The sequence below is a fragment of the Vulpes vulpes genome, chromosome 15 (assembly GCF_048418805.1).
Source record: "Vulpes vulpes isolate BD-2025 chromosome 15, VulVul3, whole genome shotgun sequence".
Classification (NCBI taxonomy): domain Eukaryota; kingdom Metazoa; phylum Chordata; class Mammalia; order Carnivora; family Canidae; genus Vulpes; species Vulpes vulpes.
The window spans coordinates 66,699,624-66,760,562 of NC_132794.1; the positions used below are offsets into that span (position 1 = coordinate 66,699,624).

Genomic DNA, 60,939 nt, shown 5'->3' on the forward strand with positions numbered 1-60,939 from the left:
AGCTACAGCTGGACAACCCACAGCAACACAAAGGTACATTACATTTGCCACAGTGCCTGAGTGTGGCACAGGGGACACAGGAAGCATCCTATTCCTGATTCTCTTCAGACCCCCTTCCAGTACTTGTATCACTACCCAGAGAGAGGATGGGGTGAATCCTTAGCCTACATGTGTCAGCTGGTCCTCCGCCCTCAGCTCTGTGGCAACTACGAAGGTAATGTCAGAACCCATTCTGAGCTTCTCTATTTTCTTAGCTCCCTCCTTACCTACACAGAAAAGGCAGTCCTTAGAAACCCATTTCTCACCCTCATGCCCTACAGTCAGCCATGATTTTATCTTCCCACTACATATGAGCTCTCCCAGAGCAGGGAATGAGTCTTGTTCATCTTTTATCTTCAGTTCCTAGCTATAACTTGGCATGCAGTAGACACTCAAGTGTTTCAGGAAGGAAGGGAAAGAAGAAAAAAGGAACACACAGAGAGAGGGAAGGAAGTTTCATTCTGGTTTTGTCTCTGGTTTCTGCCATGGCCTTCTCCTTCTAAGCTTTTTCTGCTTCCTCACTGTGAACTTATCTTTCATAGAGTTTCTGCCCAAGTAGAAAGCTAAGAAGAGTATCATCCGACTACCCATAAAGGCAAGGTCCACAGATCCAGTTAATACAAGTAATTCCCTTTCCCTCTTGACTTACCCCAAAGGACAAGCAATTTCTATTCCTATGTTTTCTAACCTATTATTTGGCTTCTTCAAAGTTACCCTAAAAGCTCTTCTAGTTACCATCAACCTAGGAACTGGCACTTTCAAGGGTATGTATCCTCACCTAACATGGGAACAACTGGCCTTTTGTCTTTCAGCACTCTGCTCTATCTAAAGAGGCAGCTCTATGTCCTCTTGTCAGAGATTGCAAATGATCCAACCAGCACCCAGAGCTTGGGGACAAGTCTTTTTACTCCACTGCCAGGGCAAGTCCCTGCCCATTTTCTGATCATAATCCAGTCTCCCATGGGCCTGATACCTCTGCAAGCTCCCTCTCACCAGCTGTAATTTGGGTTCTGGAGGCTTTTAGCTTCATCAGACAATTTCACAACTGCAGGGAGGGACAACATTTAGATACTTAGCAATTCAACCCCAGGATCCCATCAAAATCCAGCACTCTTTACCACCTAGTCTAGCATCACAGAGAGCAGGCTTTCAGTGTGGAACAAATAGCTTATCCTAATTTTAGGCACTTCGGTGGTGTTAACGTGGAGGAGAGAGCTAAAAGGTGAAAGAAGCAAATCACCAAAAAAAAAAAAAAAAAGATTTTTTCCACTTTAGAACATGATGTGTGACTCACAATATACATCTAGTACTCCTCCTATATTAAGAGCATCTAAGCAGACCATGGAATGCCATTTACGGTGACTACTTGCCTCACAATAGCTGTATCATCCTCCACCAAAGACTCCTGCTACTCTGATACCCCTGCCAGAAACTTGACTGTTGAAGGGTATTCAGCCTCAAGATTAGATCCCAAATCCTAAAGGTCTTAAAATACAATTGGACCATTTTTAGTTGTTTCTGCAATATTGTTTCTATGTTCCAGGGCCCTTACAGGGATAGGATGCTAATTCAGGAGAAAGGAAGAAGAAATTTTCTTTGTAATTCCCCGTGTCCCTTAGGGTCAGGAGTAGTGACTATCCAGTGATAGTCACTCTTCCCTCTGGGTCCCCGACAACTGTCTGGTCAGTCTTCTCTCATTACTACCACCACGGATATCAACATTCCTATAGAGGCTTAACCTATTTTTAAAATGGAGTTTAAGAGTGCCCCCACCACCACAGGACCATAAAATCAGCCTTTCTTACCACCCAGTTGGTATCTTATTTCCCAAGACTCTGACCTCAGGAAAAGACACCCACCTAACCCCACAATACCCAGCAACTCTGGTGAGCCCACATCCAGATTCGGCCTAATGTCGTTTCAGGGTTTCTAACTTAGGACTGCCACAAAGGTTTGCCTCCTTAACAAACTTTGTAGCTATGCTCCCCTCTTACACCCTACTTCACCTCCTAAGCCAGAGAGTCTGCACTAGGGAGGGAAACCCTCCCCCACCCCCACCCCCGCCCCCGCAGCAACCCTTTTTTTTTTTAAGATTTTTTTTTTTTTTTACTTATTCATAGAGACACAGAGAGAAAGAGAGAGAGAGGCAGAGACACAGGCAGAGGGAGAAGCAGGCTCCATGCAGGGAGCTCGACGTGGGACTTGATCCCGGGTCTCCAGGATCAGGCCCTGGGCCGCAGGCGGCAGTAACCCGCTGCACCACTGGGGCTGCCCCAACCCTTTGTTTTTAACCCCGGCAACGTAACAGCGTACCTAACAGTTAAGTGACTTCTTCAGTGACATCAAAATGATTGAAAAGTAATTTTGGAAATTAGTTTTCTCCTTTATCTAGTAAGAATTTGGGGGGGGGGGGCCGCTGGTTTACATGGTTTTACCATGGGAGGGTTTTGATAGGGAAAAGAAAGGACCAGGAGGAAAATAGGTTATGTCCCGGGTGCTAGTAACCCCTCTGTACTAGTCTGGGGTGGGGGTGGGGGACGTGAATCTGTGAGTCGGGGGCACAGGCTGCGCAGATGAATGAAGTTGCAGGCGTCACTAAAATGAGGAGTCTCAGAGGGATTACTCCTCATTTTACATGTCTGCTCCCCTTTTTTTCTTTTAGATGCTATTTATCCATGAGAGAGACACCGAGAGAGAGAGAGAGAGGAGAGAGAGAGGGAGAGAGAGAGAGAGGCAGAGGGAGAAGCGGGCCCCATGCAGGGAGCCGGACGCGGGACTCGATCCCAGGTCTCTGGGGTCACGCCCGGGGCTGCAGGCGGCGCTGGGCTGCTGGGCCGCAGGGGGGCGCCCGGGTCTGCTCCCCTCTTGCAGCGAGTCCGGCTACAAATCCTCAGCCTGAGCTGAAGGGAAGTTACCGGCCAGCGGGCAGCTCCAACCCCGTGTGTATAGGAGCGTCGCTACCAACCCCAGCCCTTCCCACGACAGGCTTTCGAGCTTCCCCGCAGTCCCCCCAGAGGCCGCCACGCAGGCCGGCGGCGTCACCCACGAAAGCCTGGGCGCCTCTGACCCAGTCATCCCACAGGCTCAAGCGTCTTCCCCATTGTTGTGCCCCAGATTGCGAATCCGAGAACATCGAGGAGCCGAGGAGCCGACACCGATGCAAACACACGAGGGTTCATTTACAAGCTCGAGCTCGGGTCCAAGCGTACCCGACACAGCGGAGCAGGCACTTGGACCCCGAGGCTACGAGGCGTAGCAGCTTTATGGGGACCAGTGGCCAATGGGATACGCAGAAAGTTGCCCAGTCCTGTCGGCCCGCGCAGGTGGCTGATTGAATCACATTTTACCCTAAAATATCCATTTGAACCGGCCTGTCACTGAGCTGATTTCCAATCAGGGTGTGCCCTGGGCTCGACTGGGGTGGGGCGGCGCCCTAAGCAATAAGCAGGGGCACAAGGCCGGGGCAGCACAAAATGGAGTCAGTCCTGCTCTGCTTGTCCAGGGGTACGGGGTTTTTGTTAAATTTCCTGGGTCCCACACCCATAAGGCCACTGTCACCACGAGGCCATGCGGCCCTGCGGCGGTTCGAGGCCTCGGCGGGGCTGCGGGGCTGCAGGGCCACCGCCCCTCCCCCGGGCCTGCGGGCCGCGAGCCCAGCGGCCAACGCCTCCCAACGGCAGCCGATCGGGCCTCGAGCGCCGGGGTCTCCCAGGCCACCGGGCAGGGGCGAGCCGGCGGCGGCAAGGCTTCCGGGGCTTCCGGGGCTTCCGGGGCTTCTGGGGCTTCCGGGCAGGGGCCCAGCCAATGGCAGGGCTGCCTGGGGCCGCTGGAGGCGGGCGGCCACGCCCCCTGGCAGCCCGCCCCCGTGCGTGGGTGCGTCAGACGTGGTGCGCGCCCGCTGCTCCCCGCCTAGTCGGGGCTGGCGCTGCGGCAAACGGGCGTGACCCGGGCAGCTGGCTGGTGGCCTCTAGCGCGGTGGCTTTCGCTGGCGGGCCACACGGGCAGGCCCCGAGGCGCCGCGTGGTTCCCGGCGAAGCTCCGGCGGACCCAGGGGCCGCCGCTGGCCCCCGCCTCCGCTCCCTCGCCGGCCCTGCCTGCCCCTGCTCGCCCCTGCCCTTCGTCGGTCGGCTGGACCCTCAGGCCTTTCTGGGTCATGCGCGGGCCAGGCCCCGGTTTCCCCCCTGCCCCCCTCCCTGGAAATGCCGTGAGGGCCCCTTTCGGCCTCCGCTCGGCCCAGGGCCTCCTCCCTGCCTCCTATTTCTAGCCCCCCCCCCCCCCCCCCCATGTAGAGGCCATCCTGCCGCCTTCCCACCTGTGGCCCTCGTGGCCTGAGGCATCGGAGGCCTAACTGCTGTGACTCTGCCAAGTCCTAACTCTGCACCCTCTAGGTCTTTCTGGTACTTTCTATGCTGTCCCTTTACCACCCTCTCCCAGGTGTCCCGTCACTTAACCACAGATCCTTCACCTTTGCTCTTAAGATCCAAAGAGCTTAAGCTCACACAGAGCAATGCTCACCACTTTATTATGACCCTTTGTGGTTGGTTTATTAAACTTACATGTTTCAAAAAAAAAAAAACTTCCTCCGTTTCATACATACCATTTTTAAAAAAACATTACTTAAGCATTTACTCATTGATGACAGTTTAATTTTTTTAATTATAACAAACTTAGGATAGTTGAGCCTGTTGACCGCTTCAATGGTTTAAGTAGCAGACACAAATTTCTTCTGAAAACTGTGATAATTTTATAACCAGCCCTGTCCCCCCCCCCCAAAACAATTAAGCTTTGTTCCTTACACTTACTCTTTGCGGGGGTGGAGGGGGAGAGAGAAAGGGGGAGAGAGAACGATGTCAAAATGGGGCCAGTGGGTATTTGCAGGTGATGAGATGAATGTTTTCCATTGTCCTTTTTATCAAATGTATTTTCTACCCTGTACCTATATTTTAAAAGGTATTTTCTATTTTAAAGAGGATTAGAGACATGAGGAAACTGTGGGAATCAGGAAGAACAGACCAACGCCTTTGACCATCTGATTAAGGGACTATCTACTCTTCAGGGGAACCTCCCCTAATACTTTTCCCACAGGGCAGTTCAAAGAGAAAGGAGAAGAGGCATGGGGACCTTAGCTTAGGGCAGGGTGCAGGAAGCTGGTGCGCAAAAGATTAGTGGGTGTTCTGAGCATGGTTTGAGGGCAGAGGAACCTGACAATTCATTGTACCTTCCCAAGGGAGGGACTGGCGAACCCGCCTTGCACACCTGTGTGTGCGTGTGTGTGCAAGAAAAGCCAGTATAGAGGTGAACTGGGAACACGTTGCTCCGTCACCATATTTGTTCACTCTTTGGGCTGCTTCCCCATTGGTGAGTGTAAGGCCAGATTCCAAATTAAGGCACTGTCCCCAGTGCCCTGGAGACAGGGACTTGATGGGGCCCCTGGAGTCCCAGTCTCAGGTCCAAGCCCACCCTGCTTGCTTGGCCCCCAGCCAGGGACGCCTGAGTAGCTCTCCATGACAACATGTGTGGAATTGGGGTGGGAGGAATGGAAGATTATTTAGAATTTTTTTTTTTTTAATTCACAAGTAAAGAAACATGCATTTGATAGTGCATGTCAGGTACTGGCAGGTAATGACAGAAGAATGGAAAAATACCGGATTTCAAAATCAGGGGAAGGGGAAAGATAACATGCAAAAAGGGGAAACACGCAAAATACAATTATATAAATGGTAAACATAAAGTAGGATAAAAAGACTAAAAGGGAGTATAACAATTATTGTGCAAAGTTAATGGGCTGAATTTTCCTACTAAAGAGACTGTTAGGAGTTTTTAAAAATAACCCTGTGATATACCATTAAACAAGAAATATACTTGAAACAGAATGCTTCCAAAACCTTGAAAATAAAGAAACGGACAAATGAAGCATTTATACAAGACAGCAGAAAGAGCAGTATTAGTATGCACTAGGCTGACCCAGTTGTCAAAAATCTGTATACACTTAGCAATACAGCAGCTAAGTGTAGCAAGCAAAAACTATTAGACAAGGAGAACTTGATTTTTTTTTAAATACAATTATATGTGGGGAGTTGAAAAAATACCTCCTTATGAATCCTTTTGTTTGTTGTTCCAAAATTGGTTGCAATGACCCTAGAATTCATGTCGGGGAGTAAATGTTTGAAAAAGCTAAGGCAAACATTATATGGTCGCATTCATTTGGGGAATATAAAAATTAGTGAAAGGGAATAAAGGGAAAGGAGAGAAAATGAGTGAAAATATCAGTGAGGGTGACAAAACATGAGAGACTCCTAACTCTGGGAAATGAACAAGGGGTGGTGGAAGGGGAGGTGGGCGGGGGGTTGGGGTGACTGGGTGGTGGGCACTGAGGGGGGCACTTGGCGGGATGAGCACTGGGTGTTATGCTATATGTTGGCAAATTGAACTCCAATAAAAAAATTTAAAATAAAAATTAAAAAGCTAAGAAAAGTGCTCGCTTTGGCAGTGCATATACTACAATTGGAACAATCCAGAGAAGGTTAGCATGCACCTTGCTCAAGGATGACACGCAAATTCGGGAAGCATATTTTTAGAAAAAATGAAAAATAAGTAACCTAGCAAAGAAAGATCACGTAAAAGAAGACGATTGAGGAATTACCTCCATTACCATACCTCATAAGTTCCTAAGAAAGCTACTTGAAAGCAAAGGCTTGGAGCAGAGAGGAGGGTCCCTGGGAGGGCTCAGCCTCGGCAGCCCGGGCACCACTGTGCCACAACAGAGACAACTGAGCTCTCAGCTGCTGGAGAGGGCATGAAGGCTCAGCTGCAGGACCCTGCCTCTGCCAGGAGGGCCCAGCCAGAGGCTCTGGTTGGTGGGGAGCCAGCAATGGAGAATTCTCCATACCATGGCTCACAGCGCCCCACCAGGGTTGGGGAACCTGCAGAGAAATGAGAGGACGTGAACTGACTGGACGGTGTCCAAATATTCCGTTAATAAACAGATCCTGGAAGCAGACTATCCTGCCGGGCCATGATGGTTTTTTTTTTTATCTCTGGCAACAGCTGTCTGTCACCTAGGACCTATATCCCGTCCCTATCCTATACTCCTAAACTCTGTGTGCGTGTGTGTGAATGAAACCTGCATATGTCAAAGAACTACCTAGTGTGTATACATGCATGTACACACATGTACATACCCACACATACACACATACATATGAATGTGGCATTTCAATAGATGTTTCTCAGGGCACTGGACAAAGGAAAAGAATGCAATGTTGTGCTGGCCGGGGTGGGGGAGGGTGCAGGGGGGGAGACACACACTGTTATTAGGGACAGTGGATAGGGTGACTGACAGGCCAGTGGTTTTCTCCAGCTTTCCTACCTCTAAGTGGAGCCACCCACACATTTATTGGAAGGACTCCACAAAATCTCTACCTAATAACCTCGCTTTCTTCCATGATTAATAAAAATAAGAGGTTGACATGAGAAGCCCCAGAAGAAACTCCACCCCACCCCCAAGGGTATGGAAGTCTCCTGAGACTGGGTAGAAAAAGCCCAGATAGGATTTGTAGAATTTTCAACTTTGGCAAAGATGCGCCAACATTTCAGAGGATGGTGTGGGGAGAGAATAGCCGTGAGGGAAGGCTACCAGCAGCAGCCTTTTTACTGTCCTGTGTGGAAAGGAAGTAAGTCTCAAAGTAAAGCTCTGCCTTCAAAGGTCTAAATCTAAGGAAAAACGGTATAAGCAAAAGTCAAACGCAGTCCACGTGATCTTTGCTCTGGCAGTAGAAACACTGCGTGGAAGCACTCTTAGGAGAGAGGCCTCAGCCAGGAATGCCTCCTGGGGGAAGAAGCAGTGTCTGAGGCTTAACAAGAAGTGGGAGTTAGCTGAGCACTGAGTTCCAGGTTGTAGACTCTCCAGGAGCAGGAATGGCACCTGTGAAGAGCAGACCGTATTTAGGGGAAAAAGTAAGTTCCTATGGCTTCAGCACCATATTGGAGCACAAGTGCCAGAGTGGATGCTGGAGACAGATACAAAGGCCTCTACATCGTGTTTAAAAAGAACAGATTTTATTCTGGGGTTGTGAGCTCCTGCTCCCCTCTTGTGGCAGGCCTGAAAGAAAAAAAAGGGGGGGCAATAAAAACAGACACAGAGATACCTTTGGCAAGATATTGAACACATAAACCGAGAAAAATAGTATTCCAGAGATTGACCTGTAGCAGAAGGAAAACAAGGCCGGGGAAAAACAGACACAGCAGCAAAAAAAGGAGGGAAGGACAATAGATGGGGTGGGGGGAGGGACAGGCCAGGAGCAACAATGAGCAAGAGGCAAGGGAAGGGACAGTGGAGAGCCTCCAAGAAGCTGGAGAGGCGAGCACACTCACACCCTGCTGACCACATAAGGCCTCTGGCCGTGTGGGTTGGGTCTCTTGCCCTTGCAGACTCTGCCTCAGTTCCCAGCTCCAAAGAAGGGGGGGAGGAAGGTGTCTGCAAGGCTCCAAGTTTGGGGAGGGGATAGCAGAGCAAAGGCCAAGTTAGAAGGGATTGACGAAATAGGCAGAAGATGGAAAATTTTGTCCCAGGAGGATGAGGGGACCAAGGGCGGGTCTTCGGCAGCTAAATTCATAGGATGGGGGAAATACCTAAAGGGAAGAAAGAGTAATGGGAAATAAGTCTTGTCAGAGAAATTCCCAGCCACCATGGAGAGGTGCGGCCTTAGAGCCGAGTCAAGAGCAGGACCACCAAGACTTGATTGCCAAGTCTTGCTATTATACCAACTGTGTGGTGTCAGACAAGTTACTTAAAATCTGTTCCTCAGTTTCCTCAACAGTAAAATGAGAATGAAATAATAGATAGGACCAACCTCCAGGATACTGGGTTGGTAAAGTGAGTTCAATTTGGGGAATGCTTAGTAGAGTTAGGTGTTATATCACTGTGGACACTAACTGTTATTATTCCCCCACTGGAGCCTACTACCTAGGATACTGGTGACAGTACCAGTATCCTCTGTGATGTCCTTCACTTTAAAAGACCCCTCAGGGCTTTTCTTATCTATTGGATGGGAGAGATGTGGAAATACACAAGGCACAGAGATGGGTATCACTATGGATTTAGGGGTCCCTCTACGGGATATTTGGAGGGGAGAGATGACCTATTACCATTTCAGAAGGCTGCCTGCCATGCAGGTTGGGTCCTGGCCTTGCTGCTCTCCCGGAGTGTGTCCCCTGGTTGTAGGCATCACTTCTAGCACTCACTTGGATCTTGTTTTCAGTGTTGAACCAACAGCCAGCAATTCAACAGAGTAACCTACTTGTATTTTCGTGCCCCTTTAAGCAGCCTCTGTCTTCTTCAGTTATCCACTGCAAATTGGTTTTTTCTCTCCCTTTCAAATGGCAAAATCTGCTCTCACTTACCTCTTCTGAAGGGATCTGATCACTCACAGTAGGAGTGTGAAATAGTCTGATGGAAGCTGGACATCTTCTGGGGATTTTCATTTTAATAGGAGTCGGTCCCTTGAATAGAGTTGTGAAGCTGACTGAAATGGAAGCTGGTATGAAAGAAGGTTCTGGCTGAGCAAAACTCTTGAAGATGGGAGGAGCTTCACCCAGGGACTCTCCATGTGTTTCCTGAGAGAACATATTCTTCTATAGGTGTGGCTTGTTCCAGGGAATTAGTATGAAAATGTGGTGAAAGGTGTTGCTACCAGGCCAACAAAAGTGTGGCTGGGTAGAGCTGGTGTTTGACTTAATGGCCTTTTCTGATTTTTACTCTATGAAGGGTCCTACTGTTGCCTCAGAATACAGCCAAGAAGTGTCCGAGGGCCTAAGAATTGTAGTTGGTGGGTTGATATAGATTTCCTCTCCTAGGAGGAAACCATAGGAAGCTTTTTGAAAGAGCTTGGAACAACACTGAGGCTGGAGACCCCATGAATAGCTCCTCCCCAACCATGCAACTGAAAGACTAATAGCCTTGAGCTGCTCAGCTTGGAAGAGAACCAAAGCTGCAAAGACCATGGGCCTCATGGGAGCTGAAGGCAGGCGGAGATGGTGGCAGCCCCGACCAGCAGAAGAGCCTTAGGAGCAGCTCTATCTGTGAGCCTGGACATTGATGCTATGTGTCAAAGTCTGACACAGCTCAGTGCCAAGCATGTGGTAGATACTCTCTAAATGTTTGCTGAATGAATGAATGAAAGGAGGTGGCTGGGGAAAGCATATGCTGATAGGACCCTCTAGAAGCCTCCTTGACTATAAATATAATCCCCTACTCCCTTGAAGTAGTCTCTGAAGTAGTCCTTGAAGACAATGCTCTGAGCTGCTGACTGCAACTTCTGAGTAGCCCATAGAAGAAGTCTATGGCCTCTTCCAGGGAGCCCCATAACACCTGTGCAGAAGTTTGGAAACTGACAAGTCTTATAGTTCCTACAAAGAATTCCCTAAAATCTTCATATAAAGTCCTCAAACCTCTGAAAGGAAGTCTGGAAGCCCCCATCTGAAATTTTTGGAAACCCTGCCAGAAGGCCTTGGGAGCCCTGTCCTGCCCTGTAGGGCAGCCCTGGAAATACTGCCAGGAGTGACAGGCAGCCTTTTGAGGTTGAGACTGCAGTATGCATGTTATCCTAATATTATCTCTGCCTTTGCAACAATACTTCTCATTGAAGTAGGGAATGGGAAGAAAGATTATTATTGTTTTTGTTTTAAAACAAACCAGTGGCTGTGTCTTAGTTACCTCGACCCAGAGGGGCCAGCCAAAAAGGATAGAGTGTAGAGTTTCCAGGTTTTCGGTCAAGATGGTGGGACTTTGGGAAGGTTGGCCCTTGTCACTGGCCAAATATATTGAAGTCATTTCTTGATGTTTTGGGTTGAACGATGGAGGTCTTGGCCTCTGTGGATTAGTGTATCAGGTCAAGATGTAGATCCCCTTTATAAATATTCACTTCATTGCTGAAGGTGAGTGAGCTTGCAGGCAACAGGTTGGAGCACAGACACTAACAGGACTAGGTACTATCTACATAATTATTTCTCACCCAGTGGGGTCCAGCAGAGAATATCGAATTTTGTTCACAGAGAGAGGATTCAAGTACTTATACTCATGCACTTGGAAACTCAGATGGTTTCTTTCTCTAGGCTTCCCTGGAAAAAAAAATTCTTTGAAATGTATTCAGCTGTGTGAGAGGAAGACACACACCAACATTCAATATTGAGACTGTGTCAGAGATACAGATTCTGAAGTGACCAAAAACATAGATGGATGCTATAGGAGAGGGGAAAGGGAAAAACTAATTTAAAAGAGGGCAATTAAAGTAAAAGGAGGCAGTAAAGACTGAGAAATCAAGGCTCTTGGGATCAGGAACCAACATCCAGGAAGTATGCTTCTGTCAACTGGAAGATAGTCCCCCAGAAAGAACAACACCTCAGGAGTCTCTGCCGTGATTGTCAAGCTTCCTTAAAATAATTTCTTTCTGTAATTTTGAAAGGAGATGTAAGAAAAGATAAGTGGATTAAGGGGTTTTGTCTGAAGGGAGCAGAAATGCAGAAAGGGGGAATATTTTGGGATTGAAAGAAATATTTTTGTCTCCTTCTCTCCCCCCCACCCCCCAACCAAAGTGTTTCTAGGTATAAGAACTAATAGGATAAAGGAAAAGAAGATCTGACTGGATGGTGTATTGAGGGTCCTCAAGACCAACTTCAGGTTTGATGAACTCTCTAGGACTTGCAGGACTCAGCATACAGTTGTACTCGTGGCTGTGATTTATTACAGCAAAAGGATACAAAGCAAAATCAGCAAAAGGAGAAGGTGAATGCAGCACAAAGTCTGGAGTTTTCTCCCTGTGGAATCAACAGGATGTTTTTAATTTCCCCAGCAATGAATTGTGACAACACATGTGAAATATTGTCTATCAGAGAACCTCATTAGAGACTCAGGGCCCAGGGTTTTTATTGAGTGCTAGGTATATAGACACCCTCTGCCTACTGTGTACAAAAATCTCAGATTCACGGAAGGAAAGCAGGTGTTCAGCACAAGTCACATTGTTTATACAGTTTAGGCAGAGTAGGCCGCTCTTAGCAGTTAGGGTGGTGGGAACCCCAAATCCTAGTTCCCAAAGCACACATTCCTAGGTGCCTGCCAAGGGCCAACCTTGCACACAGGCCTTTCTAGAGTGCAGTCTTAGGCCTGCTATGTTAACTCTTTTCTGTGCAAGTTGCTCTGGGTGAGGGGTAGCTGGGGTGCTCCCCACCTGCCTTCTTCTCTAGTCAAGCTACAAAGCTGAAATCTAGCCCTCACTTTGGGCACCATTTAAATGACCTGAAACAATGCAGATACTGCTAAGTGGCTCTACTGTGAAGAAAATGAGGCTTGGAGATCATTAGAATGTTCCCAATTAGGCTTAACATGGGAGAAGAGTCCTAGTGTCACTTCTGAATCCTGACACCCTTCCCTACCTGTATGGTGGGTTTGAAATAGGCCTTGGTCTTGGCTGCCTTAGGGAGGGTCTCCTCTGGTTGTTGGTCGTACCTGCTCTGCATGAATGGAGGCTTCCTCTTGGTGTCATCAGCAGATGGGTCGGAGAAACTCTGTCAGTGCCCTCCTGCTGCTTCCTTCAGCACCCTCTTTCCACTTCTTAGGTACCCATGGCCAACCCTTTCCTCTAGATTTCCATTCTCGATCATCTGAAGGGATCTAAAATCATACTGAGGTAGACAAGCTTGAAGACTGTGTGAATGGTTATTTTTTTAAAAAACACTGAACTAAATTCATAAGCTATGTTAGAGAAAGATTCTCAAATCATGAGCTCTGGAGGTGGCTTACCTGCAAAACACAGGGATTCAGGCCTTCCAGTTTCCTACCTGAAGATCACACATACGCATGGATGGGATAATTTTGGTTTCTCCATCTCTCCTTGTGGGGATGAATGTTCAATTCCCTGGTTGACAGGGGCTTGGCAGAGATGGAGACATTGTGGCATTTATCACTAAAGTCCTCCTTGGGATCAGATCCAATTGCCAGCAGAAAAGTAGCTCAATAACCTAAAATCAGACAAGGAATGATTGCAAATTGGAAGGTAAAGGCAATTTCAAATAGGAAAACTTGACTGAAATATTATCTTTCTGATATTTTTTGCAGCTGATGCATTTGGTTTGGAGGTTAGTATTTCTCAGGACATGACAATTTTATAAGAATTTGAAAGTTTTTGATGAGACCCACATCAAGTTTTAGGGGAAAAAATATGGACAGGAATTTCCCATAGAGTCAAATCTGTAGGGGTGTAAAGTGGGACCTCGGATGGGAGCCAGAAACACACTCCTTTTTTTTTTTTTAAGATTTTATTTATTTATCATGATAGAGAGAGAGAAAAGCAGAGACACAGGCAGAGTGAGAAGCAGGCTCCATGCCTGTGGGACATGGGACTCGATCCCAGGACTCCAGGATCACACCCTGGGCCGAAGGCAGGTGCTTAAACCTGCTGAGGCACCCAGGCTGCCCCAGAAACACACTCCTTGATAGGTTTATGTTGAAAGGCTGAGAGGTGGTAGCCCTATGGTAGGTGAGAATTCAGACTCTTGAAAATACTTTCAACTCCTTCCCTTGTTAATAGAAACTGAAAAGACCTTAGTGTAACTTAGCTGGAACCTAGCAACTGAATTGTAATTCATTTGGAAGAGATTTTTTTTCTAGTCTGTTCTAAAATCTGTCTCATGACTTGTCCTGGACAAATCTGGGCATTTATGTTCTTTAAGGGGAACTCACATTCTGATTATAGAACCAAACTTCTGTCTTTTGGATCCTTTTCTCAGAATTCACCCTGGGCCCATTTGTACAATGGGGGAAGTATGTTTACAGATTTCCCAACTTACTCTTTTGTACATTCTCCTCCCTTTCCTAGAACCTCTTCATATGTACACCTGAACTTCTTGCTCTCTCCCCTTCTTTGAATGTGTTCGTGTACATTTATAAAATATCTGATTTGCCAGAGCATTAAATTTCTGAGAAAGGCCAATCCCTTCACCTAAGAAAAGGAAGCTCCAATGCTACACTCTAAAGCTTTATTAGCAGGGGTTGGTCTAGTTGTTTCAGGGAGTGAGGCTTTCCTAATGCTTCTAAACTTCCCCAAATGCTCTTATGTAGACATCTTCTCATGGGTCAAGGAGACTGTCAGTAGTCTATAATAAGACCCTAAAGATGGTAGCTCTTCCCCACCCCACCCCCATTACTCTAAAGCAAAACCTTAAAAGATTCCAGTTGGATCAACATTCTTGATCCATAAGGATTGTGCATGGGAAAGACGGACATTGTGACTTCATCCTGACTTAGGCCAGGGGGCTCTGCCCCTGTGATTGGTCACCAGTGTCTTCTCGAGTCCTTCTGCCCTCCATTGCTAATTTGGTTCTTACCTGTCTGTGACAATGGAATAGAAGGCAATTATTTGAGATAATGATAGCAAAACATACAAGTAATAAGAGAGAAACAGAATAATGACTGAGAGAGTGACAAATGTACAGAAAGATGGATGCAGAAATAAAATACAAACATACAACTGGAAATAGGAGAAATATAAACGAAAGATAAACAGATTAGAGTATTAAAAGTATATAGAGACTTATCCCAGTAATGCTAACATTTGTCAACACACAAAACTCAATGTAATATACCATATTAATAAAGGGGAAATGTTCATAATCACTGCAATTGATACAGAAAAAGCATTTGACAAAATCCAACACCCTTCAGTGATTAAAAAAAAAAAAGACATTCAGAAAAATAGGAATAATAGAAGGAAATTTCCTTAACATAATAAAGACTTTTATGGAAAAACCCACAGGTAACATCATATTCAATGGTAAAAGACTTAAATCTTTTCCACAAAGATCAGGAATAAAACAAGGACGCTCACTTTTAGTACTGCTAATCAACACTGTACTGGAAGTTCTAGCCAGAGCAATTATTCAAGAAAAAAAATGTATCCAAATTGAAAAAGAGGAACAAAAACTCTCAATTCACAGTTACATGATCTTATATACAGAAATTCCTAAGAAATTTACACACACACACACACACACAACCAAAAAACAAAAACTCCACTCTAGAAGAGCTCATAGATAAATTCAGTCAAGTCCCAGGGTACAAAACCAAAAATCAGGTGTATTTCTATACACTAGCAATGAACAATCCAAACAGGAATTAAGAATACAATTTAATTTACATAGTATTAAGAAAAATAAAATACTTGGAAATAAAGTTAACCAAGATATGGTACAGGACTTGTACCCAGAAAACTACAAAACATTGCTAGTATAAATTAAAGAAGATTTCAATAAATGAAAAGACATCCCATTTGCATGGATTGGAAGACTTAAGATGGCACTACATCCAAAGCAATCCACCAACTGAATACAAATTTTATCCAAAATCAAGAATATTTTTTGGCAAAAATAGAAAAATTCATTCTAAAATTCATATGGAATTGGAAGGGGTTCCAAATAGCCAAAAAATCTCGAGCTAGAAGAACAAATTTGGAATACTAATGCTTACTTCCTGATTTCAAAACTTAGTACAAAACTTACTTCAAAACAATGCAGGACTGGGCACCTGTGTGGCTCAGTTGGTTAAGTGTTTGACTTTTGATCTCAGCACAGGTCTTGATCCTCAGAGTCATGAGGATCAAGTCCTGCACTGGGCCCCATGCTGGGTGTGGCACCTACTTTTAAAAAATGCATTACTGTAATAAGACCCGTATAGATCAATGAACTAGAATCGAGGTTCCAGAAATATAGCCATAAATCTAATGTTAATAGATTTTGACAAATATGCCACAGCCATTCAATGGGGGAAGAATAGTCTTTCAACAAATGGTTGTGGGGCAACTGGATAGCCATATGCAAAAAGAATGCTGTTGGACCCTTCCTTCACACTCTATACTAAAATTAACTCAAAATGGATGAATGCTCTAATAATGAGCTAAAACCATAAAACTCTGAGAAGAAAACACAGGTAAATTTCAATTACCTTGGATTTGGCAGTGGTTTCATAGTTATGATGCCAAAAGCACAAGCAATAAAAGAATTTACAAATAGATAAATTGATTTCATCAAAAAATTAAAACTTTGGTGCATCGAAGGACACTATCAAGAAAGTGAAAACACAACCTATAGAATAAGAGAAAATATTTTAAAGCTATATATCTGATAAGAATCTATTATTCAAAAATATATATAAACTCCTATATAACTCAATAACGAAAAGACAAGAAAATTTTTAAATGGTCAAAAGCCAAAGGATATTATACAAATGGCCAAAAAGCACATGAAACAATGCTCAACATCATCATTCATTAGGGAAATGCAAGTAAAAACCACAATGAAGTACAACTTCACACCCTTTAGGATGGCTATAATTTAAAAATGAATAACAAGTGTTGATGAGAATGGAGAAATTGGAACCCTCACATATTGCTGGTTGGATTGTAAAATAGTACAGCCTGTGTGAACAACAGTTTAAGGGGTGCCTGGGTGGCTCAAGCAGTTTATCATCTGACTCTTGGTTTCAGCTCAAGTCAGGATCTTAGGGTCTTGAGACTGAGCCCTGCACAGGGCTCCAAGTCCAGCAAGGAGTCTGATTAAGATTCTCTCTCTCTCTTTCTGCCCCTCCCCCCACCCCCAATCGCTCGTGTGTGCTCTCTCTCTCTCTCTCTCTCTCTCACTCTCTCTCAAAACAAATAATCTTTTTATAAAAAAACCAGTTTGGAAGTCTCTCAATAAGTTAAAGAGAGTTACCATATAACCAGCAATCCCACTCCTAGACATCTACCTGGAAGAAATGAAAATAGGTGTTCAAACAAAAACTTGTAAACCAATGTTCATAGCAGCATTATTCATAATAGTCAAAAGTTAGAAACACTGAAAGGCCCATCAGTTGGTGAATGGATGAACATCAATTGGTGAATGGATGAATGAACAAAATATGGTATATCCATACAATAGAACACTATCTGCCATAAAAAGCAAGGCAATAGTGATAAATGCTGTAACGTGGATGAACCTTGAAAGAAGCCAGACTCAAAAGGTCATATTGCATGATTCAATTTTTATGAAATATCTAGAACAAGCAAATTCAAAGAGACAAAGCAGATTAGTGGTTGCTGGGGGGTGAGGAGGAGGAGGGAGAGGAGAAGAAGGGAGGCAGGCAAAGGGAGGTGGTGGGGAGGAGGGAGAAGCAGCGTATGATAGGGAGTGACTGCTCTTAATGAGTACAGAGGTTCCTTTTGGGGTGGTGGAAATGGCCTGGAACTCAATGGTAGTGGTAGTTGCATACCACTGGGAATGTGCTATACGTCACTGATGGTCACTTTTATACTATGTGTATTTTACCATAATTTTAAGAAAGGATCTAGGAACACAGGGCAGGAAAAAGTTAGGCAAGGCAGGAACTTAGTGTTGTTCAAAAAGTCCAGAAGTTACAGTTTCTGGGAACTACCTCAGACAGGAGAAAGCCCTGGGTGCTATTGCTAGTGACAACAATTTGCTCCTTTGTTTTGTCCTCTTGCATGCCTGCTGCCAAGTTCAGGGACAGGCACGTCGTAGGTACTCCCATACACAGCAAGCTTTAGGAATGACAGGGTGAACTGTTAGAGGGGCTGGGCCTGTCTTTGCTGAATGAACCACCATGCCCAGAACTCTAGTCAAGAAGCCCTGTGACTCTAAAAGGAAAATTTGACAATACCTCTTAGACATTTGATGTTCTTGCCAGGAAACCTGCCAAGAGATCATGTAAATCCTGGACTCCCACCTTGTCAGACCTTAAGGAGTGGTGTTCTCCAGAAACGTGTCTGCTACTTCAGTTTCTCTTGGTTCAAAGGGGATGGTAAAGATAAAGGGGATCCTCTAGAAAATAGCAAGTTGGAAACCAACTTGGTTGGTAGCTGAAACCTTGAATTGCAATGGGCCCCACCCTTTGCTGTGTCAGATGTGGTCTGCAGGTGAGAGTAAGTATAAGCTGCTCAAATCTGTGAAACCGCTTGGAGTCAGTGTATGGTGGCCTCAAATGTAACCTCCAAACTCAAACTTTATTATAGAAAAAAAAACTGTATAACAGAATTTAATAGATGCTGACTATAGGTCACAGGAAAGGCAGATGATTTGTTTAATTCCATATTGAGGCCATTTTCTCCCTGAATAAGAGTTCTCTTAAACATAAAAGAGTAACTGGGGAAGACCTACTGCTTGTTTTTTTAGGGACCTTTAGGTCACAGATTTCTTTATTCCCAGATGCAGCTGGGGTCATCAGAATGAACATCTGTGTCCACTCACATTCTGCTGCCAGCATGAGTATTTTCTGTCTGGGGTTCATCTGTTTTCCCTTCTCTCCTCTCACTATCTAACCAAATCCCACTCATTCTACACTTTGGATAATGTAGCAGCAGCCTATTGCTTTCCCTTTAATTTCTTACCAAACTTAGCTAAAACACTATAGAAAACTTTGAACTTTTTTTTTCTTATGTATTTGGAGAAATCATTTCAATCAATTACAGAAAGTTTACTGGGGTCATTGCAAGGCATAAGGACTGAAACAAAGGTTTTAGCCTCAAAGAATTCCCTGTCCAGTGGAGCAACTAACTTTACTCTCTAATAGGGTAAGGGATTTTGGCCTTAGAGTTCACCTGTGGAGCCCGTTCCTTGATCTTTAGGGGGGAAGAAAGGAAACTTTGTTGGTCCTTCTAGGAGCTGGCCGTCAAAAGCACATTCACACTCCGTACAGTGCCCAGACTGAACAGACCCTTAGGGTTCTAAGGAAAGGTCAGGAAAAGTTTCAGACCCAGCCGACTTGAAAGGAGCTATTAACCGATCAGAAAAGAGCCCCATGTGCGGCCCGGCCCCAGTGTCTCATCTTGCTCTGGGGTTCAGGGCCAAAGAGCAAAATGACTGAAGACTATTGAAGTCTCTTCAAAATAGAAGCAACTATGAAGAGGATGGAAATGCAGAAGGCGCTGAAATTCCAATAACAAATGACAAGAGCTAAGCCACAAGAGTCTGGGAGTGGAAACTGAAGAGATAGTTGTGTCATTCCACCCTATGTCTGCAGGGTGCTGTGGGACCCCCCTGCAAGTCAGTAGAACCAATGTGTGACAATGTAAACAACAGTGTGAGAAGTAAACCCACAAACATCATTTCAGTTGGAAACAAAGCTACTCAGATGTCTCCTTAAGAGCCGGGAAAATGCTGAACTGTCAACTCTTTTCATGGGGTTGGAGTCTGAGCAGCAAGAGTCATGGGCTGAGGGTAAATAATATCAGGTGGGTGGTGACTCTTGGTGGCATTTTTCCTATCTGCTGAGATCCTCTTCCCAGGTACACATCCAGGGTTCTGAAAGGGGAAAAGACCCCTTTGTGCACCTTCCTCCACGTCATTGGAACCCAGACTCATAGGTGTCACCGGCGACCACTGATGGCAGTCTGAAAATCTGTCATTGGAGCCTCTAGATAAAGCCATGCCTTTACCTCCATCTGGGATAGTAGCCACTGTCCCTGCCTTCGCCTACCTCATTCTGTATTATAATGCTTCAGAAAATGAACTTTAAATGTTAATACCTTTTGGGAAATTGTATTATTATTCTTAGAGAATTTAGCGTGGCGAGGAACTCCCCAGTGACGCTGGGATTCAAAGATGAACAAGACATAGCCATTACTCTGTCAGGGGTCTTCCAAGCCAGTGTTGCTATCTCAGGGGGAAGCTGGACTTGGAAGCTGGAACTCAGAGACACCCCCTGGGGGGGAGGTAGCCTCTGCGCAAGTCTGACAAAGTTGCCTAGAAACTTCTGAACCAAAGTTAGACGTGGGGATGTGAAGTTCTCAGATGTCAGTTTCTGGGGAAGAAGACTGGAAAAAACAGGGAGCTCTCTTGGCTTTTGTGGGATTTGGGTCCTCGCGCTGCTCTGCTCAGAAACAGGGCAAGGGGCTGCCTCCCCGAGGCAGTGCAGCAGAAGCCAGAAGGCCAGGTTGTTGTGGCTGGAAGGGTTAGCTCCCCTGTTGATGGTAACTGGTGGATCCCAAGGGCAGCCACACAGAGCCCAGAGGGAGATGGAGGTGGGACAAGCCTTGAATGGTCCTTTCTGATTCAACAGGACAAGACAGGGGGAGAAGGATGAACTGGCTTTGCATCTTTGGGAAATGATTAGATGATGCCCTTCTCTGAGCCTTTCTTTTCCCCTCCTTCACTCTCCTGGGACCCTGCCACTGCTATTTAAAAGAGAGGGGGGAAAAAGTCACCGGATGATAAGGTAAAAGCTCAAAGAGAAAAAAATTCAGAGAAACAGACAAGATATGTGGAGAATAAAAAAGAGAAAAGTAGGGATCCCTGGGTGGCTCAGCGGTTTAGCACCTGCCTTTAACCCAGGGCGTGATGAGTCCCACATCGGCCTCCCTGCAGGGAGCCTGCTTCTCCCTCTGCCTGTGTCTCTGCCTCTCTCTCTCTCTCTCTCTCTCTCTCTCTCTCATGAATAAATAAATACAATCTTTAAAAAAAAAGTAGAACTATCTAGAATGCAAATAGGGGTAGAAATAAAGCAAACACAGGAAGAGATTAAGCAACATGGAAAATTAAGAGAATTTGTCACTGGAAGAAGGATAAGGGTGAGAAAGAAAGAAAAAAGGAGGCACCGAGTCAAAGAGGGGAAGAGAGGGGGAAAGCGCACTTAGCCGAACCCTCCCTCCCTTTGTCATTTAGATGTCTCTGTCTGTCCTCTGCCCTCCCAGCTCTTCTTTCTTCCCTTTATTCCTTAATAAATATCAGAGCCCAAATATGCCCTGCTAGAAACAAGGGAGGGAAAGATGATGAAACCATCTCCTTGTTCTTAAATTCCCCGCTAGGGAATTACATGGTACCCTGCAAAAGGCAGGGGGTAATGCTGGTGTGCTTGGAGTTGTGCTGGCTGAGGGGTCGGGGGCAAGGCTTGGTGGGAGCAGAGCATTCTGTGTGTATATTAGAGAGAGATTGATTTTGATCACCCCAAACTGCCTTGTTGGTTGAGACTGTGCTGCAGACTGGGGAACCCAGTGATGTGGGTGGTAGCCAAAGATTCAGACCCTTAAAGTTTCCAGCTCCCCTCAAAGTGTTAGGTTAATTGAGTATTTTAGGAGCGCTGGGCAGGTGGCTGTGGCCTCCTCACAAACATAACGTTGTGGGAGAAATTAAGAGATTTCCTCCACTTCTCCTGAATCAGTATCTAGTAAGAGGAGTAAACCACACACACACACACACACACACACACACACACACACACACACACAGAGCCCTGTGTGCTGTCACTGTCATTTGATAGGACATTTCAACACCAAATTGTGGTGTACACCCCATGTTCTTTGGAGCTCGCCTGCTCTGCTCTGTTCTGAGTGGGTTCCCTAGGGCCTACATTGGAAGCTTTTCCCAGAGGGCCCTGGAGTCTATGAGGCTGGGTGTTGCATTCCAGCTCCTGCTCTGCCTCTTTTATGCAGTCATCATTCTCCACAGCAGGCCCCTCTGGGTAGTCCATTCCTTGATCTTTATAGAATCCCTCCTACCTCTCCTTGGCCAGAGGCCACATAACTCACAGTAAATGAGATTAAAAAAAAAAAAAAACCCAACCCCAAAACCCTTCCTTGTTGCTGCCTTTTCAAGCCACTGTCCCATGGGGGCGCAGGGCCAAAGATGGAGGTGTAGGCCTCACAAGGACCCGGCTTCCCCTGCTCAGGAGACGGGCAGCTAACGTCACTTTGAATCACTGTCTTATGAAGTGTTCTCATTCTGCCTGCGTTTGGATGTGCCGCCTCCTGCTGTTGACATCTTGGGGCCAGTTATGCACGTACAGGGGGTCTTTTTGTCTTGAGCTTGTGCGAAGTGTGGCTGGTTATTACTTACTAGTTCTCTCGGGTAGCTTTTGAATGCTGGAACGTTCTTCAAGTCTTCCTTTTAGTCAACAAGTGCCTTCACAGTCTGTCTCCTGCTTCCCTATCAAAGCCAAAGGTCGGGTATCTTGTGCAAGGGACCGGGTACATCATCACACCAAGGGGAAGAAGACCCATAGTCACTCCTCTGAAATTGAGCCTAGGGCCCGAAGGAGGGCTCTGTGGCCAAGAGGAATGTTGCCTGGGTTTATAGGGATCCACACATTTCCCCTTCCCAGAGAGATGGGACAGATGCATTTTTGAAATCTCTGAAACACAGATGGACTGTTCTTATCACACCTGCTTTGTGATATGCGGTCTCATATCCATAAAGTATGGTTAGATCTTTCCCCCAGGACTTTCCCTAAATCTCTTTCAGGAATGTGCAAGGCTGTTTTCTTGCTCTTTCTCCTTCCCTCTGACCTTTCTTTTCCATCTTCTTAGCAGCTTCCTCCTTCACGCCCAGTGTCTCGATGTCCTCCAGAGCTCCAAATTGTCAAAATCTACTGTACACCTTTTCAGTAAGAGGCTAGATAATTAGCACGAGGGTCAGAGAGACCCACCAGGCTTCCAATTTTTGCTCACAACCTGTTTCCCAGAGGAAGAGTTCCCTGGGAATTAGGAATGTCACCAGACGTTTATGGGGATCCCCATGTTTTCCCTTTTCCTAGAGAGGAGTAACTGTCACTTCCAAAACCATTGACTTATGGGTGGATTATGGGTTCTCATCCTTTCTGCTTTGACCCCTGTCCTCTGTGGCAGATGGCACCTCTCACGGCTATGTCTGGAGCATTTCCCAGGGTCAGCTATAGACCTCCATGAAGTTTGGGTGTTTGTCTTCTGGCTTCTCCTCTCCCCGCCCCTCAAAGGATCTTGCTGAGATCCTCTCAGGTGTCCAGAGCTTTTGTGTTCTGTCTCTGCCCTTACTCACACCAGCCCTTGGTCATCCTCTGGGATGCAGTCATATCACTCTTAGAAAAAAAGTTAAAAAAAAAAAAAAGGAATACAGCTTCCTTTTCTTCTTCTTTTGTTATTTTTTTGTTTGTTTTTTGACCAAGATTGTGGCTGGATGCCCACCCCACCCCCCATCTCAGGAAAGGGGCAATGTATTATTTCTGTAATCTTTGGCTTTTGGATGGCTTCAGACTAAATTGAGAATAAGAATGTGGTAGAAGGAGGGGCCTCTTCCAAGATGGCCTCTTTTGTGTGTGTGCGTCAGAGGTGGAAGAAGGTCTACGGGTTAACCACATGCTAGAATGAAGCCTGTGTTTATCTTCTTAGGTGATAGAAGAGTATGGGCAGGATGGCAAGTGATATAGGAGTTAGTTGAAAGGTCAGACCTCTAAAGGTGTTGATGTTCCCCTTGGGGTGACTTTTCAGGCTGTTGTGTTAGGGGTCTGTGTGGGGGACAGGGTGATGGTTGTCTCCTGCTCTCACTTCCAAATCTAAAGACTGAGATGGAGGCTGGAGGGTGCTATGCTGTTTCAACTGTATTTCTTTCCTAGGGGGCCTGCAAAGCTCTACTTCTCCTCTGGTCCTTTCTCTTTTGGCCATTCTACTGTCTGGTCTTTCCTGAATGAAGGAGAATAGGGGAGGGAAGTTTTAGAAAACCTGGTGAATACAAAAAAAAAGAAGAAAATAAAGATTAGTTGAACCCAAAGTCATAGAAAGTAGTACTCTAAAGAGAAAAAGAAGAAACTACGGATTTACACTTGAAGCCCTATTCCCAGGCCCCTAACCTAACATATGGACCCTTGGTCAAGAATCTTTGCTCTCACAGGGTCTTGTATGGGGTTACTAATACTCTTATTAGGGTGAAACATGTGGTGGGCAGACAGTTATCCTTGATTCCACCCCTTCAAGAGAAGGATTTTGGGGTATGGGAATGTTATTGTGAGTCTCCCTTGTAGACATCCATGCAATTTCATGGATGGGTTGGGACTGTGTGAAGAAGGTGTTCAGACAAGTCAGTCTCCTGAGAGATTCAAATTTTGTGTTACATTTTGGTTTGAAGCAGATACTGGCCACAGTCAGGGACTGGGGTTGGGGGGGTGGGGTGCTAAAGAAGCACTTTTGAGAAATAAAGTTGTAAAGTCAGGCAGTCACATCAGTAACTCCTTCCTTAGCAATCTCTTGATGTTATCTGCTCCCGTTGACAGTTTTTGAAGGCACCTCAATGCTCTGAGCCTGGCCTGCACCCCAGCACAGCTGGATGTGGATCACTCTCTGGATGAGCCCTTCAACCCGGGGAGCAAGTCCAGGGAGGGAAGGAATGGGCTCCACAAGGCATCAGGGAGCTATTCTTGCAGGTAGTTGGTGCTTCTCCTCCCCTTGGTTCCTGTTTCTTTTTATTTTTATCTCAATCTCCAAATTATCCCATTGTCCCTGTGAAAAGAGAAAAAATATTAAGCAGCATCCATCTACATATGAACTGTAGAGAGAGCAATGATGACAGGGCAGGTTCAGGAGAATAATTTGGAAATGCAGTACAGTTTGTTGGGGCAAGGGAGGGGAGGGGTGGGGTGAGTCCATGTCTGGGTGGCACCCCGGGTGTCTGAAGGACCAGCAGACACTTCCAAACCAGTCCTGGGCTCACGAACCCATTCCCTACGGAAGGGGAAAAACAAAGGGAAGGGCAGACGCATGTTGATATGGGAGAAGTTGTCAAATGTTCCCTGATCCCCACAACCCTTGTTCTGATGTGATGTTAAAATTCAGCTGAAGATGCTGTGAATTAGCTCAGTTGGTCTCAGAGTTCGTGGACAAATGAAACATAAAAAAAAAAAAAAAAAATAGAACGACTGTGGGCATAACAACTTTTTATCCAGGAATAAAACTGTAACAAAAAATTGATGAGGCAAAGCCACTTTGCCTTATCGGGTCATTTGGTTTAAAAAAAAAAAAAAGTTTGATAATAAAAAAAAAAAGAGGAAGGCCTGTCCGAATACAGGAAAAGCCTTCTTTCCTCCTTCGCTTGCACCACGGGAAAATGCTTTCCTGGGTCCTCTTCACTCTTTGGATCGGGATGGCCTCCGCTCCACTCATCCAGCTCTAGCCCCTGGGAGCCACCTGGGTGTCACACAACTCTCTCTGCCTCCCGCAGGAGAAATCCACGTTCAAGTTCACAATAGGCTTACACAGATCCAGGGTTTCTCCTCTGTGGGTGCGAGGTAGGGGGCGCCCCTTCAAAAAACCTGACTGACAGAGCAGATGTCCTGTGTCCCCCTCCCCACCTGCTTTGGAACACACCACCCTCTCCCCTGTGGGAGGTATTTCTGGGGTGCTGGAATCTTTGGTCCCATGACTCTCTCTGGACTTTGCTAGGAAACACAGGAGCCTGGCCGCTTGCTCTCCCAGCTACTGCCTACGCGCCCCCTGCCACCTTCTTGGCAGTCACCCCCTCGGTGTAGTCATCCAGTCCCTTGATATTCTCTCTCTCCTACCTGTGCAAAATCAACTCCCCAGTTGTTTTGTCTAAGAGGCCAGAGGATTCACTAAGGTGAAGACTGTAACTCCCTCCCTGACCACTCATGATTTGTTGAGCTGGTTCCCCACGGAGAGATGGATGGATGGATGGATGGATGACAAGCATATAGCCTGAGGCTCTTGGGGGGGTCTGCGTTTTCTCCCATTCTTGAGGAGGGGGTCATTTTTGAGACAACCTGACTTATTCATGGATTATAGGATCCTGTCCTGCAAGCTTAACGCTTTGCCATATTCTTTGTAGGGGGCATTTCTAGAATTCTGGGTGGGGCCTTCCTGCGTCCTGCCCTAGACCTATTGAGGAGATTTGACTAATGGCTTTCCAGCTTCTCCACCTCCCATTTTGATGCTGCATTACTCTTCACAGCCCTCTTCCGGGGGCCCAGAGCCTTCACGTCTGCCTCCTCCGCCCCTATCAAAACCAATTCTCGTCCCTTTTCAGAGAGGGGACAGGATAACTAAAGTGAAAAAGACTGTCAAAGTCGCCCATCCCTGTTCTTTCTCCCTTTCCAGGCTGTTGCCAATGGAGAGTGCAATCACCGAGAATCCCGCCTGAAGTATACAGGCATCTGTGCTTTCCCCCTTTACCGGATACAACCAATGTATCACTTCTGAAATTGCTCACTCTGGGTAAACTTTCTGGGTCCTCGCCCTCTCTACTTTGGGACTTGCTACCCTGTGCAGGAAGGCGAATCTCTAGGCATAGAATCTTTATTGAGGCACCACCCTTGATCTCTTTCCCAAATAAGGAAGCTTTGCGTCTTCCACCTCCCCATAGAGTGCTGCTTTCCATTCTCCTAACAAGAGCTTTACAGTAATTTAGTCTGCTGGCTTCTTCCTGATAAAACTCTCAGCTGTCCTTTGGCATAAGGCCAGAATAATTCACACTAAGGTGAAAAAGGCATATAGCTCCCCATTTTGTCTATTCAAGTTATTGTACAAGTGATAGGTCCAATGATTATAACTTGGACAAACCTTTGAGACCTGAACTTTACAAAGGACTTGAACTTTTCCCACTTGCCTGGGGTGGGTGAGCAGTATTCTAGAAAAGGTCACTGGTACCGCTTTTGAAATCTCTGACTTAATACATGGACTTCTATGTTGTCCCACTATCCTATTTTAGACTCCTTTCCCTCTTATGAAATAATTCAAATTTATATTCTTGTTCTCCTGCCTCACCTTCTCTAAGATTGTAGCAGGTGTTCTATCTCCTCTCCACTTTTAAGCCCATCTCTCATTTTTCCTTTGGAGAAAAGAATGAGATAACTCAGAATATGATAGAAAAGTTCTGACTTTTTTCTTTCAAAGCAATGACAGTTCTTTGGACCACAGTAACAAAGTTCTAATGATTGCATGTCAGACACCACTGCTTGGGATAACTCTTGAGGAAGTGCAATTGTGAGTTGGATCCTCAGTCACTCTCCTTGGTGGAATCTGCCCTGGTGATCATGAGAACTCAACCTGAGTCATAGACAATCTGTTCTGGGAACTGCCCCAGGGTCTTAGAGAAAGATAGCCCAGAGGGTAGCCACAGGTTTATTGTCTGTGGGTTGTTTTATAAGCCTCTTTCTGATACTGCTCTTCCAAGGATTTTTAAAATAAGACTTTAAAGAGATCTGTATCTAAAAACAGTTGGTATTCAATTGTTCAGGAAGGGACTGGAGACAAAATTGCAAGTAGTATAGCTGAGAAAGTGTTAGATTGGGACAAAGATCTGTTTTGTTTCTGGTTCTGCCATTTTCCAGCAAAAGGGAACAGTTCCCTGAACTTTTTGATCCTCTTTCCTCATAGACAAAATTGGTATACTACTACCCACCACACGGTGGTGAGAGGTTAGAAGTTAAAAGGCTCATTGTAGGGTGTGAAGCAAGTAAGGTTAATTGTTGGTGTCGTACATACGGCTTGAGTGCTGCCAGCTGCCGCTTGCACACCCTTGTCTCTTCCATTCTTCCCAATCATTAGCTCAATGTCTACTTGTAGGATCAGACATTCTGAACCTGTACTTTGTAGACTGGCATATAAAACCCTTGAAATTGTATGCAAAAGTGCATTTGCATGTGTGAGTAGGATTTTTCTAGGAAGAAGATTCATAGGTGTATTCAGATTCCCCATGAGATTCCAACAACTACAAAGTTTCAGATTCGGAATTTGAGAGTTAAGCCTTTGATTTCATCATCACCTTCATATAGTGGGTCTAAGGTTCTAGCAAATTTAACAGTGTTGGCTGATGGTAAGATAGAGTTTTTGAAAATGAAAACATTAGAGAAAATCAGTGACGTGCTCACTGGCAAAAATTAACTGGTTGCCTGCAAGTTGAAGGAAGACAGAGCGGCAACTCGGCCAAAATTATATTATTGTCAGCTGTTTGACACTGAGAAAGCCCCTTCTCCTCACTGATCTTCAGTGACCTCATCTGTAAAATGAGAAGATGAACTATGGTTTTCCAAAGTTCCTCAACAACGCTAACATAATTCTCTTAGGAAGCAAGATGACGGTAGATCTAGATCCCTTGAGTAAATGAAAAAGGATTGGGAGAAAAAGGTTCTTTGTGCCTATGACTTCTAGATTCCAGGGACTTCATCCCTGATAATGTTCTGAGAGTGAGTCTGCAGCTCAGAAAGTTCCAAAGGGAAGGAAATAGAAGAACTGCTCCAAGAAACTCCACTAAACCAGACTGGACTGCCCTCCATTCCGAGGTCCACGATCAAATTGTCAGGATTACATCTCTACAAGGCATGGCCTTTTGTGCCCTGACTCTCCTCATACATCACCATGCAATTGGTGCCAGAACCACAAGAGATGCCTGCTTGTGTCCTCAGACTCACACGATCAGTAGAGCAGCTGTGGAGCATCAGTAAATCCCTGCAAACACTTCAATACTCATGTAAGTCTACATCCAAGAGCACTACTCAACATAGCGGAATGAGAGACTGGGAAAAGAAAGCAGAGCTTGTGCCTTTGCAGGATCTGCCATGCATCTTAACTCCCCAGGCTGGAGTAAAAGGGATGCAGAAACCTCTGAGAAATGTTCATTCATACTGAGTTGGGTCAGTTGAATTTTCTAAGAGTAGCAATAAGTTACCTAGCTTATTTCATTATTTACCTTTTCACAAAATCTTCATGGATTATTACTATTTCTGAAAAGCTTCAAGGTAGTCTTTGGTATATATTAGTACCTATCATTACTTAATAAGACATAAATTTTAGGGGAATAGAATAAGGGCGGATAAACTCTACTAGAAGAGGTAGTGGTGGATCTTACCCTCACTAATAAGACATCAAAATCAATGATTTTTGGATGCCAAAGACAATTGAGAAGTATGTTGACCACAACTTTTCTGAAAGGGAATATGCAAAAGGAGTTGGAAGGTCTTTTGAAGAAAGGAGAAAGGAGAATGTCTACTCCATAGTGTTGCCATATGTGCTATACCTAGACTAGAGGTAGGAAACACCTTTATCCTCCACTTTTGAAGGCCTGGCCATTTTTTTAAATAACAAAGAACAGTATTTGTGTGGTTTCATACAAACATCCAAGAAAATAGGAAGGATTTAGAGTAGCAAAATGTCCCATTTATCACCCACCTGTCTTTTCGAAGTAGCAATTGCCAAAACCTCTTGTTCATCTTTCAATTCTTTTGTCTTTACATACATGCATGAATGTACATGTTTCATTTTCACTCATATTTTTGGGATGACTATGTTTGTATATATGGGTCTTTCTCCTTCTTTCTTGGGAGATGCATGCTATTCCATAAGCATGCTGATGGTTTGTTAGGTTGTCACTCTATTACAATCAACACAATGGCCATCCTCCTATGTAGTCTATTTTTTTTTGCGCATGTACAAGTCTATTATCTCTTAAGAAGGAGTGGGAAGCTATGTGAGTTTTATTTTTCTAAAGATTTTATGTGAGCTAGAGAATGCATGAGCTGAGGGAGAAGGGCGGAAGAAAAGGGAGAAGCAGACTCCTCACTGAGCAGAAAGCCTAACATGGAGCTTGATCCCAGGACCCCAGGATAATGACCTAAGCCAAAGGCAAACACTTAACCTCTGAGCCACCCAGGCACCTGAGAAACTCTGTGAATTTAAACCAACTGCTCAATACATACTTTTCCCTTATAAAGGAAGAACTCTATAAACTATTCCACTCAACACGTGCCCTTTGAATTAAGAACATAGAACTTTCCTTATTTTCAGTCGTTAAAATAATTTTAAAAATATTAATTTTCTGGGGATCCCTCAGTGGCTTGGCAGTTTAGCGCCTGCCTTCGGCCCAGGGCGTGATCCTGGAGTCCCGGGATCAAGTCCCACATCAGGCTCCCTGCGTGGAGCCTGCTTCTCCCTCCACCTATGTCTCTGCCCACCCCCTCTCTCTGTGTCTCTCATGAATAAATAAATAAAATATTTAATAAAAACATAGAATTAATTTTCTTATTTCACATAAGGTGGACAGAAGATAAATGAGAGAGGAAAACATTCAAGTGGGGGGAAAACAGATAAGACCTTTCTAGATTTATAAAGATCTGTGAGGCAAAAGTCTAGTTTATTACTACTAATCACAAAAATATCTTCTCAACTTTTAAATTTAAAGATAGGTAAATTTTAATAGATATACAGTAACTCTGTTCATTGAAAAACGAGACAGACCACACCACTTTGTCCTTGAAACACTAATGAAATTGACCATCTATAATACCATAAAGAAAACCTCAGTAAATTGGGACGCCTGGGTGGCTCAATGGTTAAGAGTACGCCTTTGGGCTCAGGGTGTGATCCCCGGGTCCCGGGATCAAGTTCCACATCAGGCTCCCTGCAGGAGCCTGCTTCTCCCTCTGCCTATGTCTCTACCTATTTCTCTGTCTCTAATGAATAAATAAATAACATCTTAAAAAAAAAAAGAAAATCTCAATAAATTCCCAAAAGTAGAAATGTTATATTGAAAATTTTACAGACAGTATTCACTGGGTGTGATTAACAAAACTAAAACTTAAGAGACTAAAAAAAACTATTGGAAAAAAATTGAACTTTCTTACCTCTTGAGCACAACAGGAAATGAATACTAAAATTGCAGGATATCCATAAAATAATAATCATGAAAACATCAAATATCATAACTTATGGGGTTCAGCAAAAACCTTTTTCAGAATAAAATTCCTAGCCTTAAATTTTTCTATTAAATAAAAAATAATTAAAATTATCTAGTGCATTCAGCTAAAAAATCTGGAAAGCAGGAAGAGATAATTCATTAATAAAGATTAAAATGGGAAAGCATTGGGCCTTGCTGGCTAAACTGGTGGAGCATGTGACTCTTGATCTTAGGGCTATGGGTTTCAGTCCTATGTTGGGCATAGAGCCTATTAAAAATAAATAAGGCCACCTGGGGGGCTCAGTCAGTGAAGGGTGTGTCTGCCTTGGGCTCAGGTCATGGTCTCAGGGTCCTGGGATTGAGCCCCACGTTGGGCTCTGCTGAGCATAGAGTCTGCTTCTTCCTCTCTTTCTGCTCCTACCCCATTCATTCTCTCTCTCAACTAAAATAAATATAGTCTTTAAAAAATAAAAACAGGGCAGCCCAGGTGGCTCAGCAGTTTAGCGCCGCCTTCAGCCCAGGGCATGATCCTGGAGACCCGGGATCCAGTCTGGCATGGGGCTCCCTGCATGGAGCCTGCTTCTCCCTCTGCCTGTGTCTCTGCCTCTCTCTCTCTCTCTCTGTGAGTCTCTCATGAATAAATAAATAAAATCTTAAAAATAAATAAATAAATAAATAAAAACAATAAAAAAGCATTATATTAAAACAGGAAAAGGATAAATATAAAAGCCGGTTATTTGAAAAGTAGAGTAACTCTCAGAAAATTAAATTCTATAACCTGGTCAAGAAAAAGGAGGGGCACAAATATCCAAAATAATAAAATCAACCACCAATGGAAAAAATGATAATAATTAGAATTAGAAGTGATTCTTCTTGCCTGTAGGCAAACATATTTGAAAATGTGGGCAAAATGAACAATTTTCCAGGAAATTGTCAGAAAGCAACTACTATCTTCCAAAGTCACACTGGGCCTAGATGGTTTCATGGAGAAATTCTGTGCAAACTGTAGAAAACTGTTTTAATAGGTCCACAATTTAGAAAAAGAACAGCTACCATTTTTTTTAAAGAAGCATCATTTTAATGGCAGAGAATCTAGGATGGCTAAAATTATTTTTCAAATGAAGGATAAAATTGGAGGACTTCCTCTGCTGGATTTCAAGATCTAGTGTAAAGTATAGTGATCAAGACAGTGTGGTATTTACAGATCAATGGAATACAAAAAAAAAAATTGACGTAGTTTCACATATATGTGGCTGTTTTTCAACAGATTTCCCAAGGTAATCTAATAGGGAAAGGAAAATGTTTTCAACAAACGGTGCTGAAACAAGTAGACATCTATGTGGATAAAGAAAAAAAACGTCTTATATCACATCATACACAAAAATTAATTCCAAATATATCACAAAACTCTAAGAGCTAAAACTGTAACACTTCTGAAACCCACAAGAAAACATAGGAAAAATTTTTTGTGACCTTGGACTAGGCAAAGATTCCTTAGATACGTCACAAAGAATACTAACAATACATGAACATTCTTGACAAACTAGACTTCATCAAAATTTCAAACTTGAACTTCTCCAGAGATACCACTAACAAAGCAAAGGTAAGCCACCAACTGGGAAATATTATTTGGGAAATATAACATCCAACAAAGGACTTGTGTATAGAATATGTAACGTACTTTTACAACTCAATAAGACAACACGATTTTAAAAGTGGGCAAAAGATAGTGATAATGGAAGTGTTGAATCCCCATATTGTACACCTGAAACTAATATAACACTTATGTTAACTAGCTGGAATTAAAACTTAAAAAAATAAAATGAAAGCGGGCAAAAGATATAAGCAGACACTTCATCAAAGAAGATACATAAGTGGTAAATAAGCATAGGGGAGCAGCTGCTTGGCCATGGCATCTTGTTAACCCCACAGAGGCCTGAACCACAACCTGAATCTTGACAAAATGCCTCATGGTCCTCCCAGAAAAGGAGAGGGTGAGAGGCAGATCCTCCCAGAAAAGGAGAGGGTGAGAGGCTTGTCAGGGGCTCAAGGCAGTCTCCCCTGAGAGGCTTTCATGAGATGGCTTCTCCCCTCCTCCTGGGATCTGATCTGGCTCTCTTCCCCCCACCCCACCCCCTACCCCCCAGGATAGAGCTGCAGAATATAAAGCTTCCTAGCTGGAATCTAGACTTGGCTCCTCAGCAAGGTTTCCCACATCTCGCGTTGTAGTCATCTGGCCTCTTTTGTTTCCATGTTATCCTTTCTGCTGTGTGGGGCAAGAACCATAGGGAGCTAGTGTCTTTGGCTTATTTTTGTATTCATTGTATGAGAACTGGTCTAAACTGAAAAGTGGCTCATTTTATCTTTATAAGCTGAATCATCCAGGTCTGGGCTTTGTCGCCTGTGTGTGAACTTGACAATAATAGCACACGCAAAGATGCTCAACATCATTAGTTATCAGGAAAATGCAAATTAAGACCAGAGGTGAGATACCACTACCTACCTATTAGTAAGTCTAGAATGAAAAAGATTGGCCATACTATACTCACTGTTGGGGAACAGATGGAGCAACTGAATAGCTCAGACACTTCTGGTGGGAAGGTAAAATAGTACAACTAATTGGGGGAAATATTTTGGTAATTCTTTAAATTTAAACATATACCAACAATATGACCCTGCCATTCATTCCACTGTCCAGTATTTACTGAAAAGATATAAAAGCATATGCTCACACAGGTCTTCTACATTAGTGCTATAGCAGTTTTGTGTGTAGTAGCTAAGAACTGGAAATAACCCAAATGTCTGTCAAAAAATAAATGAATAAACACAATGTGGTATGTCCATATAAAGGAACACTAATCAGCAATTAAAAGGAGCAACTATTGATAGCAGAATGATATTGTTAAACTCTACCAGATAGTACATATTATGTGATTTCCCTAGAATTTTATGTAATAAAATTCTAGAAAATGCAAACAAGTCTATTAGCCACAGAAACCAGGTTAGGGATTACCTGCACATGGGATGTGAGAGAAGTTTATCTAGCAAAGGGTCATGAGGCAATTTTGGGAGGATATTAATATGTTCGTTATCATAGTGATGGCTTTCTGAGTAGGTCCATAGGTCAATACTCATCAAGGTTTACACTTGAAAATGTGCAGTTTATTGTATGCCAACTGTAATTCAATAAAGACATATAAAAATGCAACCCGATCTAATTTCATGTGTTTTTCTTGTGCAGTCTAGCTGCTGTGAGAAGGGACTGGGGGGGATAAGAGGAGAAGGTGGGGGTCCTTAGGTCCTTAGGATCCTGAGGCAGTCATCTGGGTAAGAGATGCTGGTGGCTGTGGTGACAGTGGAAATAGAAAGGAGTGGATAGATTTGAGATATATTTTATGACCTAAACAACAATAGTTGCTGGCAGTTTCGGGTCTCCTCTTGAGGAAATTCTTCCTTGGGTCTCTGGTCTAGGTCATACAATGTGTGATATAATTTCTCTGGCTCCCTGTACGCATCAATGTTCACAATTGTGTACTTATTTGTAATAATATTCTCTTAGTGTTTATCTTCACCACTAGACCTAAGTACCACCAGGGCAGGGTCTGTGGGACTCTGCATTCTGTCCCAAGTGCCTTGTCCAGTGCTTGGCATGCAGAAGGGTTATATGGTAGTTTTTAAACATGCCTGCATATTTTTTTCATTTTTCTGCCATCAAGAAGTGTCCTGTATCTTCCAAAGCCAGGTCTTCAGAGGTAATAGAACTTCTACCCAGCTTTGTTTCCTGGGATATTTAACTTCCTAAACCAGTCACCTGGCTGCGAGGAGCCCTTTGCTACGTGAGTGGTTCGAGCTAACAACCCCAGCCTAGGTTCTAGCTGATGATATCAGCCGCTAGCCATCAATCACATCACGCTAGGTCTTCGAGACAACTCCAGCCACTGTGTGACTGCAACCACAAGAAAAATCCTAGGTGAAAACCGTCTAGCTAAGCCCTGTCACCAGCAGAACCACGAGAGATAAAAATAATTGTTCTGGTTTTAAGTGATTATGTTTGGGGGCAGTTTGCTATGCAGCAAGTTTAGTAAATAATAATTAGAACAATTTTAGTAAATATTTTTTTAATGAGCAACAAGCTCTGTTTTGCTTCAGCTCTGTGTCTTTAGCCAGCAGACCTGTTTTCCATTCTCTATCAGGTCCTAAAGGTCCTGGAAGTTCTGATCCAGAAACAAAAGTCTGTGCTCTTCAGACCTATCAAAAGGAGATGTGAAAACTCTCTGCCCTCAGCCCCACAGAGAACACGGCCGGCAAGGCTGTGGACAGGTGGCCCTGGCAGGCATCTCCGAGAACAGCTGGCTCCTGAGTTCTTAACCTTGAATCAAGGGAACACATGTGCACATGCTGTAATGGGGGGGGTGCACATTTTCCTGGAAGGAGAGTCAATCCCAGACCCAACTTCTTTCAAATTTTCAAGAGTCTATCCCCAAAACGTTAGGACCTTCTTTTCCAGTCCATGGACCTCAACTTCTAGATAAGAAGCTGAGCATACCAGGTACCCTGAATAAGCTTCCTTCTGAAAACAAATTCTGAATAAAATTTTTAAATTTTCTTAAATACATTGATGAGCTGGGAAGAAAAGAAGAAAGACTCTGGCCCCAAACCCAAGAATCTGGAAACACACGCTAAGCCTCGAAATTGCTTTTAAGGATTTTATCAAGTCAGCCAAACGGTGATAGAGCTCCCAGTCTTGAAGGTGAACTTGAACTTCAGTTTTCACAGCTTCATGGAGATGAGGTGGTAGGAAAGAAACCAGGGCACTCAAGGTGGAAAGTCTAACGTGAAACCCCAACCCCTCCCCCCATAAGATAGGAACCCAAAAGGACTATACCTACCCTCGGCAAGTGGATGAACTGCCCAGAAGCACTGCTCTTCCCAAAAGACTGCAAAGGAAAGGACGCACCTTAAATTGTCTATTTCTAAGAGGAAATAAAATATCCCTTGGGGGTTCATAACCACAAGGTTGGAAGCTCCTCCTAAGAGTCGGGAGCCCCTACTCAACGACCCTCCATCGCCCTCCTCCCTCCCCCCCCCAGGCCGGAGCCGGGCACACCGGGCCGCGAGTGCCCCCCAGAAGTACCGCTCCTCGGGGCGGGGGGTGCCTGAGGCGAGGCCGCCGCTGCTCCCCGGGACTCGGGGTCCCCCGCTCCCCCGCCAGGCCCGGTGCAGAGCCTCCGGCCTGGGGCGCTCAGGGCTCTGGCCTCCGCGGGGGGCCTGGCGGGGCTGCGCTGCGGGCTGGAGGGAACCGGTCCGTCCCTCGCTGGGGCCTGGGCGGCGGCGGGGGAGCCCGGGGCACGGCGAGGGGGCGCCCTGCCCAGCGCCCGGCTCTCGGGGCGCCCTCCCCGGGCCGCGGGGCCTTCCGCGGACGCTGCGCCCTGGGGAGGGAAGCAGGGGCGCCCTCCGCCCCCGGCCACCGGCCCTGCCCGGCACGCGGAGGGGGGCTCCGGCTCGCTGCCCGCCCTCGGGGTCGGGGTCGGGGCCCGGGCCGGGCGGGGAGGCCGCCGATGCGCCGCCAGGGGGCCCCGGGAGGACCGAGGGCGGGGCGGGCAGGCCCGGGGCGCACCTGCCTTTTCAGCGCGCTCCGCCGCACCTGGCGGGGGGGGTCCTGGTGCGCGCCCCGGCCGGTCGGGGAGCAGGTGCAGCGGCGCCGGGAGCCGCTCCCCGGAGCTTGGAAACGCGGACCCCGCGCGCCCGGTCAAGGCGGCGTCTGGGACCCCCGCGGGGCGCACCCAGGCCCCGCCAGCGCCCCGGCAGACGGCGGCGTCCTCCCAGCCCGAGGGCCGCGCCCGTGGGAGGTCACGGCAGGTGCCCCCGCTCGGCGGAGGCCGGTCCCCTTGGCCGGGAACTCGCTCCTCCCACCGCGCTCTCCAAGCCCCGGGCCGCGCGGCCACCCCGCTCCCAGCCCCGTCCCCTCCCTGCAAAGGCGCGCCCTTCGGGGAGGGCAGGATGCATTTTTGAGGTGAAACGTTGTAGGACGGCCAGGAGTGGAAAATATTAAAAGACCACTGGCGCCAACAAGGTTCACTCGAGGGCCAGAAAGTCCAGAAAAGAGGAAGTGTACCGTCAGTGGAGGCCCCGGGCCCCCCCCCTGCCCTGCGTCCCGGGCTGTCCCCCATCTTCAGGGTTACCGAGAGCCTGGCCTGGGCCAGGGGAAGGCCCCGGCCCGCGGCCCCAAGGGAGGGCTGCCGGATGTCCTGAGTATGAAGATATTTCCCTGTATTTAATTATTTCATCTCCTATGTTGACCTTGTCATAATGCCCTGAATGTCTTGTATTCAGTTTTTTCAATTACAAAATTTCAGCAAAGCTTTTTTTTCTCTGCCAGTTATTGTTGCATACAACCCCCAAATGGTAATACTAGCTGAAATCATAACCCCCTCACCTCCAAATGAGCATATGGACAATACCCTACAGTTCTCCTGCAACTTTGGCGAAAGGAAGACCAAAAGAGGAGAACAATGAGTAAAGAACTTATTTTTCATATTCACAAGTGGGAAAAACTATTCTTTTTATTAAAATACTTTTTTAAATGTTAGTATAGTTGACACACACTGTTACTACATTAGCTTCAGGTGTACAGCATAGTGATTCGACTTCTCTATACGTGCACTGTGTTCACAAGTGTAGTTACCCTCTATCACTGTACATACAATGCTATTATAATATCATTGTATTCTCTGTGTGGTGTCTTTTATTCTCATAACTTATTTATTGGGGAAACTATCCTTTAACCAAACTCCAAGGTCTAGAAAGTAATCGCTAATTAGAAATGACTCCAGATCAATACACAAGGAAAGTCTGAGACACTTTCAGTTAAGAAGGGCTATGGAGACATGACAGCTAAATGTAATGCATCTTGGATGAGATCCTTGAACAGAAAAAGGACATTATTTAAAAATTAAGGTAAATTTGAATAAAGTATATGTTAATAAGAGTGTGTCAGGGGCAGCCCGGAGGCTCAGCAGTTTAGCGCCACCTTTGGCCCAGGGCATAGTCCTGGAGTCCCAGGATAGAGTCCCATATCGGGCTCCCTGCATGGAGCCTGCTTCTCCATTTGCCTGTGTCTCTGCCTCTCTCTCTCTGTGTTTCTTATGAATAAATAAATAAAATATTTGAAAAAAGAGTGTCAGTATTGGTTCATTAATTGTGACAAATTTACCAACCTAAGGTAAGATGTTAATAAAGAATAGGTATGTGGGGAGTCTCTATTATCTTCATAATTTTTATGTAAATCTAAGTTATTCTAAAATTTAAAATTTACTTAAAAAAAAAAAAGAAAGAAACCATTGTGCATTGGGACACCAATGGCCTTCCCTGGACAGAAATGTTGCATTTGTGTAGGTAGGGGAAGAGTATATACTCTGTGTGGCCCTCAAAAAAGGAAGAGAGGCTAAGGAAGTCTGTGTGTGGATCCTTCCAGCCTCTATTGGTGTCTTTTTTGCCATATGATCTGGCTATGTCTCCTCCGTATGTCACTATATGTCTTAGTAATGAATACAACTGTATACAACTTGTTCTGTGAGCAAGTTTCTGAGAGTAGGGGTGGTCTTGCATACCCCTGACACACTTGTCATTCAGTGTTCTTCAGTTGTCCAGGATTCAAAGCCCCATTGACTCTCCTAAAAAATGTAGTTGTGAAGACACCAGTTTATTTAAAGCACTGAAATAATAGTTAAGTGCTAAAGAAAAGGCTCCAAAAATCCCCTGAGCCTACTTTTTTTCTTGCTCATAATTTTCAATATCTCTTTAGCAATAGAATTATGCATGTTGAAAGAAGAGCAAACAGCTTTATTATAAAACTCCATTGCTGAATGCATTGTTGAATGCATTGAATAAAATATTGGCAAAATATCAATCCGTTTAAATGTCAGTGCTGCTCTTAGAAGGAACAAAAGTGTATATGAATAGGTAAAGAAAAAAAAATAGGTAAAGAAATTCCTACTCGAAGTGGATAATTATTATGTGAGTTGCCACAACTCTTTTAAAAAATGATTTCATCTCTTGAAAAATTTTATTCTTTTTCATAGAGCCACTGAATACTCTTTCAGTATGGGAACAAGTAAAATTTTCATGTGTAGTGTTGAAGAAGAATGGAATACAATTTGATGACAATGCTCTTTTTTTGGTCAGTGAACATTTTTGTTTAAGTCTTATTTATTTGAGAGAGAGAAACAGCAGAGTGAGACAGCACGAGGTGATGGGGAGCAGTAGAGTGAGAGGGAGAAGCAGACTTCCCACTGAGCAGGGAGTCAGACACGGGGCTCAATCCCAGGACCCTGGGATTATGACCTGAGCCGAAGGCAGACATTTAACTAACTGAGCCACCCAGGTGCCCCTGGGTCACAGATCAAAAGATGTGATGCAATCTTGAAGAATGGAAAAGCAATTTATGGCAGAAAGGATGGTGTTATGTGTTTCACCAAAATAAATTTGGAGGGAAGTTCACAGTTATTAGTAACTCTATATGCTAATATCTGCTCAGTAAACTGGCTCATAACACATACAGAGTGGATTTGCTCGTTAATGTTCAGTAATGTTCAGAAGACAAAAGAATGACAGGAGTTAACTGTGGCCACTGAGGAAGCTATGTTATAATGCAGTGGACTTAGACTGTGCCTGTAAGGAATTTTTTTAAGATTTTATTTATATATTTGAGACAGTACAAGTTGGAGGAAGAGCAGAGGGAAAGGGAGAAGCAGGCTCCCCACCAAGCCAGAGCAGGGAGCTCAAGGCAAAGCTTGATTCCAGGACTCCAGGATCACCACGTGACCTTGAAGGCAGCTGCTTACCAACTGAGCCACCCAGGCATCCCCCTGTAAGGAATCTTATAAGCAAATTCTACAAAAAAAAAAAAAAATTTCACCAGAGAACAGTTAAATCATCAAGAAAATATAATTAAAGAGGTATATAATTCATATACTTCAGGTAGATTAAAAAATTTTTGAGTTTCAATATGCTCCGTGCAATATTTCTCTTTTATCTGAGTATACACTGCATAGGCAATTAGAAATGATTTACATGTAACTAGGCATCCTGCATTTTTATTTGTTAAATCTTGGAACCTTTGACACATGGTGTTCTTGTCTAGAGACACAGCTGATTAATGACTGAGCCAGGATTTGAACCTTGAAAATCTCACTTCAGAGTCTGTCTGAACTACTACACTCTACTGATGAAAATTTTCAGCCTAGAATTATAAAGTTGACTAAACTCTCGTTAAAGTTTGAGAATAAAATAAAGATGACTTTAGACGTGCAATGAATCCTTTGGCTACAATTTACAGAGACACTGATTCAGGCTAGATGAATCAAAAATCACTTTTCAAAAAGATTATCCTGTATAAAGAAAGTGTAGAATTAAGGTTGGCTCCGGCATTCATGAATTCACTAGTTCAACATGACATCAAGGGCACAGGTTCTTTCCATCTCTCCACTCATATCCTTGTTATTGATTTTATCTTCCATCTAGAAGCAAGATAAACACAGGTGCTCCAGGCACATTAGTATCCAGAGGAAGTTGGTACTCTGTCTCTTCTTGTGATTCTCTCTTAGAAGCAAGAAAACTTTCACCAGAATCACCCCGGAAGACTTCTCATTACATCTTACTTACTTAGCTTGGGTCCCATGTTCATTTTTGACCCAGTCACTGACACAAGGGTAGAATTTGCATTACTGGCTTGGACTAATTATCCAGAGTAGAATGGATGTTTGTCTAGTCAACCGCAATATCCATAAAGCCTAAAAATTTTTATTTCTCACACTCCCACTCTTTCTCAGGAAGCTACTCATGTAGAGTTCCACCAGATGAGGGTGTGAGCCAATGAAGCACTCAGGATCCAGGCAGGAGGCAGACTGTACACTCACACTAAGCAATTTGAATAGAATTTAATGAACTACTTGCAAGTGTGATTGCTGAGTTTAAAGAAATTTGCCAGGTACAGTGCAGTAGCCCTGGAGAGTTATTACTCTTGGATCTGAAAGAACAAAGCAAAGGAACAGGTCTTGGGATCTTGAGAGAGAATCGTTATGGAGAGGGCCACCGGACAGGAGCCGTGACTTTGGTGGAGAGATGCAGCCAGTCTACAGCAATCCATACCCTACTTCACTCTCCTCCTGCCTACAATCTCCTACCAGAGCTTCCCACTGGCTGAATCCAACTAGAATCTGGAGGTTGAGGAGGCATGTAGTCACCATTCTATTTCCTATATTGATGAGTGTGACTACCTTACCTACCTCATGTTAGTGGGATCTTTCTGTAACTAGTTTCTTCCACTTAGCATAATGCCCTCAAAATTCATTCATGGTGGGGCACCTGGGTGACTCAGTTCATTAAACATCTGCCTTGGGCTCAGGTCTTGATTCTACAATGCTGGGTCCCTGGGTCCTGGCTCCTTGTTCAGCAGGGAGCCTGCTTCTCCCTCTCCTTCTGATGCTCCCCCTGCTTGTGCTCTCTCTCTCCCCATTAAGTAAATAAATAAAATCTTTTAAAAAAAACCTCATCCATGTTATACCACATGACAAAATTTCTTCCTTTATAAAGCTGAACACATTTCATTGTGTGTGTGTGTGTGTGTGTGCATTACGTTCTGTTTATCCATTCATCCACTGATAGACATTTGGGTTGCTTCCACTGTTTAGCCATGGTGAATAATGCCGCTATAAACATCTATAAATATCTCCTTAATATTCCACTTTAAATTCCTTTGGATATATACCCAGAAGTGGGATTGCTAGATCATCATAGTTCTATTTATTTTTATTTTTTGAGGAACTGCAGTAGTTTATTATTTTTTATTGCTGAATAATATTCCATTGCCTGGGTATACCAAATTTTGTTTATCCACCCATCAGTTGATGGACATTTGGGTTCTACTTTTTGACCATTATGTGTAATGTAGCAGTGAATAATCTTTGTGTGGACCTGTGCTTTATTTCTCTTGAGTAGATACTTAGGATTAGAATTCCTGGGTTATATGTGTGTTTATGCTTAACACTTTAAGAAACAAACTGTTTTCCAAACTGGCACCATTTTACATACCCCGCAGCAATGTATCAGGGTTTCCCTTTCTCCACATCCTTGCCAACACTTGCTGTTTTGTCTTTTCCATTAGTGGCTAAAAGTCGTTAAGGTGTAGCAAAATCCCAGACTCCCTTTGCTAACCAGACAGAAGATGGAAGGACCAAAGATGAATGCTCCAGAAAATGTAAGCCAGAGAGAATACATGCAGAGCCACCTTTACACCTAACTTTGAAATTTCTAGGAAATACAGGAAAACAGTGGAGCAAGTCTTAGAACATCAACAGGATACCATAAGATGAATCTAGAAGTCAGGACATTCCTAATCTGTAAAACAACTGGTGTGTTCTCTTCAAAAACTCATTTGTTGTTGTTGTTGTTGTTAAAAAGGGAGACTCTCCTTGCTTAAAAGAGACTAAAGGGACATAAGCAAAGGCAATGCATGAGATTTAATTGGATCCTAGTTTGATGGGAAGCATCTTTAAAAGACATTTTGGAAATATACACAGAGATAAAGCTAATATGGTAAAATGTTAGCAAATGTTGGAGCTTAGTATTGAGATACATATTCATTGTACTATTCTTATATGTTTAAAAAAATTTTGCTAACAAAAACTGGAATGAAAATGCCATTTGGAAAAAGGCAACATATTTCTATATCAAACATCCTGTCCTGCTGGACAATAATACCAAGAAAACGTCTCTGATCAACCAAAATAGCAGCCTACACTTCTGTCACTTACATTTGCTAAGTCCTCTTGTAGATATTATTAGGTTTTTGTCAGTAATATCCTTGGAACCCTGAGGATCTACAGTGACACAAGCCCTGATCCTCCTATCCCTCTCTATTTGAGAACTTGTAGACAATGTAAAAAGGTAAATGGTGACTGAGCACAAATAATCCTCTGGGAGTGGATTTTAGAGAAATCTCTTTCACATCAGGATGCAGGATTCTAGTTTAGAATTTATAGGCTGAAAGTTCCATATTCAGCATCTATGTTCTGTCCTCTTGGACCTTCAGCTCATAACTTGCTCCCTCTTATCTATCTCACCCCTCCCAGCCTCCATGTCAAGGGAATTCATCTTCGAATATCCTATAGCACTTAGTGTATGTGCTGCACAAAGAGTATGGGCTAAATATTTTGAATAAATGAATGAATGCAATCCTGAAAGTAAGAGAGGACTTGAAAGAAAGGACAGAGTGGGCAACACAGAAAAAAAAACTGGTACGAAAAGATAGATTTTTCTGGAGCTATGTGAGGTTATCATTCACAAACACAAGACCTTAGAATTAGCAACCACAGGATACTGAGAGTCCTTGAAAATCATTCACCCTTCTTGCCCACCAACAGCACAGCCCACAGAGGATCTTTCGACCCAGTGAGAAATATCCCTTTCTTAGCCTTGAGGACAATTATTTCTTCCATTCATTAGAAATGCATACACCTGCAAAAATCAATTCTTCAAAAACGGTGCAATCAGGATCGGAGCACCATTCAGTCGCTCCTGCTGCTGCTAATTAAAATGAATTCATCAGGATGGGGGGTTAAGCCGGAGGTTATGATGCAAAAGAGCTCAGTGCCAACAGCTCTGGCTTCCTGCTTCAACATCTCTTTGTTCTCAAATATCTGAAGGGAAATGAAAATATGCTTAGTTGGAAACAGTTATTTTCTCAGGAAAAATCTCTTGCCAGATTGCAGGTGCTTCGCTGTTCACTGACCTAGAAGAAGAGTCCCATTAGTGAACTCCATGGAAATTTATCCTCAAAACAAAAACTAGGACAGAGAATTCCAGCTCTTACGACATTCTTCTGCAAACTACCCATCTGAGTCGGATGTCGATATTTCTAACTTAACCTGAGTATGCAACTAACACCCCAGTTTTCTGGGTCTCAGCCCCCTTTGTAGTTCAGACTCAAACCCTTCCAGTACAAGACCCTTGCGTGGCAGAGGCTGGGAAGTTGCTTGCAGGCTTCTTTTTGTAAGACAAGCAGAGACACCTTGTGGTTGGTTTGGAAAATTATGTTTGCAGCTGCAGTCTCCACATTAAATGAGAATGACCCCCACAGGAGGAGACAGAAAAACAAGGAAAGCAGGCAGCATTATCAAGGAAGATGAGATACTTATTTGGCTAAAAAATGTAGTGTTCCATTAGCAAATACGTTTAGGAAATTCTGAATTCAAGTTAAAACAACTTTCTTCTCACATCCTCTAATACGTTCTGTATGATTGTGAATGTCTCAGAGTACTTATATGAGGCAATATTTTAGAAATTAATTTCTTTTACATAAGCATCTTAAGGATTGGCATTCTGTGATCTAGATTTTTTTTAAGATTTTATTTATTCATTAGAGACAGAGAGAGAGAGAGGCAGAGACACAGGCAGAGGGAGAAGCAGGCTCCATGCAGGGAACCCGACATGGGACTCGATCCTGGGACTCCAGGATCAGGCCCTGGGCTGAAAGCGGTGCTAAACCGCTGAGCCACCCAGGGATCCCTGTGATCTAGATTTGATACACAGTTGAGAGCCACACGGTGACATAGTGACACATAGTGACACCTATCAATATTGGAAATATTCCTCCAATCTTAGAGGAATCTAATGATTACAAAACACCAGTAATAATCTTTAATGATGACACTGACTCAGAGGATCAGGGTGTGGAATCTTTTAGATGGACAGTTCCTTCAAGCACATTTGTAATAACTCAAAGCAGGGCATGCCCCGCTAGCTTTCCTAAAAGATAATCACAGCTAGTGTTGGGTGATGTCCTGGACCTCACCATCTTTGCACCTCACAAATTTGAGAGAACTCATTCCCTTCCTGTTCAAGCCTATAAGAAAGTGCTTTCTTAAAGTGGGCTAAAGTGAGCCTCTATACCTTCCATGAACTGGTGTTAGTTCTGCTCTTTGGAAGTCCTCAGAGTGACTCAGCTTTTTCCTCCAAGTCTTTCACAAATTTGATGAGTTGTTATTTCATCTTAAAATCTTCTCCAGTAACTTCCACCACCTTCTACCATGATATGGTTTTCAGACCCCTCAGGCTCATCATGGTCATCCTCCTAAAAACCCTTCCTTTGTATCAATGTCCTGTTTTAAAAGTGTGTCACTTAGAATTGCACCTAGCGCTTACGGATCAGCTGGCCAGGGCAATGGGCATCAGGACTATCTGGATATTGTACAAATATAACAAGGTCTAAAAATTTATCAGGGTGGGGCCCCTGGCTGGCTCAGCAGTTGAGCATCTGTCTTTGGCTCAGGGTATGATCCTGAGGTCTTGGGATCAAGTCTCATATCGGGTTCCCCCGCAGGGAGCCTGCTTCTCCCTCTCCCTATGTCTCTGCCTCTCTCTGTGTCTCTCGTGAATAAACAAATAAAATCTTTTTAAAAAATTTATCAGGGTTTTGAGCTTTTTGAGCATTAATAGCCTCAGACTGTTTACATTGCTGTTAAGCCAGGAATCCCATATTCTATACATTTGTACATGTGTTGGTTTTCTCTTGTAAAACATAAGTATCACACTTCATTCAGTCCTAATAAATTTAAATTATTCGGAGCAAGCACATTATTTTAGTTTGTTGAGATAGTCTTTCCTTCTACTCAGCTGTTTGTTCATCTCTCCATTCATATGGCAAAAATTTACTGAACAACTTTTATGTGTCTATCATTTGTTAGGTTCTGGGAATTCAGAGACATTGTCCATGTTCCAAAGAAGTTTACCATTTAATGAGAGGGAACTGATAACTATTTTCATAATGTCACAGGGTCCTATGGTTGTCACTAGAAACCTTCCTCTAAAATTACATTAACCCAGATACCAGGTTGGCTCAGTGGTTGAGCGTCTGCCTTTGGCCCAGGGTGTGATCCTAGAGTCTCCAGATCGAGTCCCACATCAGGCTTCCTGCATGGAGCCTACTTCTCCCTCTGTCTAGGTCTCTGCCTCTCTCTCTCAATCTCTCATGAATAAATAAAAATATTTTTAAAATAAAATAAAATAAAATAAAATAAAATTACATTAACCTACACTCCAACATTATTTGGTTGCAATGGCCCTATAGATGAAACTCTCTCTGGAGCACCTGGGTGGCTCATATGGTTAAGTGGCTGCCTTAGGCTCAGGTCAGGATCTTGGGGTCCTGGGACCAAGCCCTGCTTCTATCAGACTCCCTGCTCAGCGGGGAGTCTGTTTCTCCTCTGCCCTTCCCCCTCCCCTTGCTCTTGCAGGCACATGTGCTCTCTCTCTCTCTCAAATAAATGAATAAAATCTTTACAAAAAATTGTCTCTGAAGTTATCAAGAAAAATTTAGTAGCTGTTATATTGAAAACAAGGCCTATATTATTAAACCAAGACAATGTCTTTCCACATTCAAAAATAAAATTTAAAAGAACAAACGAATCAAACTCTAAAATTAAATTTAGACACAAATCAATTTAACCGTATATCAAATTGCTAGCATAATGCTAGAGAAAAAGTAATTCAAATGATTTTTGAAAACAATATAATCTGACTGAGTTGAAAACATCCTGAGGGCAACAGAATAACTTTGTTGTTAGTGAAACAATCAGTGTGAGAATTGTGAAACTATTTTGTGTATAACTGGAGGATAGAAAAATAAGTAAATCTGTTGATATTTTTGGGAACCATAATTCTCACTGTGGGAGAATTCGAAATGTAAGAACTTGAAAAAAGACCCCGATGGTATTAGATTTGAATTAGAGGTATCAATATATACTCAATATTATTACTATTTATAAAGGTTTTATTTATTTATTTATTTATTTATTTATTTATTTATTTATTTAAGAGAGGGAGAGAGAAAGTGAGGAGAGGGCCAGAGGGAGAGAATCCCAAGCAGACTCTGTGCTGAGCATGGAGTCAGACATGGGGCTCTCCATCTCAGGACTCCAAGATCATGACTTGAGCTGAAATCAGAGTCCAGTGCTTACCTGACTGAATCACCTGGGTGGCCCTGTTTTTTAAAATACAGTATATATTCCACAGACCTGTCCACTGAACAGCCTTAGAAACAATGATACTTCCATAACTAGGATATCCAGAATTTTTTTAAATAGGATTCCTCACTAAAAGAAACCAGGGCTCCTTAGAGAAATAGCTAGTTCCAGGAAAGAAGATGAGTCTGGAAGGCTTATTGTTCTAGAAAGGAAGGGCATGCTCAAAAACTGGATGGAGACATGTCAAAAGGACACAGGAGCCAATTTGAAGAGGCTCTTATGGTCAAATCCAGGACAATGTGGGCATCAAAATAGCATCAGTAATGAATTAAAATGGACTACATAACAAAGAATCTGTGTGTAGATACTGAAACTTAAGGGGTGGGAGGAAAAGGGGAGAAAATATTTCTTCCAAAGAGGGTCAGCTAATATAGAAAAACAATAAATTTTTAAGTCATTATTTTGCAATTACCATCATAAAATTTATTCAAGAAAATTTTATCACTAGATGCCAAAACAATCAAAGGAAAGAAAATACATGCAAGAACTCAAAGCATCATGTAAAAATCACGTATTCATGACAGAGAAACCAAAAAGAATATTTACAATGGACAGATGTGATGGGCGCTGTCTTACTACATAATTACACCTAGAGTCACCCTATCATGAGATTTTACTATACATCGACTAGAACAGCTAAAATTACAAAGACTGACAATATTAAGTGCTTCCCATATGTAATGCAACTAGAATTCTTATACATTGTTGGCAGACGTACAAAATGATATAGTCACTTTGGAAAACAATTTGAGAGATTCATATAAAGTTAAGCATATACTTAGCCATATAATCCAGCAGTCCCATTCCTGGGTATTTACTGGAGAGAATTATAAACAAGTCCACAAGAATGTTCACAGCAGCTTTATGCATAATGGCTAAAAGCTAGAAATAACCTAATGTCCATAACAGCTTTTGTTATATCCATACAATGAAAAGTTAATCAACAATAAAAAGAAATGAACTATTGATACATGCAACAACAGGGTTAAGGGGATCCCTGGGTAGCTCAGCAGTTTGGAGCCTGCCTTCGGCCCAGGGCATGGTCCTGAAGTCCCGGGATCAAGTCCCATATCGGGCTCCCTGCATGGAGCCTGCTTCTCCCTCTGCCTGTGTCTCTGCCTCTCTCTCTCTCTCTCTCTCTCTCTCTCTCTGTGTGTGTGTGTGTGTGTCTCATGAATAAATAAATAAAACCTTTTAAAAAATTATTTTAAAAAACAGGGTTAAACCCTAAAAGCATTACACTAAATGAATGAGGCCAAACACAAAAGGCTATAGAGTGTATGATTCCATTTCTATTACATTAATGAAAAGGCAAAACTATAGGAACAGAAATCAGATCTGTGGCTCCCAGGATTTTGGGGGTAGGGGAAGAGACGGAGGACAAAAAGGCATAAGGCAACTTTGGAAAATGATGGAAATATTCTATCTAGACTGAAATGGTGATTATATAACTGTACACATTTATCCAGAACTCATGTAACTATGTACACTAAGATGTAAATTTACCTTAATAAGCCTAATCAAAGAATTAGCATTGCCAATAATGGCAGAAAAAGACATCATGTGCTCCCAAATATCAAATATGGGAAGTATTACCTCTGTGGTATTCTTGCTAAAAATATCCTACATCTAGCATGGAGAAACATTCTGACAAATCCAGCCAATAGGACATGCTATAAGATTCTTAAAATGTTGGGATCCCTGGGTGGTGCAGCGGTTTGGCACCTGCCTTTGGCCCAGGGCGCGATCCTGGAGACCCAGAATCGAATCCCACGTCGGGCTCCCGGTGCATGGAGAATGCTTCTCCCTCTGCCTATGTCTCTGCCTCTCTCTCTGTGTCTGTGTGTGACTATCATAAATCAATTTAAAAAAAGATTCTTAAAATGTTGATGTCTTGAAAGACCAAAAAGAGGGTTGGAGAAGGGAGCTGTCTTAATCAGAGGAGACCAAGGAAGTATGGCAACCAAATGCAATGAGGACTTTAACTAAATACTCAGGTTTTCAAAATAAAAACCAAGTACAAATGCCATTTGGGAGTTTAATTTGAGAAATGTGAATATGACTATATATTAGATGATTCAATTGATTATATTAAAATTTTAGATGTCATAATGGTATTGTGGTTCTTTAGGAGAATATCTTTGTTCTTGGGAGACACATGCAAAATATATAGAGGTGAAGAGTTATGAGGTCTGCAATTTAATTTCTAATGGCTCAACTCAAAGAATAAATGTGGGGTGAGGGGGAGGCAGATATGACAAAACATTAATAACTGGTGAATTTAGAAGAAGGGTGTACATGCTTTATGTGCTTTCATTATGCTGTGTTTTCAAATTTACATAGATTTGAAATTTTTCAAGATGAATAGTGGGGAGGGAAAATAATGAATTTTTCAGGAGGTTTAGACATTTAATTGGCCCGAACTTCAGTTCTGTGGAAACTCCAGATATTCATATATAACAACTTATTACAGATAAATGAAGTTTTCCTTACCTGTTCACCCATTACTTTCTTTAAAAAGAACTAGCTCATCAGAAAGGATAACCTATCATTTGCATCAATGTGGATGAAACTGGAAGGTATTATGCTGAGTGAAACAAGTCAGGAAAGACAATTATCATATGGCTTCACTCATATGTGGAATATAAGAAACAGCACAGAGGATCATAGGGGAAGAGAGGGAAAATTGAATGGGAAGTCAGCAGAAAGGGAGAAAAATCATGAGAGACTCTTAACTACAGGAAACAAACTGAGGGTTGCTGGAGGGGAGGGGCGTGGGGGGATGGGGTAACTGGGTGATGGGCATTAAGGAGGGCATGCGATGTGATGAACACTGGGTGTGATATGCACCTGATAAATTGTGGAACACTAAACAAAACAAAACAAAACAAAAAACCCAACTAGCTCAGCCAGGTTTACCCTGTTCTGTCCTTTTCAAACAGCCTAGGAGAATTTGAAAAGCTGAAGCAGTCATTTTCTTGACCTCCACTACATTCTTTAGACCTGACTAATCTTTCCTGACTGTATAAAGCAAAAATACATATAGCAAAAATTTGCTGCCCAAGAAAAAATGACAAACTTGCCACCATAGTAGGAGACATTAACATCCTTCTCCCCTAATTGAAAGAATAGCCATACAGAAAAACCATCAGCAAGTATACAAAAGATTTAGAAAGAACAATAACATAGAACACTGAAAAAATGAAACTGAAGAAATGGCTTTAAGTACCAGTGAAACACTTATAAAAATTAACCCCGCAGTGAGCCATAAAGCAAGTCTCAATAAACTTCAAAGAATCAATGTCTAACAGAACAGATCCGTTAAAACACAATGTGCCTGAGCTAGAGATTAATAACAAAAAGATAACGTTTTAAACTGCACAACTGAAAATATAAAGACACGTTTATAAATAATTCACTGGTCAATGACAAAATCATAGTGAAAACTGGGGAAGTCTTAGAATTCTCTTGTTCATCAAAAAAAGATCTGCATATTAAAACATGTTGAAGGGCACCTGGGTAGTTCAGTAGGTTAAGTGCCCAAATCTTGGTTTCCACTCAGGGCAGATCTCAGGGTGACAAGGGGCTCTGCAATCACAGGCAGAGTCTGCTTGGGATCCTCCCTCCCCCTCTGTTCCTCCCTTAGCATAAGTGTGTGCTCTCTTTCTCCCTCTATCTCTCAAAAAAAACCCCAAAAGACAAAAAACCCCAAAACATGTTGAGATCCAACTAATGAGGGTACTCAGAAGAAAATTTATAGCTGTGAAAGTTTATAGTGGAATAAAAGTGTCTTAGCCTGGGTTTCCCAGAGAATACGGTTGCTTAAACAAAGCATTCAATGGAGAGGGTGGTGGGGGTCGGGGAGGGGGAGAGGGAGGGGGGGTAATGGAAGCAGGAAAGGAGTTAGAATGGGTAAGGATACATTCTGTGCTGCTACCCAGAGGGGCTCTGGGTCCTCGCTGGAAAAGCTGTATGAAATGTATCTCTGATTATACAGGTGAAGAGAAAGGAGGAAGCATTTTCCATTGGCTTCAGCCACCAGCAGAAGTCGGATGGCTTGCCCCAGAAGGTGGTGCCTCCCCCACATTTCCAAGGGAAGCATCGAAGATAGGAGGTAAGAGATAGTGCCACAGTCCTGAGGCTCACACTGTCTGTTTCACTCGTCATAAGCTGGCTGGAACCCACATATCGTCTATAAAGATGCACACACCTGGGACCCAGTATTTCTACTCCTATGTGTCCCCTAGAGAAGCTAAAAGTGTGCACCAGGAAAACTCGTAAGAGCCAATTTTACGATTTCACTAAATTGCAAACAACGAAAATCTGTCAAGAGTAGGATGAATTAAAATTGATGGTATAATCACAATGGAATAAAATAATGCACTACAACGAAAATGAATGAACTGCAGCTAACATATCTCAAAGGCAATGAGGAAAGAAAACAAAAGCTGGTAACAGAAAAACACTGTGATGCCATTTATAATAACATGCAAAGCTTAACATATTATTGAAGTTTCCATGCCTATTTGTAAAGCTCTAAAGGAAAAGGAATGATTGATACAAATTTTAGGATGCCTATTATGTCTTAAAGGAAAACATGCAGTGGAGGAGAGGGGAGGATTCACGGAGTCTTCGAAAGTGTTAGTACATCCCATTGCTAATGCTGAAGGCAGTGTACACAGTGCACACAGGGTGTACGGGTCATTAATTCTTCACACTGAACACATGCATCATCTTCTCTGCTCTACTATACTTCACAACAACAATTGTAGAATATAGTTTCTACAAAGATTTCACATACTGTTAACACCCATGTTCTTTCCCAGCCTCCTATTAAGCAAAAAAGTGTGAGTAATCATGTACATTTAGGACTTTCAGATAAACTGAGGCTAGATTTCCTCATATTAAAAAAAAAACAAAAACAAAAAAAACAAAAAACAAAAAACCAGGCAGCCCAGGTGGCTCAGCAGTTTGGCACCGCCTTCAGCCAAGGGCCTGATCCTGGGGACCCGGGGTCGAGTCCCACGTCGGGCTCCCTGCGTGGAGCCTACTTCTCTCCCTCTGCCTATCTTTCTCTCTCTCTCTCTCTCTCTCTGTGTTTCTCATGAATAAATAAATTTTTTTTAAAAAAGTAAAAAAAAAAAAAACAAACCTATATTTTCAGCCCTAAGAACTTAATGCCACATTCTTGGTGCATTGGTCCCAGATTATTTAACATAAATGTAAATTGATTCCATTTATTTAGACTTTTCAATTCTATCATATTTTCTCATTTATGCCTGAAGGTACATATTGTTTGCATTTCTTGTCCTGCTCTGTCAAATTGTTCCTCTCTATATCCAGTAAATCGTATCTGTGTACACATAGCTTTTCAATATATGTAATGCAGCAATATATATAGTTAAGAACAGAGTACCTGTATGGCTAGAGGAAAAGATCATTTGAAAGGATTTTTTGAAAGATTTTAAAAAATTTATTTAGTCATGAGAGACACAGAGAGAGAGGTAGAGACAGAGGCAGCGGGAGAAGCAGGATCCCTGCAGGGAGCCCGATGCAGGATTCGATCCCAGGACCCTGGGATCATGGCCTGGATTTTACACAGTGCGTGGTTTGAGTTGGTTTCTCCAGAAGCAGACACGGAGAGGAGACATCAGGTGCAGACGAATTAGTAACAAAGTGCCTCCAGGGGGTACTGGGAAGGAGAGGGGGAGGCAGGTAGGGAAAGGTGTGATGAAGTTCAGAACATGTACCCCAAATATGGCACTTCGGCATCCTGCATATCTTAAGCAGGAGTTGGAGAAACTGGCAGAAACAGGAAAATGCTTCTGCCCTTGCACCCCTGGGAGCAGGAGGTAAATCTCTGATGCGAAAGGCATCCCCCTGGGCCAAGAGGGAGGGAGGCTTCCCTATTACCAGAGACAGGAAATTTAGGCCCAAAAGGTTGTACAAACTAACCTTGTTCTTTTTTACCCCGTTACTACCCCTGCCCTAAACCCCCTTTGCCTTGCCAATTGTTCACAAATGTATTGTTCTACCCACTAGAAGGTAAAAAATTTTCCTGCTCTGGTCATTTCTTTGAGTCTCATGTCTTTGCGGACCTCCCGGAAATATACACGTGGATATGCAACTAAAATTGCTCTTTTCCTGATCTGCCGTTTGTCACAGGGGGTCCCCGCCAAGAAGCTAGAGTGATAGAGGGGAGATTACTCTTGGCCCCCGCCCCCACCCCCACAGGAGTGATCTCAGTTCGCTTCCATCTGATACCGACTGCAGGACGGCCCTGGAGGCTAAGTTGTGCCTCTGAGTCTGGCCTGAGCGTCGCAAGGGAACCGGGCCCGAGGCTGGCTAAGGGCACGGGAACCTCCCAGGCCTTCTGGGCTCTCTGCGCACGTGGCCGAACCTGTCCGGTAGCCCAGGGCAGTCCCCCAGGAGGAGTCCCACATCCCTGAAGTGCCGGCTCGCCCGAGCTGGGCCGCGTGGAGGCAGGTGGCATAAACTGGTCACGGCGAGCTCCAGAGTGTTCCATCGTGCCTGGCGCTTCGGGAGCCAGAGTCTGCTGGGACTGTCCCTGACTTCTGCCCCGGCTGTCGGGGTCCCCCCACCCCGGGAGGCCCAGAGCCTGCTGGGCGGTTGGGCCTTCTGCACAGGGCGCCCAGAGGGAGCTGGCCCCGAGCCGGGCCGCGCCTGTGCTGTCTGTGTCTGCCTCTTGCTGCAGTCCGGGTTCAGAGCTGCCGGGTTCAAACTCCGCTCTGGACGGCGGGAGCAGAGGACTCAACAAAACCGCCTCGCTGGCCTTATTTTTCGACGAGAAGTGTTGATTCACAGATGCTAAGTGATGCCAGCAAATCCCCGGGGGCAGCCAAGCCCTGAACACCGACGCCTCTAACCCCTCCAGCTCTGGGCCCCCTCCCCTCATCCCCGGGTTTGTCTTTCGGCCCCACTGGGGGCCTTCTCCGGACCCGGTGGCCAGTTGTGGGAGCTGGCACCACTCTTCCGGTGGGGCCACCTGTCCCTGCCAGGCCTTCCTGCCCTCTGGCAGCTGTCACCCAGCGGGCATCTCAGAGGCCGAGCAAATGGAGGGACGCAGGACCCAAGAGAGTGGGCTTTGCCAGGCCAGGCCTGAGTGCTGCCAGCAGCCCTCGTTGGCCTGTCCCAGACACCCAGCAGAGGTGTCATTGGCCTGTCCTGGACACCCAGCAGAGGCGTCATTGGCCTGTCCTGGACACCCAGCAGAGGCGTCATTGGCCTGTCCCAGACACCAGCAGCAGCCGTCGTTGGCCTGTCCTGGACAACCAAATTGGCAATTCTCAGCCCAATCCACATCACGGATCTTATTAGGAACCATCCAGATTTAAATCCCAACTTGTGTTTACATCTCCGGAGCCACAGGACGTACTGAAGTTTGTTTGTACATGAGCACATTTGAAAAATCTACTTTCCAACATTTGATTTACTTTAACATAAAAAGAAGAGACCCCTTTGCCCTGTGGTTGGTGCTGCTGCGGTGGTTCTGTACCTTGACCTGGAAACCTGACAGCTTCCCGCAATCTGAACGGGATCTGGTTCAGGTTTGCTCCAAACATGGGAGGCCAGTTGGCGCACAGGATGCTGTACTACTCCGATTATTATCCTGCAGCTTAAAGCACAAAGATATTAAGCTGTGCTTTTCTCTTATTCCCTTGAGGACTTTGATTATTTTTATTTATCACGTTAAGAAGAGTGTTACATTTAAACAGGAATGTGGAAACCACCAAAGAAATCTTTATGCCTACATCTTTCTCTGACTAAATCCCAGGATATTTTGTGAAGAAATCAGCTTCTGGGGTAACTATCGTCAATCATATTATACTGCCAGCTTTGACTAAAGGAAATAATATATTTGCTATGTGTGCAATTTATATTGAACAAGACAATGTTTATAATTAAAATACCAAGAAGTCAAATTCACTATGAAGTAAAATGTATAAGGAGATAAGCATAATATGTGATGAAATCTTTATCTTTTAACTTAACATTTCCTTTGATCTAAAGAACCATCAACAGATTATTCAGAGACCGTGACAAAATTGTGTGTGTGCACACACATACAGTCAACTAATATTTGGCCAGGGAGCCAGGAAAACTCAGTAGAGAAAGGATAGTCTCTTCAATAAATGGCATCAGGAAAACTGGATGATCACCTGCAAAAGGATGGAATTGAACCCCTACCTTACACTACTCACAAAAATGAACTCAAAATTGGCTAAAGACTTAAATGTAAGACCTAAAACTGTCTTGGAAGAAGAAAACATAGGAGTAAGCTTCCTTGACTTAGATCTTTACAATGATTTTTAAAAAATATGACACCAGAGCACAAGCAACAAAAGCAAAACTACAAGAGTGGGACTGTGTCAAACTGGAAAGTTTCTGTACAGCAAAAGAAACAATTAATAGAATGAGAAGGCCTTCGACAGAACAGGGGGGAAAGTATTGGCAAACCTGATATACAAGGTGCTGTATATCTGATTTACAAGGAGCTCATACAACTCAAGAACAACAGCAACAAAACAATAATCTGATTCACAAATGAATGGTCCAAAGACCTGAATAGACATTTTTTCGAAAGAAGCATCCAAATGGCAAGCAGGTAGTTGCTCAACATCACTCATCATCAGAAAAATGCAAATCAAGGGCAGCCTGGGTGGCTCAGCGGTTTAGCACCACCTTCGACCCAGGGCCTGATCCTGCAGACCTGGGATCGAGTCCCACATCGGGCTTCCTGCAGGGAGCCTGCTTCTCCCTCTGTCTGTGTCTCTGCCCCCCTCTTTCTCTGTGTCTCTCATGAATAAATAAATAAAATCTTAAAAAAAAAAGAAAAATGCAAATCAAAACCATGAGGAGATATCACCTCACACCAATTAGAATGACGATTATCAAAAAAGGCAAGACATAACTGGTGTTGGTAAGGATGTGGAGAAAAGAGAACCCTGTACACTGTTGATGGGAACGTAAATTAGTGCAGCCACTCTGGAAGACAATAGAGAGGTTCCTCAAAAAACTAGAAACAGAACTACCATATAAATCCACAGTAGGGCAGCCCCGGTGGCGCAGCGGTTTAATGCCGCCTGCAGCCTGGGGTGTGATCCTGGAGACCTGGGATCGAGTCCCATGTCAGGCTTCCTGCATGGAGCCTGCTTCTCCCTCTGCCTGTGTCTCTGCCTCTCTCCCTCTCTCCCTGAATAAATAAATAAATCTTTTAAAAAAAATAAATCCACCAGTATCACTTTTGGGTATTTATCCAAAGGAAATGAAATCACTATCTCAAAGAGGTATCTGTACTCCCATGTTCAGGGCACCATAATTCACAATAGCCAAGACATGGAAACAGCCTAAGTGTCCACAAGTGGATGAATGGATAAAGAAAATGTGTTATATGTATGCAAAGGGATATTATTTGGCCATGAGAAAGAAGGAAATCCTGCCATTTGTGACAATGCAAATGAAACTTGAAGGCATTATGCTAAGTAAAATTAGTCAGACAGTTAAAGACAAATATGATCCCACTTGTACATGAAGTGTAAAAAAATGGAAATCATAGAAAGAGTAGAATGATGGTTGCTGAGGACTGGGAGGTGGGGATGTGGGGAAGAGTTGGTCAAAGGGTACAAACTTTTCAAGATGAATGAGTTTTGGGGATCTGATGGACAGCATGGTGATTTTAGTTAACAATATATTATATACTTGAAAGTTGCTAAAAGAGTAAATCTTAAATGCACTTGCCACTAAAAGAGAAAAAAGGTAATTACATGTGGTGATGGAGATGTTAACTAAGCCTACTGTGGCAATCATTTTGCAATATAGATCAAATCATCATTTCGTACACCTTAAACTTAAACAATGTTATAGGTCAATTATATTTCAATTTTTAAAAATTGTGCATGGTGTATGCATGAGTGTGTATGTGTGTGTTTGAAGCAGTGGAAGAATTATTAAAATAATTTTTATTAGATTTTATTTGTTTGAGAGAAAAAGAGAGAGAGTGGGGGAGGAGCAGAGGAAGAGGAACAAGCAGACTCTGTGCTGAGGATGAAGCCAGATGCAGGGCTTGATCTCAGGACCCTGAGATCATGACTCCAGACAAAATCAAGAGTTGGACACTTGACTGACTGAGCCACGCAGGCTCCCCTAAAGAAAATAATTCTTGCAAAATGCCTGGCCCATAGTAAGTTCTAAAATATGGTAGTTTACTATTGATAAATAGAAAAAACTGCCATGGTCAATTAAACTTTGAAAAATTTTATGGAAACAAACCTAAGCAAGTATTTTTTTTAAGATTTTTTTAAAATTTATTTATTCATGAGAGACACAGAGCGAGATAGAGAGAGAGAGAGGCAGAGACAGGCAGAGAGAGAAGCAGGCTCCATGCAGGGAGCCTGTCCCCGGGCCTTCAGGATCACGCTCTGGGCTGAAGGCGGCGCTAACCCACTGAGCCACCCGAGCTGCCCTAAGCAAGTATTTTTATTGCAGGATGTCTCAGAGCTATTTATACATGAATTGCTATGGTCTGAATGTCTGTATCCTCCCCAAATACACATGCTGGAATCCTAGTGCCCGATGTGATAATGTTAGGAGATGGGGTCTTCGGGAGGTGATTGGGTCATGAGGTTGCTGCCCTCATGCATGAGATTAGTGTTCTTACAAAAGAAGCCCAGCAGAGCTCCCTAGCCCTTTCTGCCCAGTGAGGACACATTGAGAAGTTGGCAGGCTGCGACCCAGCAGGGGGCCTTAGCCAGAATGCAACCCTGCTGGCACCTTCCTATTGGACTTCCAGCCTCCAGAACTGTGAAAGGGAATTTCTACTGTTTATAAACTAGCCAGTGATACTTTATATAGCATCCCAGAGAGATTAAGGCACTAATACACATTGCGAATCTTGGAAAGGAGAAGTTTAATATGCTCTCAATCCCAGACTTACATTAACCTAGAATGCCTTCTTTTTTTCTACATAAAGACCAGGAAACTATTATCCAACCCATTCAGAAGTGAAACTATAGGGAAAGATATTAAGTAATACATTTTAAAAGTTAATATCTGTTGGGGCGCCTGGATGGCATAGCATTTGAGCATCTGCCTCCAGCTCAGGGCGTGATCCTGGGGTGCAAGAGTCCCACATTAGGGTCCTGGCAAGGAGCCTGCTTCTCCCCCAGCCTATGTCTCTGTCTTTCATAAATAAATAAAAAAAATTTTTTAAAGTTAGTATCTGTTCTATACATTCTATGAAATTCAGATTTTCACTCCCATTCAATATTAGCTATCTTTATTCTATCTATCTCATTAGTTTATCATCAACTGCAGTTTTGTACAATTTTGGTAGAGGGATTTTAAGATATGTTTTCAAGGACAGTCTATTGGATAATTAAACATAAAATAATATGTGTGTATATATAGATAATGCATTATACTGTATAATTATCATACATATGTATACATTTATATGTATATACACACACTCTGTATCCATATGTAAATAGGGTGTCAATATCATCTGTTCTTTATAATGGTTTTCTAAATTTTTTTTTTTTAATTTTATTTATTTTATGATAGGCACACAGTGAGAGAGAGAGAAAAGCAGAGACATAGGCAGAGGGAGAAGCAGGCTCCATGCACCGGGAGCCCGACGTGGGATTCGATCCCGGGTCTCCAGGATCGCGCCCCGGGCCAAAGGCAGGCGCCAAACCGCTGCGCCACCCAGGGATCCCTATAATGGTTTTCTGATGAGCAACTTGCTAGATATTTCAGAGACGATTTAATAAGGGCAACTGGTTGCTAAATGCTTGAAAGTGCTGAACAGGGGATCCCTGGGTGGCTCAGCGGTTTAGCACCTGCCTTTGGCCCAGGGCGCAATCTTGGAGTTTCGGGATTGAGTCCCGCGTGGGGCTCCCGGCATGGGCCTGCTTCTCCCTCTGCCTGTGCCTGTGCCTCTCTCTCTCTATGTCTATCATAAATAATCTTTTTTTAAAAAGTGCTGAACAACTAAGGAAAGGGAAAGACGACATAAGGCAAGTGTCAGGAGCTACGCGTGCAGGGGAGTCAAAGCCCCAGGAGGGATTATCAGCGGTGCTGGGGGCCCCGGGGCGGGGGGGATGCCCTGGAGCGTGGGGGCCGCCAGGGAGGGACCCAGGGGGAAAAACGGAACTGCCAAGTCCAGGATGCTCCGGGCAGGTGCTAAAGCTTACAGGACGTGGCCCGAGGGCTGAGCATGAGGGTCAGGGTCCCCGCTGCAGGAGCCAGGGCCCAGGGCCAGAAGCCCGGGGGGAGCGGCTCCCCTCGCCCTCCGGCCTCCCGGGCCTCTCTTCGGGGGACAGGGCCCAACCGAGAGCCACCCGAGGGGACAGTTTGGGAAATGAACCTCCCCAGAGGCACAGCAGTAACCGCAGAGGACTGGAGCTGGAGACTGCGAAGGACCAGCCCACTGACCGAGGCATTTAGAAAGCAATCATGTGGGTATATTTTTAAATAAAGCCCTTCCTTCTCCTTCTCATGATCAACAGAGAAACTGGGTTCTTTTAACTCTGCGAATTTGAATTAATAATGAAGAGATGAAATTAGCACTAAAGTCAGGTGATGTGGGAGGAAATAAGGACTTTTTTTTTTTTTTTTTTTAAGATTTTATTTATTTATTCATGAGAGAGACAGAGAGAGGCAGAGACAGAGGCAGAGGGAGAAGCAGGCTCCATGCAGGGAGCCCGACGTGGGATTCGATCCTGGCACCCCAGGATCACGCCCTAGGCCGAAGGCAGACACTCAGCCGCTGAGCCGCCCGGGCGTCCCTTAAGGACGTTTTTTTTGTTTTGTTTTGTTTTGTTTTATGATAAACACACAGAGAGAGGCAGAGACACAGGAGGAAGGAGAAGCAGGCTCCATGCAGGGAGCCCGACGTGGGACTCGATACCGATACAGGGACTCCAGGATCGCGCCCTGGGCCAAAGGCAGGCTCTTAACCACTGAGCCACCCAGGTATCCCAAGGACGTTTTTAAAAAAGAAAATCCTTTCAACTCAGATTTAAAGGAATGATAAAATGAAATAAAAATTTCATAACTTATATTACAATCTTAAATTTCTTTAAAATATGAGTACTCGATTTGACTAAGCATGAAATTTTAATTGGCACTAAGTACTTCACGTTTCTCTTTTTTGAAGTGTTTTTGCTTTCTTTTTTGTTTTTTTGCAAATTTTCTCTGTTGTTCATGCTGTCAAAGACTGTCTCTGACATTAGTATGCACCAGAGGCTGGCTCTTCACACAGCAAACACTTTAGCCTGGTTGCCTCTGTGGTGTATGTGTTAGGAATTGAGGTTACAACTCAACTGTACATAACAGTAAAAATTGTTGATCTGGATAAGGAATTTGAGATGCTCGAAATCCTGAAGTGCTTTTGAAATGATTAAAGATCGAATTAGGTCTGGTTAAATTTTTGCATAACATTTCTTTTTTTTTTTAATTTTTTTATTTATTTATGATAGTCACACACACAGAGAGAGAGAGGCAGAGACACAGGCAGAGGGAGAAGCAGGCTCCATGCACCGGGAGCCCGACGTGGGTTTCGATCGCGCCCTGGGCCAAAGGCAGGCGCCAAACCGCTGCACCACCCAGGGATCCCTTGCATAACATTTCTTAAAATACACTGTGCAAGGGGTGCATGGGTAGTTCAGTTAACTAGCTGCCTTCTGCTCAGGTCATGATCTCAGGGTCCTGGGATCCAGCCCCATGTCAGGCTCCCCGCTCATAGGGAACCTGCTTTTCCCTCTCCCTCCCTGCTTGTGCTTTCTCTCTCTCTCTCTCAAATAAATAAATAAATAAATAAATAAATAAATAAATAAAATTTAAAAACATACAGTGCGCAAAACTCTAATTCTTTAAGCTATTTAACAGGGTAGCCTATATTAGGGTTTCTTTGGTCAAATAGATCTAGAAGAATTAATGTAAGTCAAGGCTTCTCAAACTCTCTGTGATGAAGGACCAATTTTTCTTTGATTTCCAATTTGTCTCAGACCATTTTTTTATTTTTTATTTTTTTTAAATATTTGTTTTTTTTTTAAATTTATTATTTATGATAGTCAGAGAGAGAGAGAGAGAGAGAGAGGCAGAGATACAGGCAGAGGGAGAAGCAGGCTCCATGAACCGGGAGCCCGACGTGGGATTCGATCCCGGGTCTCCAGGATCGCGCCCTGGGCCAAAGGCAGGCGCCAAACCGCTGCGCCACCCAGGGATCCCCAGACCATTTTTTTAAATAAAATACAAGAAAAACAAATTACCAAGTAAATGAAATAAAAAGGCACACAAAAAGACACTCTTTAATAATTAGGGTCAA

At 43.9% G+C, this 60,939-nt stretch overlaps 1 long non-coding RNA gene and 1 other non-coding gene across 2 annotated transcripts; one reads left to right on the plus strand and one right to left on the minus strand.

Moving 5' to 3' along the window:
• Positions 1-6,513: 6,513 nt before the first annotated feature.
• Positions 6,514-6,615, plus strand: LOC112918422 (U6 spliceosomal RNA). Its single transcript, XR_003234685.1, has one exon. It is a non-coding gene; the product is annotated as a U6 spliceosomal RNA (small nuclear RNA).
• A 17,294-nt stretch (positions 6,616-23,909) lies between these two features.
• On the minus strand, positions 23,910-36,585 carry LOC140595803 (uncharacterized). The gene is made up of 3 exons (XR_011997684.1): positions 36,125-36,585; positions 35,397-35,444; positions 23,910-24,323 (listed from the first exon to the last, which is right to left on the minus strand). It is a non-coding gene; the product is annotated as an uncharacterized lncRNA (long non-coding RNA).
• Between the last annotated feature and the right edge of the window lie 24,354 nt (positions 36,586-60,939).